Genomic DNA, 60,948 nt, shown 5'->3' on the forward strand with positions numbered 1-60,948 from the left:
TGCAGCATTTGGGGTTTCACAGCAAGTCATGCCCCACGAGGAGGAAATTCCCAACTTCTGGACCCCATCCCAGTTGACTATCATTTCTATTCCCACTTGCTTTTGTTGAGAACTGCTCCCCAGGAATGGGAGCGTGATGCCTTTTTGCAGCTCTTTCACCCTGAAGGCTGAGCCCTGCATTCAGAGTAACTCTGCTTGTTGGGTGGGGAGGAAAATACCCAAAATGGAGAAGGGCATTTGTCCCAGGCCCTGCCCCGCTGCAGCCCGAGGAATGTGTTTCATTGCAGTGTCCTGGGAGTGGGACCAAGGCGTGGGAGGGATGTGACTGAGCCGCCACATCCCAGAGGCTGGCTGGTGATGCGGGGTGGCTTACTGGTGAGCAGAGTCACTGGGAACTGAACCCAGCCCGAGGGTTTCCCTCTTCATGGGAAATCCTATCCCAGTGTATTCTGACGGCAGAGGGATGCAGTGGTGAATTTTGATGGGTTTTGCTGACCTGCTTCCTAGGAAGGACCTTTGATTCCCGCTTCCCTCCCTCCCATCGCCAGCTCCCCGGCAGCTCTGCAGCCTCCCAGTGCTGGGGCTGGCCGCACTGCTGCTCCCCCCTCATCTGTGGGGCAGAAACTCGAGGCCATGGCGCTGCCCCGCCAAGCCAAACCCCTCCCCAAGGCGGCCCCTTCCCGCCGCAGCCTCCTGCTCCCCAGACCCCCTTCCTCCCCGCTCCCATCTGCCTCTCACCTCACCTTCCTCCATCCCATCTGGCCGCCTCCTCACCGGCAGTTCCACATCCGGACGCGTGTTTGTGCCTCTCTGCTCCGGCCCATGAGCCCTTATGTTCGGAGGCTGGCTGCTTGCACTGCTTGCCGCTCCCCTCCACCCTTTAAAATCAAAACTGCTGTCCTGCACCCTGAAAGCCTCATGCCCATTAAATCTGCCCTGGGTGATTTAGCAAGGACCTGGGACCAGACTGACCTCCAGGAGCATGATACACAACTATTGCAGGCGTCTGGCAAGTGTTTAAGTCCCCAGGGTCCCTGTTTGCTCCTGGCCCTGTGTTTCCCTGAGCCCAAAAGAGGGGGTGTCCCTGCCTAGCCCAGCCTCAACCCGCTGCCATGCTGTGGGGTCTGGCCCCAGCCCAGGGAGAAGGGGGAGGTTTCCCTCTGGGAAACACCATGGTGGGAAAGGACCGGCCAAGAAGAGCCGCGGGCTCTGGCAGGGAGGGAGAGCTTGTGCGCACCAGCCTGGGAGGTGATGGCTTTGCTGATGGCTGAGATTATGCTTTTGCCTAAATAGCAACTGGAATACTAAGGTAATCAGTGGGAGTGTGGGCTGCAACCTCTGTCCCAAAGTGCAGCGGTGCTCACCAGCCACTACCGGCATGCGCTCCAGCGTTGTTGTACTGCCTTGCTCAGGTTGTTGGTCAGTGGGGTCTGTCCCAGAGGTGAGGGTCCGTGTTGGGGTGTAAAATTCAAATGTGGCTGTTTGACCCAACCAGCCATGGCAGAGCAGCAGGCAGTGCCATGTCTAGGGGATCGGACAGGGACTGCACCCAGCTCCAGGGCAGAGACAGTGCTGGCAGCTGGCTGCCTTTGTCCCTCCTGCTGGTGATTTCACACCCAAACCACCATTTTTCACTTCACCCTGGAGAACAGTGATTTTTTTTTTTTTTTTTTTTTCCCCATAGCAGTAACCTCATCCTCATCCCCAGCACAAATTAGATAATCACTTTGGGCAGGGCTCGTCCAGAGCCTCTCATCCCCTGCACAGTGATGGGTGGATGATGCCAAGTCCGCTGTGCAGAGCCACAATACACTGCTCTCAGAGCGCACTGGTCTGGTTTTGCAATACCTTAAGGCAGTTTCTTGCTCTGATGCAAGGCTCCCAACACAAGCCTCACCTCTTTTCTTCCTGCCTGGTGAGAAGTGACTTGCAGTGTTGTCGCTTGGTGGATTTAAGTGCATTTCAGTTTTTCCTCATAGCCCATGTGCTCCAGAGCAGCTAACCTAGGAGGTTTGATGCATCCTGCTCTGCCAAGGTCCCCACGGGCCACCAAGCTGCCCTGGGGCTGCTCTCCCCTTGCTGTGCACACATCGACGTGCCCTGACCCACTCTGCTGCACGATTCCTCCTCTCCTGGGCTGTCCTGAAGGCCTTGGCCAAAGTTTTCGAGTGGTACCGGTGACCATGGCACATCTACTGGGGGCTTGTGCGCCCGGAGGCACCGACCTGCTGTACACGGCGACTGCTGCGTGCGGAGCAGCAACGGCGGGGCCTGCGGGGACCCTGTCCCGACAGCACCATTTTGGCTCGGTGCAGGGAGCGGAGCTGCGGCTGTTGTTGCCTTACAGCCAGGCTGCGAAAAATCACAATGGCTGGAGCGCTGGGTATTGTTCTGCTCTATTTTTTTAGACCATTATTTCCATTTTGGCATGGCCCCATTTGCCTGCTCTCATGCTCCAGCATGCTGTAGCTTTAGGGCTCTTTTCATTAAAAACCAAAAAAATAATTACAAAGCAGACAGGGGGAATTTTTTTTTTTTCTTCTGATATGTTGAAATGAAATCAGACCTTTGGCTATGAAAGACCATTGGGGACGATCTCGGTCTGACGTTCACCAGGGCAGTGATCTCTGGACTATTCATTCTTACACAGGGTGTTGCTGAACTTACGGTAAAGTGTCTTCCATACAAAATGTGCGATGGACTTGAAACGTTATTTTTCTATATGTTACTTTAGAAAACAGTAAGACAGCATATTCAAAAATAAAAAGCTAGAGCATTTAGACAAAAATAGTGTAAGTTTTAAAAACTAAAACAATTCCACAATTCTTAGCTTTTATTTGTAAAATACTTAAGTTTTTGAAAAATGTCTAGATACACGAATATTCGTTCATAGCTTAATTAGTACTGGTTACATAGTGAACTTTGCCGGTTTGCATCCTACGTAGCTTTGCTTGAAATTACAAAGGGTAAGTACACTTCGTACACTGGGACAAAACTAAAAAATATCCCCTAAACATTTAAAACCAAATCGGAATATGGTTGTTCATTTTATTTCCCCAGTTTCAGTGGAGCTTGGTGCAAGTCTAAGTAACAGATTAGTTTACAACGTTTTAAAACATTCGTTAAAATATTTACTTAATGGTCTAAAACAAAGCCTTAGAAGCCTACAAACGTGTCAAGATCAGGGAAATACGCGGGGATAATTCAGCTGAACGATTTAGAAGCAGAGAATCACTTGCATTTAAAACCGTGCATATTTTCAATACCCCTTTAGTGCCTCTATTTTAGGCAGATGCTTAAGATTAAAGGGCCGCATGTCAGCCTGTATCTTACCCATGCTTCCTGTCATCGTTTCTTTGCAATTTAATTTTGTGTTTTCCTTTCAGCCTAGAAGTGTTTGGTACCAGTCTCTTGGCAAGCGATCCTGAGGAATGGAAGGATAAAGAAATATGACCCAGCTGCTATGCACAATGAGGTTTGTAAGTCCTTGTATGGTATAAATAAGCATATTACACAGTTATTAGAAAATTGGCACTGTCCCTGTTTAGAAGCTCGAGTCTGATGCTGTGTAATTCCTCCCGAGTACATGCATAATTCAGTATTAGCACTCCATTCTTCCAGCCTTATTACTGGCCAAATTCGGCAACTTTTTCTCAGTACTCATCCACTCAAACCCTCCTCGGCAGTGTAAACCGGTGAGTTTCCGCTCAGGCCAATAAATCTATGCCAACCCATGCGGCCGAGGCTCGGTCCAGACTTGACGGGAGCCGGGGCCGGACCCCGCGGGTTCCCCCGCCGCCTTGCGCGGCGACTCGGAGCCGCGGCCGCCGTCGGTACCGTCGGGTGCAGGCTCGGGGCTCGCTTCTCCCCTCGTCTCCGTCGTGGCTGGCAGGTTTTCTTTGGGGGAAGAGAAGCAGGTTTTCTTGGGGGGAAGAGGAGCGAGTGAAAGGGAGCAGCGCTGGCCACCGCGGCTGGAGAAGCGGTGGAGCATCCCCGCAGATCAGAGCCTGCTCGGTGTTTCCCGGCCCGCAGATTGAGTGTAATTATTGGAGAAAAGCGACTGTAAACTTTTATTAATCGCCGGTGTTTAGGGCCAAGGCATGAGCGAGCTCGGTGACAGTGATGAGTGGTTTGGAGCGCCGGTCCCTGAAAGCGGGGCTTATCCTCCCCCTGCCTGCTCTTTTGACTCGGCGATGATGAGCCGTGAATAGGAGCCACCCTGCCGTCGGGGATCCGGCCGTTTATCTGCCGGGTGATGACAGTCGGGCTAGTTTCGAGGCTCGCCGTGAATTGCCGGAGCCTTCGGGAAACGCACGGCGCTGCCGCAGCCCGTGGGCTCCGTCCGGCGGGGACGCTTCGCCCCTGGGCGCCGGCCCTGTCCCCCTGGTCCGGAGATAGTGAAACCGGCCTCAGCTTCCCCCGGCCCCAGCCGCCCCCACCGGCACCGACCCCGCCGTGGGCAGGTGCTGCCCGGTCTCACGGCTCGGGGGAGCCGAGCTCGGACACCCTCAGCCGCGGCCGAACGGAACGGGGCCGCCACCGCTGCTCCAGCATCCCCGTCCGCACAGACAGGGAGGCCCGGGGATTGGCGGGAGGAGGAGAAGGCTTCGGTTTTGTTTTAATTAAATTCTCCCCACCTGGGGATCGCCACCTCTACCTTTTATTTTATTCAGGTGTGTGTGGGGGGGAAGATGCATTTAACGTAGGGAAGTGCAGGCAGAGCCCGTGATTCCCGCTGTCCCAGTCCGAGGCTGCGGGAGATAGGAGTGGAGGGAGACTCACCCAAAGCTGGGAGAACGGCACCAACCGCAGAGTAAAAACAAAAATTCACCTTTCCGTGGAGCTCGGCCCTCGGCAGCCGCCTCGGTGTCCCGCAACCTGCGACGAGAGCCCGGCCCGCAGGTGGGAACCGGCGGCGGGATAGAGCGGTCCAAGCGGGGAGGGGGCTGCGGTGTCCGGCTGCGCAGATCCCCCGCGGCTCTGCGCGGGCTCTGCTCTCCCGCGGCGGTGGGGTTGGGTTACCGGGACAGTCTGTGTGTCAGAGGCAGCTACGACCCGCGGAAATCACCGCGGCCGCGCGGAGCGGCGCTCCGGGACCTACCGGCCGGGCCTCCCCGCTCCCACCGGGGCCCCACCGGGACGGCTCCTCACCCCCAGGCCGTTTCCAGGCCCTGCTCCGCCTGTGCGAGCTGGGACGGGTGCGGCTCTCTCCTCTCGGCCTCGCAGGCACACGTCGGAGCTGTCGCCGGCCTGGTCTCACCTGCCGCCGGTCCCGGCCCGCCGGCTCCTGCCAGAATTTCTCGCCGCTCCCTCGCTCGCATCCCCCGGCCCCCCCTTTTATTTTTTTTTTTTCTCGTAGGAGTAGGAAAAAAGTTCATTAAGAGGTTGACCCCAGTTTATTTTTTATTCTGCTCCTGTTCCCAATTTCGGCACCACGTGACGGTGGGAGTGAGTTTGGGTTTAAATTCACTTTCAAGAAAACCCCGATAAAAATCCTGTCCTGTGAAGCCCCGCCGGCTCATGGCGGTGTCCCTGTGAGCCCGGGGCTGCAGGAGGCGAGCGGCACCTCGGCGCCCGCCTGGGACCGGCCGGCTCGGGTAAGCGGCTCCTGCCCGCCGCCCTCCCGGTGGGCGCAGAGGGGGTGCGGAGGGTGCGATGCAGAGCAGAGCGAGGCCGGGCTGTCGTGATATGTGTGCAGCAGTGGGGCTGTCGCGATAGAGTAGCTAAAGGTGGTAGCGCGGGAGCTTTGGGCGTGTTTCGGCCGCGAGTGGATCCGAGGCGCCGCTACGGGCAGCCCCGACAGCGGCGCTGTGGAAGGGCGGTAGTGTGTGTGTTTTGGTAATCGCGACAGCAGAGCTGAAGCGGCCCGTTCAGTTGCGACGGCACTCGGGGATTATCCACCTGGTTTGGGTGTTTGGCTTGGCGCTGGGAGCCTCGAGCAGGCGGTGCCCGTGGCCGGAGAGTTCGGGGGCTCCTGACTGGGGATGTGCAGAGCCAGAGCAAGGCTTGGGGCTCTCTATCGCGACCAAGGGAGGATGGGGAGGCCTGTATTCCACTTCCCGGACTCTTGCGGAGACACACACCCGATGACGGGCCGCAAACTGGAGGGAGACAGGCAGCCGATGCAGCAAGGCCGGGAAGCTGCCGACCCTTCCCGAAGCGTGATCCCCACCCGGGGCTGGCTTTTCCCCATCGGCTCTCCCGGGCAGTCGCGGCTCCTGCCGCGGAGTCCGCAGTCCCGTACCCACCCGGCCCAGAGAGCCAAGCTCGCTTCCAGCGCGGCCTGTGCCCACCGCGGCCCTCCTGCCCTCGCTGCAGCCCCCGGCCTGACTCCCCGGCGGGCAGTGGGGAGCGCCGGGACCATCGGGGCTGGGAGGAGGCGGCGGGGCTGGGGGTGTCACCCCCCGCCGTGATCCCCCCCGAGCAGCGAGCGGCCCTGCATGCCACCAGGCCCGGCGCAGCGCCGAGGCAGGCCGGGCAGGCTGGGGAAGGCCGCACCGGGCCCTTTGTGCGGGGCTCGGGCGGCCGATGTCCCCGGCCGGTGTCCCCGATGCGGACCGTCGGGTGGGCGCGGGGCCGGGGCCAGGACGAGCGGGCCGGGCCGGGCGGAGCGGGCCAGAGCCGGTCTGTGGGGACGTGATTGACAGCGGCAACGTCAGCAACAGGAGGGGAAGGGAAAAGGGAGGGGGGAGACAAAGAGGGAGGGAGTCGAAAGGCCCCAAACTGCATCTTTATGGAACATTTTCCGTCAAGATCAAGGGAAAGTGAATCCGCGCAGCGGGGGATGCCCCGCACGCCGCTGCCGTCAGGGGCCGCGGAGCCTCGCCCGGCCTGAGTGCCCCGCGCAGCCGCCGCGCTGCCCCGCGGATGCGCTTCATGCCGCAGCCGCCCCCAGGCGAAGCCCGGAGCCCCTCGCTGCGCCTCCTGCCCCCCGGCCGGCCGTGTGAGTTCCTGGGGTGCGGAGGGAAGGGAGGGAGCGGCAGGTCTACGAGTATGGGGCTTCTTGCAGCCTGCCGAGCCCCCAGCTTTTGCCAGGGCAGCCGCAAGCAGCCTGCCCCGCTGCCGCCCTGGCCTACCACCCGGCTCTGTCCCCGGGAGCACCAAGGTCCCCGTCCGCGGGCAGTAGCCGGGCTTTTGGGGGGCCTCCGCTGCCGTCTCCCACCTGTGGTTCCCCGGGTCAGCAGGCCCCGCGGTGCGGCTTGGCTGCCGGGAACGTTCTCACCTCGCCTGTGCTCGGGCCGCCCTGTTCCGTTCCGCCGAGCTGGGCGGGGGGACCGGCGTTGCCCTCGGGGCACCGGGTGAGCCGCTGCGGCCGGGAGCTGCCGGGCGCTCCGTGCCCGGAGGCTGCGGCACTTACGGCGCCGCTGTGCGTGGGAGTGTGTGTGTGTGTGTGTGCGTGCCCACGCGCACGGAGCCGGGCCGGCTGTCCGTCTCCTTGGCTGGAGCTCTCCCTAAAGCTCTGCTGTGGCTGGAACCGGCTGTCTCAGGCCCGCTCTCTCCCTTGGCGGACCCGGGGAGAGGAGCGCTCCGTCGGGGGCCGCGGCTCCGGGTGCCGTCAGGCTTTCATCTTGGGGAGTGCCGGTTTCGGTCCCCGGGGCCAGGACTCCGCAGCCTCCTCTATCCGTCCGCCCGTCGAGCAAGGAGCGGGGCGGGCAGCGGCGTCCCTCTGCGCTGTAAAAGTCGGGGTTGATGCGCGGCAGCCCCGGCGGAGCTGTCAGGCCTTATCTTTATTGGCTTTTCCCAGTCTCCGTCCAAGTTTAAGAGGGGCCCTTTTATCTCGGAGCTCAGCACTCCGCCTGTTTATGCTGCCCGGCTCTGCCGCAGCCCCTGGAGTCCCCGCAGCTCCGACGGGACGGGGCAGAGCGACCGGCCGGGCCGTGCTGCCCTCCCCGACGGGTACCGGCCCCGCACGGTGGCAAAAAGCAGGGGGGGGAACGAGGAAGGGTCGGGGCTGCGGCCACATCTGAGATGAGCTACCCGGGCCTCAAGCGGCAGCTGAGCCACGCGTGGGCGGCTCCCCCGCGGGGACAGGCTGTCCCGGCCCGGCTTTCCCCCGGGGCTCAGGGGTGTCACGTCCCAGTCTCGCCTAGTGTTGCCGCCTGAGGAAGGATCGCGGGCCGGGCCGGCAGGGCCTGACCCCGCAGGTGGCTGTGCTGGGGGGCGGGCAGGGGCTGGACGTGCCCCCCGGTACTGCTAGCTAACGGTGCGACTCTCTCCTCTCCAAGGAAATGCTCCAGGAGAAAAGCCTGTCTGAAACCGAGGAAGGGTTTCCAACAGCCCCCGCGGCCGGCCATGCGGACTCCTCCGCCGGCTCCCCCGTCCTCGGTGTAGCCGGGGGGAGCAACACGCCGCTCAGCAGCCCGCAGCTCCCCGACCCCGAGCAGGTACGCACCGCCCGGCCCCGCGTCCTGCCCGACGGCTTAGCTCCTCGCTCTACCCGCGAGCCCGGCCTGGGGGGAATTGCGAGGAAATCACATTTTTCTTTAATTTTCTTTTAAAGTTTTTCTCCCGGGCAAAGCGGGCTGCCCTGCGCCCACCATCGGGTGCGGCAGGTCGGGAAGGGCGAGCCCGAGCGCCGCAGACCCGCGGTCATCGGGGCCCGTCGGATCGCGGAGCCGCGGCCGTTCCTCCCGAGCAGAATCCGGCGTGGCGGTGGATTTCGTTGGGTTTTTTCCGCGGTAATTAAAACGCCGGGTCCGACCGCGGCCTCTCGGCCCACGGTGGTTTCTGTGCCTTCGGCCTCCGTGCCCGCCCGGCGCCTCCGCGTTGCCCTCGGCATCCCGCGGAAAGGAACGGGTCCGCGCAGAAACCGCGGCCCTGGACGCGCACGTTGCTCAGTGAATCCGGGTGTCCCTGCGAATGCTCCTGGCCCCGGCTTTTGGGAGCCACAGGGCGACAGCAGGGTCTGTCCGCGCCATCGAGGCACGGAAACTCCTACGAAAAAGAAAAAAAAAAAAAAAAATCCATTTCGCCCAGTGTCCCGCCTGGATGTGCAAGTCTGCAATTAAAACCGGCCTCAGTTTGTTTCTCTTATTTTTGGCAAAGGGCAGTGGAATTTTTGGGACTCCATCCTCCTCCCGCACAGGCAGGACGGGCGCTGGGGTGGCTTTGTCCGGCGCCTCGGCTGCGGTGCTGGGCCTGGATGTGCAGCCATCCGGCCCCGCGGCCCTTCCCAGCCCCTCTACTAGTTTTTCTCAGTAATTTCTTGCTATTCTCATTATCTCTATTTTTTCCAGACAATAGAAAATATCAAAGTCTATCTCCATGAGAAGGAGCTATGGAAGAAATTTCATGAAGCTGGCACCGAAATGATAATAACCAAAGCAGGCAGGTTAGTGAAAATTCCCCACGAATATGTATTGCTTGTGATTCATATGAAATGTTCCATTTGCCAAGACTGGGTTTTGCGGGACTGCTACAGTCAGTGGCATTTAAAAAGATATTACTGTGGTTGCAATTTCAGTAAGATTATTTTTTTCGATGTAAACTGTGCATGTGTTTGAGTGTGGTGAGACTGTGGATGCAAGAAAGAGTTTTGGAGTCATGGAGTCATTTGCTATATTTAGTCCTAATTCTCTTTGGTAATTTTTTTTTTTTTAATGTTAGCCTGATTGTGGCTCTACTTTCCGTGCCCCCCCCCGCCCCCCCCAAGCAAACCGTAGTCCTCTTTGCTGTACAGTGCAGTAAGACTTGTGTTGGGACACTTTGGACCAAAGTTTCAGCAACATGAAGGCTTAGGCTATGCTTTGTATCTCAAAACTGAAAGAGAGACAGGTACCACTTTTTTTCCTGGTAGGTGTGGAAAAAAAATTCTGCCTTCTCTTGCAAACAACGATTTTTAGCAAATCTGAACCCCACGGTGTGCACACTCAGGTCTGGGCAGAGGGAGCCCAACGGCTCGCAGGAGCTTTACTTCCCCGGGGAACCTATCCCTGTGCCTGCTCAGGGCTCTGTTCCCACCCGGGCTGCTCAGGTGGGAGATGGCACAATTAATAGCAGAAAATTAACCATCAGAATTAAACCTCAGACCATCACCAGCTCGGGAGCCAGACGGTTCCCAACAGAACTAGCCAGCTCCTGCTGTGGGCACTGAAATATCTGCCCTTGGCTTCTGCGGCAGCGGGCTTGCATCGCTGCTGCTGGAGAAGAAAAATTGCCAGACTTGGGTATTAAAATCCATTTAGTTCTAACACAGCTGTGTAGTTCTGCCATGCCCTGCAATTGCTGATTTTTATTAATACATCCTCCTAAAGAGCCGTAGGGGGAGGACACTCAAATAATGGGGAGAAGGCAGAAAAAAACCCCAAATCCACAATCACTATGTCTGCAGTCCTTTTTCCCTGTGGCCCCTGATCATTCGTGCGGGGCAGCCTGGGGGGCTCGGGTGTGTGTTTGTGGATCTTTTCTCTACTCTTTGCTGCTCACACTGAGACCCAGACCACAACCCTCGGCTTTGGATTTGGGGACTGATGAGAGGTTTCCCTCTCCTTTCCCTGTCCCCAGCAGTGCTGCTTGTGCAGCAGCTGGCCAGTGTAGAAAAGCTTTACTCTAATAACTAAGATATTCCCATTAGTCCCCCTGGAGAGGGAGTGTATGTCTCAGGGATCTTCAATTTGTTTGCTATTTAGCCTATTTATGAAGTGATTGTGCAGGTAACTCTGTCCTTATCACACTACATTTTGGTGTATAAAATCTTAGGGCTCGTTCCGTAGCATCTATTGATGTGAAGAGCTGGATTCATTTTGATAGGTCTGCTACCTAAGTCAGCTAAGACTAGGGGATCAAGACCTCAAATATTTCACCCTTAATTTATAGTATCTGAGTGTGTCTGTGCGGGACGTGTAATATCTTTACCAAATTCTAGACCCTAAGCATCCCAAATGTGCATGTTATCTCTTTGTAAGTCTTAACGTGGATTGTTTAAACAAATCCATATGTATAGGGCTCAGTCCCACATTCTTTGTCCGGTGGAGCTGGCAGTGCACATGCAGTCACCTTTCAGGAGCATGTGGATGGGACTGAGGGGATGGGGGGGATTGACTCCAGGATGTACAAAACTTTGTTTTTTAAGTTATCGAGTTAAGTTCTCCATTTGTAAAAATGAACACAGCACCATCGAGCTAACAGCATTTTATTTATATATATGTATATATTTTTTTAATGTGAAATGCTGATGAAACAGAATAGTTACTTCGCTTGTTTTCTCCGTGTCCAGCTGCAAACGGTTTCAAGATAAAGTGCAGTATTTTTATCCGTGTTAGCACTGAGTCCAAAGACTCCCCAGCCCTGGAGCCCGTTCGGCGGGACCGCAGCCGGGGACCCGCTGTCCTGGGCCGGGCTCTCCAGCAGCACCGAAAGCAAAACCGCACTAAATTATTAGCGTGAGAACGGCAGAAAAATCGAACGATGTAAATCGTGTGATCGCTTAAGTCTCTTCGTTCACACCGAGTGCCAGGTTGAGCCACTCGCGTCCATGCTGAGACCAGGGCAGCCCAAAAGCGGGACTATGCCCTTCATTGTAATGCAAATGACGAAATTAATATTATTACTTCGTGCAGATTTTATTTTACCCAAGCTATTTAAATAAAGAGTAGCAATAATAAACCTCCTCTTCACCCAATTAAAAATTGATGGTTAATGGAGATCTGTATGCACTTGCATTCAGCATTGGGGGGGAAAGGGAAAACGGCTAATTGCGCGCACTAATTAGGACTCTAATCCCCCTCCCAGCAGGCACAGAGATGCCCCTGAATGCAGTTAGTTGAAATCACTTAAATGTCGGTCTGCCTGACCTCAAGGGGCATAAACGAAAAGAAATTGAAGCCTGATTTTTAAATTTCAAACAACAACAACAAGAAGTTACTTTAATGACAAGTTCACTCAATGGAGAGGAAATGTAAAGCTCAGCGGAAGCGTTAATTCCATGGCAATGGTGTAAAATAGCCTTTTTGTATAAACAAGGCAAATATTGATAACTTAATGGGGGGGAGAGGGGGAGTCATTTGTTTCATTCTTTGTAGAACTCCACAGAACGAGCCAACTATAAATTATCGAGAATTTAGGGCTGAGAATTACTTTGGGGGATTATTACTCCCTCTTAGGACTGATCTGTAGGAGACATTAGGAGAACATAGCAAACTCAGCATTGAAATAGAAATCGTGTTGTTGCCAAGAAAGCTTGATTTATAAAGTGGAAACATCTTTAAAATGCACTCGCTATCTTTTTAATGTTCGACTGTTTCGTTGTGGGAGGGAAAAAAAAAAGATATTATTTTATATTAAAAGGATCATCAAAAGATAAAAAGTTTATGTTAGTAAAGTTCCCTGAACTTTGCATAAAACCACTCGCCTTCTTCAGACATAAAATCCTGCCCATCGCAGCGCCCAGAGGGTGGGACGCTGGGCCCCATAAATCAGAACTTTTGCTTGTTTCTCCTATGTGAGGTTTGTTCTAATTACGAATTTCTACCTCAGAGGAGTTCTTGTTGCTGGGTTTTAAAGGCTGAGTTCTGCATAGTGTAAAATTTGCCCCGTCTTTGCGGGTACCCGAGGGTCGCCTAAACCGGACGGGGGGCGAGAAGAAAACCGGCCACGCGTGATTTCTGTGAGCGCTGAGCATCGCCAGGGGCATTTTGCAGAGCAGCTTTTTCGGAGGGCAGCGTTTGCAGATAAAACGCCGCTGTTCGGGAGGCTCTGGTCCGGATCGTTCCCCGGGCAGCCGCATCCCGCTGAACCCCGGCCGCTCCCGGTTGCCGCTCCCGGTTCCCGGTCCCAGCGCAGCCGGGTCGCCTTCCCAGGCAGGATGAATGAGCCCAGCGCACACACCGAGCCGTGCACGCCTGTGTTTATAAATAAGGCTATAATTATTCACAAATTCTCCCATTTATTTAAAGAAACACAAACAACAAAAGGCATTTTCCAGGCGGCGAGGTGCTACTGAATCAAATTAATAAAAGCAATTTAGATGGTAATAAAGGGGACAGGGTATATTGGAAATGCAGGTGTACGTCTGAATTCCTCCCGTGGCTCTGGATGTGCGGGTCGGGCTTTGCGCAGCCTGTCCTAGCAAGGCTCGCACCTTTCCCGCGGGGTTCAGGAGTTCCGTGCTCATGAAGTTGTGCGAGGGGTGGGTAAAGCAGAAAGCAAACGAGAGAATTCATTATAAATCTTGCTCCCCAACGTCATCTTTTTGCTCTTATGTGCTATTATTTAAGCAAACAATTGTGTGTATATAAACCATACTTTGTCTTTCATGATTCTTCATGAAATCTCATCTTCCAAACCTTATTTCTGCAGGAAGTTGATCTTTGTATACACAGTCTTCCTAGCTTAGGATTTCTTTCTGTTAGTTTTTAGTTAGCTCTAGCTGTTCCCTAGTTTTTCCAAGGTGCCAGTCTTCGCAGCATTGCAGTTTCTCTGCAGATAGTGCCAGAAACAAACCATTTGACACAGCTCATGGCTAATCAGTAAAAAATACCAGGTCACAGGATGTTTGGTCACATTTTCGTGATCAGTTATGGAAGAGAAAATACTATGTAATTTTTCTGTGGTAGAACAACCACCCCAGTGATGTGAACAGGAGGCTTGGGATACTGAAACTAAGTTTTGGCTGGAATGCAGGATGTGCGCAGGTACGAAGATAGCTTCAGTCTTTATGGTAGCAGATTTTAAGAAGTATATGTAGGAAAATACTGTGCAGAAAAAAACCCCACCATAAAGCAGCTTGCATGTGTGGAAAAGATGCAAACCTCCTTTAGATGTTCAAGTTTCATTTTAAAAGTGGCTTATTTCAGTTTAAAAAAATCTGTTCCTAATCAACTTTAGTAAACCAAAATAAAACTAGTTTTTAGGACATCAAGGTCTGAAGAAGTATAAATGCTTTGGCTAAGCTGCTGCAGCTTTCCTCTGTGAATAATCTTTTAAAAGTTAAATTTTCCATGGCTCTGCGGGGCATATGGATGCCCAGTTCTCATTACAATTAAAGGGAAATATTTGTCCAGAATCTTTTGAGGCAGTTACAAGAATCTCTGCTAAAGGGTTTTGATCCAAAAGCAGACCTTAATATCTGAGATCAGCGATGGAATGTGAGCCATCAGTTTAAAACTTGGAAAATAAAGTAGATATTTAAGGAATGTTTGATCTGCTTAGTCCTAAATTCTGGGTCCTGGAATTACCCTGTTGGGGCAAACTCCTACTTTGGGAGCGAGGAGCAGGAGCAGACTCCAATGGCTCTTGGCTGTGCTGCTAAGGATGTCGACAGCTTTGGCAAGGAAGGCAGAGCTTGTGCACGCCGAGTAGGGCAGGGATGGGATTTGAGTTTTTAATACGCTTCTCTCTTCAAACAGCAATCCTTGCTTTTGGTTTGTTAAAGACACGGGATGCTCACAGTTAAGGGTGTTACCAAACTTTGACTGCTCATCCTTAGGCTACAGCTGGCCAGGGTTGCAGGGAAGGGTTTGGTCAAGCCCAGACCAGCTGGGAAAGATCTCCCACCATCGCTCAGGCTCTAAGTTGAAGGCTCCCGGGCACAGGGGCTGTGGATCACCTCCTGCTCTGCACTGATGAGCCGGTGCATGACCTGGCACCAGGGGCAGTGCTGCTCATATCCCCAGAGGCTGATGGCACTCGCCTCTCCTGTCCTCCGGCTCGTTGGGACCTTTTCTGCTCAGCTTCACTGACGGCAAAACGAAAGCACCGGAGCAGCATGCCACGGCAAGAAGCCTGCCTGTGTTTCAAGTTACTGTGGGGCAAAGGGAGGAAATGTTTCTAGACCATGAAAGCAGCCATCCAGCTCAACAAGTTCTCAAGTATGTGAGAAACAATGTTTTATTTAAAAATGAGATGCGCTAGCCAGAAGAAAAAAAGACAACCTCACCATTCCAAAATATAAAAATCCCTTGACTGTCTGACCTTCTCATCGCTAGGTCATGGTCTTGCCACCAGATAAATCTCTCCTATCTGTCCATAGACTGAGAGTTCAATGTTGCTTGTGTTAGTGACAGTGAATTTGGGGCTGAAAAATGAACTACTGATGAGAACTCCTGTTGAACCTGTATTGTTTGTTATTCTGAGGCAAGGATCTGGCATGGGCTAATCCAGCACTTCAAAGTTAACTGCTCTTACTTTGTATACAGAGCGTCATAGTGGAGTGGCGTGGGTGATAAGAGAAATAAGGGACCGAGGGTTAGGATACACTGGGAAAATGGGACCCTGTTGAAAAACTCTTTGATCTCTTTAAAGTATTTTCTGAAAGCAAGAATCTATCAAAAAGGAAATGCCATTTAAAAGGCTAAAAGAAACAGCTGACATCTCCAAATTTGTTTTAATCTGCCCCAGATAATATTATTTTTAAAGATGCGTTAAGTCAGTGGAAGAAATACTTGTCAAAAGAAGGGAAATTAGAAAAAAGAACAAGGGTCATCGGAATGGAAACATGGTTCTTGAAGCCTCTGCACACCATTCCTTTCCCTCCTAACAATGGAGATGAGGCGAAGGATCCTTAAGCAGCCATGGCCAATTCTCAAGAAGAATTTGGGGCCACATTAGTCATTATCAGGGATGTAGGCATGTTGTCTGCCTCGGTGCTTTGAAACCATCGCTGGAGGCATCTCTGCATGCCCAACAGCTTCTGAGGAGGTGCTCTTTCAGCCATTATATGGCTTCTTAGCCAAGATGTTGATTGATTTCTTGGTTTTCTTCTGATCCATTCACAACCTGATATGCTCTAAACATCTCCTTTTCCGATAGCACCATAGAGGAGCTTCTGAAAATCCAGTTGTCTCTTGATTTGACCACCCCAAAATCAAGGATTGTAAAATCACTGTCTGTTGTTGGAAATCTTTCGTCTTGTCAAACTCCTTTTGAAATTAGGACTTCAGCTGCCGAGCTGCTGTAGGGCTGTGGGACATTTTGACCCCTTGAAAGGACAGAAGTGGTCAGTGGTATCTGAACACCTTCCACACCACAGGGACGTGCAGTGAGCACCAGTCTGCGCACTCCCATGGGTTCAGAGAGCACTGACGGCCTTTGATGAGGACATGGCTTGGGTTGCCCCAACGGGACTTGCGTGTCTTGCTTCCATGCAGTTTTCTCTGTGGAAATACCAGGTGAGTTCCCTGTGACTTCCCTGTGTGCCGCATGCCGGTCAGAGAAACCCCTTCGCAGCTAACGCATCAGGAGGAACATGAGTAAGGAACTGTGCATCTGAGCAAGGAAGGTCAGATCAAATCCTTGTGATCAGGAGGGTGTTGAGGACTGCAGAGTTTGCAGAAGCCACCTCATCACCCAGCGGTACCACGGCATGAGCCAGCATCCCCAGGACACGCAGGTCCCGCCTGCAGGGTGACATGGGGCGTTGGTGCTCAGATGAGTGCTTTGATCAGCTCTGATGCTCTTGGCTTTTCTGGCTGCACTGGATTGCTGTCCTCTGGCCAAAAAAATAACACTATTGGCTCTGGGAGCCTTGCAGTCGCCTGTCTCTCCCGGACCAACCAGGGCTGCTCACATAGGGATAAAAACACAAGTAAGATGCCCATGAAGTGGCCAAGCCTGGAGAGCCCGAAAGGCTGGGAACTGCTGCCCCAAATGAAAGCAGAACTTTCCTCTTATCACTCACTTTCAAATCCAACCAACCAATTACACATTAATTAAACTTTGTTTGAACATAATAGAAGCTTTGGCTCCATGTCAGTAACTGCTCCATGGTTAAGGGGATTGGATGGTAATAGAATAAATAAATAAACAAGAGATGCTTATTCTAACAGTTCATTTTAAAACAATTTGTGAATATCATGTAGAGATAAAATGTGCCTAGCATAAACTTAGCTAAGCAATGACTGCTTCATTATCAGAACAAATAATTCACTCGCACATCATCTTTGAAGCTTGGGAGGGCTACAGGATTGTGCTGCTTGTTTATTTTCCTGACTTTTACTGGTTTTGCTACATTTCATCTGCACAGCGCTGTGGGGGAGGGTTTAGCCGGGGCTGTGGCGGTGCTGCGCCCCGTCCTGGTGACGCCAGCCCTGCTCCTGCCACCCTGGTCCCCAGCGCCGGGCTCAGCCCCTCTGCCCTCCCCAGGGATCACCCTGCGCTTCAGCCCCTGGGGGCCAGACCGTGCTATTTTAATGCTGGATCAGATGTCTCGCTTTGCACAGGAGTGAGGCACAAGGTTCTTTCTCCTGCGATCGCTTTTTTTTGAGGGCAGCTTTCTCAGGTGCATGTGAAACCTTGTAGAAATTTTCCCTTCTGAAGGGCAGTGGGAGCTGCTGCCGTTCCACAGCAGCATCGTGGCTGTGCCGTGCAGGGGGGGAGCTGGAAACGTGCATGCCAGAGCCACTAAGCCCAGCTTTGAGGAGCATAGGAGACCAGCAGGATGGTGCTGAGGAGTCTGGATGGTCCCTTGGTCACTGGCTTGAGCTGGAGGGAGCAGTGGGGTTTGAACGTGGCCAAAATTGGCGTCTCCTGACTTGCTGGTTTGCAGAATGGGCTGTCGGGGCTGATGCTTGGCTGCTTGTGCTGTGTCCCCTGCGCATCAGAGGGGAGATGTGGGGCTGCCCCATGTCAGCTGGGAGCAGCCATTGCACCCAGCGTGGCTTGAAAAAAATGAGCCTCAAGGGGAAGAAATTGGTCTGGTCCTGGACTCCCCCACCCTGGCATGTCTGTGGCTTTCGCGTGTTCAGGGTGTTTGCTGCAGCCCCAGGACACTGTGTCTGACGGAGCTTTGGGTCCGAACAAAAGATGATGAGGCTGGGAATTGCTGCTTTTAATCTCCTGATTACTGGTGGCTTAAACTTCACCTAATAGTTGGTTTATCCTGTGCTGCGCAGGGACCCAGTGCTTAACGTGGCTGAGCTTCCCCGGTTGCGCAGCCACAGCAGCTGTCCTGGGCACAGGAGGTGTCGCTGAGAATCCAACGCTCCCTGCTCGGATGTGCTCTTTGGGAAGGCCCAAATTCCCGATTTTTTTAACCAGTTTCCCGCAGCAAAGCTCTCACTTGGTTTGGAGCTGTGCGCGGTGGCGGGAAGGAGGGTGGGTGAAACGCGGGTCTGCCCGGATCTTGCTTCAGACCTCCCACCAGAGCCAGGCTGAGCTTTCCCAGAGCTTGACAAGACGTTGGCAAGTTTTTAATTGCAGCGCTGGGTTATTTTTTTGCCGTTGCTGGTCCCCGAGCAATAGATGATGAAGCAAACTATTGTCAGGGAAAGCTGGCCGAAGCGAAGCATCCTCTGCGGAGACGCCCATCCGCCCGAGCGCTCCCGCTTGCAGAGATTTGGCAGAGTTATGCAAAGCTACTACTGAGCGGAGGGCCCGTGGCTGTGAGGAGGTTCATTGACCTGTAGTAAATTTGGGGAAGCAGGCAGGTTTTTGGCCCCTTCCCAGGGCTGCCGGGGAGCTGTATAGACCCACTGTAGGCACAGCCCCGCGCCTCCACCCTGGTTTGCTGCTCCCCTCTTTCAAATGGGACATTTAATAAGGGCCAGGACATGATATTAGGTGCTTTCTTTTGCCTTTTTTTTTTTTTCGTTTTAATTGAAAGTCTATGACTGCATTTTCTTGGACCTGGCTTTTCCATTTGTCATGCCTTCCCACCAGAAACGCGCAACCCGTGTTTGTATCATATTGCAAAGAGATATTTACTAAATGAGCATCTGCCAAGGGCTTGGGAAATATGTTTTCATTAAGAAAATTAAACTGACAAGTCCCTGGACAGCACATTAGTCGCATATTCCTTTTTTTTTTTTTTAAGGCCAAAATGTGGCAGCTAATAATAATGATGAAATGTCTATGCACAGCCAAATTACTAAAATCTACCCCATGTTTTTCTGGAAAAGAATGTGGAGAGTTGGCAAACTTGGTTGTAGCTGGGTCTGCCGACTGCGGAGCACAAATGCTACCACTGCAAGATACCGAGCGGTTTGCAAGTTAAGCAACACCTTCAATCAGATGCGAGTCCCCATTTGTTATCCTTAAAGAATTTCAACTGTATATGTTATGGTAGTACTTTGGCTCTTTGTATTTAGTTTAGAGGGCTATACTAAAGAACATTATAAACTCAGGCATGTCCATGCTATATGAACTCCATATGCTGAAGCTTAATTTTAAACGCCATTAAAAAAGCACTTAACATTTACAATATATCAGTCGGGCTACTTTAGCAGCTTGGATGTGCTACAGTAAATGAAATGATTGAGGAAAAAAAGAAATTCAGAAGCTAGATGTTATAAAAATCCCTGATGCAGAACGTTTGCCTGGTACGGCACAGTAACTGTCAAATAGTATCCATCTCATTTCTGGTTTTTAATCAATTCCTCCTCTTTTTTTGTTTCATTTTTGAATGTAACTTTAAGGCCTAATTTAAAAAAAAAAAAAGTCTTGGCGTTCAGATTGGATTCCTTATGCAGTTTTTTTCAATGTGTGAATTGGGCTGTGTATTCGCAAATTGAAATGTCCTACTGTATTTATCCAGGTGCTTACCTGTAGGAGGACAAGGTTAAGAGGAGTGCAGAGTTTATGAATGAAAATCAAATACGGACATTGGTAAACCACCCCTTTTTAGTCCCGGCTAATTACATGGTAAACATCTGGAATTTATGCAGGGCGGTTAAAAGAGTCAATTGAAATGATTTCGAACAGGGCCCATTTTGTTGCCTTCTCCCCACGCAGCGACAAAATGGTGCTGCAGATCTGGGCTAACGCAGCCGGACACGGCGGCAACGCGTGGGGAGACGAGGGATACAGTGCGGGAGCAAGGTGGCCTCGATGTCTGATAGAGAAACGACAGCAGAATTTGGGCCCTTACTAATGAGCGTAATTAGGATGACTCCAGGATGTAGCAATTCTCATCCTCTGTCTCCTTACGCTGGTGGAAAGGAGAATTTTCTGCTCTGGCTGGTTGCTTGAAGGCCGTGGTGAGCTGGTTTGCTCAACTGACTTATTATTTTTACTGGATGAGGAGGAGGTTGGGAATATGGAGCCAAGAAAATAGTCGCTCAGAGGATGTGAAGTGCCTGATCCTGCAATCCTGGCGCCAGGGCTCGGGGAGCCCATGGCAGGGCCGTACGCACCAGGGCCGCCTCCTTTGGATTGTGAGACCAGACAGTGATGGTATATACTAGTTTCATGACCACAGCTTTACTAAAAATATTCTTTGATATTTCGAAGATTCTTTAGTTATGTAGAGACATAGAAATATTCTTTCCTGATAAATCGGTTTATGTGACATTCCCTGTTTGGTGTTGGGTGCTAAAGTCGATGGTGAATCAGTGGGATGGGCGTATTTTCAGTGCAGAGCTCTGCGGTGCTCCTGGCTCAAACAAGGTTTAACTTCAAGGGCGTGCTGTGAATTTGGGAAGTTTGGGAAGACCAGAGGAGCAGTGGCCGTCCACACCACGGCAGGATTTAACTCTTAGTCTGCCCTGCAGGCTTCACCAACCCTCAGTTTTCAGCCTGTTGAAGGGAATGCAGGCTGATGACACGGTGGGACGTGGTGTTGTGGACATTGGGAACGTGTGAAAGGGGGAGCTGCATGTACTTAGTTTCTTCTGGAGTGTAGTGAGATCTCATGGCTTTTCATGCACACTCATGGCAACAAGAAATCTGCGTTTTTGAGGCTGCCATAAGCCTCCTGGAGTAGTGAGGGCTCCCTGTCCGAGCCGCCCATAAGGAGGGATGTGTTGACCTCCCAATATCTCTCTCTACACCCAGCTTTTCCTGGCACTGGCCCATAACACCCACTCTATATACCCTTGCCCATATTTGTGCTCCATTTTTGCACTAGTCTTGTGCAGCCCATGCTCTGGAAAGGGTGCATTTAATTCAGGTGACGTATATATTTGTCCTAGCGTGAATTCAGCACATGGTGGATCTGCCTTTTGGGGCACTGCTCCAAGTTTCCATCAGTTCCAGCACTTCTCCAGGTCTCTCACTAACATGTTAACCCTTTGCTTTTCCTAAGGAGGATGTTTCCTAGTTACAAGGTTAAAGTGACCGGAATGAACCCCAAGACCAAGTACATCTTGTTGATTGATATCGTCCCGGCTGACGATCACCGGTATAAATTCTGTGACAATAAATGGTAAGAGAACATTTCTGTTTGCCTTTTTTTTTTTTTCTTCCATAAGAGAATTGCAGTTGGATCAACAGTTTGCTGTGCAAACTCAGAAACCAACATACATATCTTCCCATGAAAGGGATGCCAACCTCCCGGAGCTCTCTTTCATGGAGCAGAGATAGGTACAAGAGCCAATGGCTGGAAGTTAAAACCAGACAAATAGAAAATAAAATATTCTTAACAGGCTGGGTGATTAGCAGCTGGATCAAACTGCTAATGGAGGTGGCAGACTGTTCATTTCCAAAGCACACAAGACTGGATGTCTTCTCAGAGGAGATGCATAGGTTGTCTGGCCATGTGCGGATGTAAGAGGGTAAAGCCACAGTCTGTGTTATACTAGAGGCTGGACCAGATGATCTAATCATCCATTTTGGCTGTAAAAATTAGGTATCTATGTGAGTCAAGAAAAGCTTAAAATTCTTTTCTTCTATAGTAATATTTTGCTTTTAGGAGATGAGCTCTAAAGCAAAACATGGGATGGTTTACTCAAAGCCCTGGTTCTGCCACGCTGATCCTGCAGACGAAGGGAGCAGTGATGCCCCTATCACAGCCCAGTGCCAGATCCAGCTCAGAGGTTTTTCTTCTTTTATTCTTCCTCCAGAGTTCTCTTCTGTTATTCCTCCCTGTGCCTTTGATAGTAAAGTTAGTTACCCGAGACGCAGCTATGATTTTTGCTTTCTGACATAGGAAGCATCTTGTTTTCTCTTCTGATTTTTACCCCAAATATGCCCAGCAGCCTCTCTCACCAGAACCATTCCCTGTGCTTTTCCCAAACCCTTCCACCCATTGCTGCCTGGTGAAAAGACGAGCAATGGAAAACTTCACAGTCATCTTAATGGGAACGAGCTTGGTGACATCCTATAAAACTGTAATAATTTACTTGCACATTAGGGCTGCTCTAGTTTTAAAAAATCCCTTTTCTACTCGCTTTTGTCCTGGGGTGCCGCTGGGTAAGAGGCGGACTGAGGGCTCCACAGCACGGCGGCCACTTTGTGTTTTAACCATTAAGCCTGAGATGATGAATAGTTGTTAAGTCTCTTTAATTTAGCTTTTGCCAGCCCTAGAGCTGTTTCCTCTTTTCATTTTATTGCTGCTGGAAAGTCTCTGTTGTTTTTGATAATATTGCTTTTATTTATTTTTTTTTTTTTTTTTCTAAGAGGAGAACAATGCTCAGTAATGGGGGAGTTGCAATTAAGCGGGTCCGTGCGGGCTGGTGTTGGAGGGGCAGCACCGTGTGCCGGCACACAGCTCCGGAGGGGGCAGCAGCCCCTTCCCCCCGAGCTGCTGCTGGCCGGGGGCTGCCGGAGCCCCGCACGGCTGCGGAGGGGACACCCACACCTCTGTGCGCTCCCGCGCCAGGCGCCTTCTCCTGGGGAGCAGTGCGAGACCGTCTCCCCTTGCAGAATGGCTTTTGAAGGCTTCATGCAAAAACCCGGAGGAGATTTCCACCTTGATCGATGCCAACACAACTGCTGTGTAGGGTTCTCCAAGGAACGGCAGGAGCAGAGCTGGGGTCACTCTGCCGGCCTGCGGTGCTGAAACCGGGAGCCCCAAAACCTCATGAGCCTCTCTAGACCTGGCGGGAGGTTGTTGGGTTGAGTTCATGGACAAAACCCTGTCCTGTGTCCGGGCTGGTGACGGCTGCCGAGGTGACACGGTCTGTAACCGCTGTGTTTGCAGGATGGTGGCTGGGAAGGCAGAGCCGGCCATGCCGGGGCGGCTGTACGTGCACCCCGACTCGCCGGCCACCGGAGCGCACTGGATGCGGCAGCTGGTGTCCTTTCAGAAGCTGAAGCTCACCAACAACCACCTGGATCCCTTTGGACACGTAAGAGAGATGTTCTGCAAGGAGTTTGGTCAGAGGTGGGCCCGCGATGCCAAATTCGTGTCTGGAGCGGGATGCTGTTTGGGATGCTGCAGTTAATTTAATGACGAGGAGCAACATTTATTTTGTGTGGCCGTTGCAACCGGGTGGGCAGTGTTGGATGCTGAGGGAGGGGGGGCTGCCGCTGCTGCCTGTGTGCTTCCCTGCTCTTGGAAACGCAGCCTCCGACTTGCTCAGTCATTGCTTGTTGGATGCCACCAACCTTTTATTTTCTGCCCTGGAACTTTCCAGGTAGCGCTGTGGGATTTTCAGCCCGGCTGTTGCTGTGCACAGTACATACAGCTCGCAGAAACAGGTTGCATAAACTCGCTATTTTCCAGGCTGGCTTTGGCAGCCCTGTAAAAGATGAAGTATTTTATTTGGAAAATCTTAATTTATGTGTATTGCAAGCGCAGAAGTGGGCAGTACACTGTTATCTACCATCGTGTGTTTAATAACTCAGGACAAGGGCCCTCCCAGCCTGCCAGGCAAATGAGTGCTTAGATAATGGATATAAAAATACTGTCCAAGCTGAAAGTCACGTTCAAATAAACAAACCTCGCTGGCTGGAGGAAGGGAAGATAGAGGTTAAAATCCTTTAAGGTTTAGTGCCATCAGCTCCTCCTAGAACCACAGGTAAGAGAATCTACTTTGTATGTCAAACGTGGTTTTTAACCTGCCTGTCTTTTAAGCAGCAGCAGTTTGGGGGGTGAGAGAAGCTGTGAAAAGGTCGTGAAGAAGGGTGTAGTGTGAGAGAGGGCGTATCTGTCTTGCTCAAAATGATCATGCATCAAACCTCCAAAGCGCAGGTTTTCCCTTGGAATCGATGGTCCTGATGCCACCTAAAGCCGTACAGAGTGTGCGATTCTGACACAGCCAAATCAGGTGGAGCTTCATGGGGTTGACTCTAGAGGCAGCTTAAAACATGGCTAAAAATCCAATATTTTTGCTGCTTTCAGAATTTTCTGCAAATTTCAGACTTTAAAAAGCAAGCGCGCGGTGCGGTGGCAGAGCTGGGCTCTGGCAACGTGACACGGTGATAACCCAGCTCTGCGCAAAGCCCTCGGCAGAACTGACCCTCGTCCCCAACCTACTGACCCCAGAGAAACACGTGTGAACTTCAAAGGCTAATCAGGACCGTTTAGTGCTGACGTTATTAATCACAGGCGATCTTGCCCCTTCACTCTGCTTTAAGGGGGAAAACACCACGGAAATGAAAGCAAAACAACTGCGTTAAGGGCTGCACAGTAAAAAATACATAAAGCCCACAAATGCCAATGTTTTGGTGTCAGCAGCTGGACAGACCTGCTTGCTTTTTTTTACTCCTGTGTTTTTCTCTTGGTTAACTGTGTAGCTTAATATATGACTGTTTATGTTGTAAAATGTAAACCGTAAAACATACAGGATGTTCGATGTGGCTGTAAAACAAACAGGATGTGCAGTGTTGGTTTTGCAACTTTAAATGTTTGCTTTTCCTGACGTTGTCGTTTTTTAACTGCAATTTTAACACTGCATTTTAATGGGGAAGATCTTTTTTTCCTCCCTCCTTTTAATAAACAGCCTGTTTGTCCTCCCACAAAGCTTCCTTAGTGACACAGAGGGGACTCTGGTTTGTGTTTTGGGGCGATACCTGCAGCGCGATGCTCCAGATGAGCCCTGCTAAGCCTCCTGTGCCACGTGAGCTGTCCTGGCTCGTGCACAGCCCAGCACATTCTATCCCACACCGCTGGGAAAAAATGCCTGAAACGACCTGTTTTAAGCACCCAGGTCGCTGCGCGGTTCAGACACTGACGACCTGGCTAAATGGGATTCCTCAGACAGTTCCTCATTAGGCTTCTAAATTAATCACCTGCTTTAGAGAAGCGGTGCTCCACTTTTTGTTGTGCACACGGAGGAGAGTTGGTCTCTGCTCCAGGTGAGCGTGGATTTTCCTGTCGGCCCCTGCTCAGAACTGCTGTGCTGTTGCAGCGGTGGCCGGTGCCGCTGGCACAGGCAGCGCCTGCGCGGTGGCTGCCGGCACAGCGCAGCTCTCCAGCGGAGGCAGCACATTGTGAATAATAGCAGCTTCTCATTTCTAGGAATTCGTTCCCAGCAACTGCAAATGCTCTCCTAAGGCTCCCTAAGAAAAACAAGTTGGAAAACCCACAGGGTTTGTTTGCTTTCTCGTGCTCCAGCGAAGCCTGCCTGCCGTTTCCTTTTGTCTTTGATTTTCTCCAAACCTCAAAACCACGCGCAGTGGTGATTTCTGCAGGCTGCCGCTGGTCCTTTTTTTGGCGCATGGGCAGCTGCCCAGGCAGACCCGCACCGGCTCGCCCTCCCTGGCACCCTCAGCAGCACCCAAGGGTGTCATGGTGCTGGGCTCCCTACCTGGGTCCCACTGTCGCGGGCTCCGTCTCCTGCTGATATCCCCAAACCCCACAGCGCCCGGCTGTGCCCGCATCCCTTTGCTGCGTGTGAGCGATCCCCTCCAGCCCCTGCCGTGCTCTGGTGCCGACAGAAATCACTTGCTGCTCAGGGGCAGGAGGGGCGAGGAGGCGGCGAAGAGGCACATGGCAAAATATCTTTGCGCTAAATGTTCCTTTTCTGGATTAACCGTTTTTTGGTAGACGCTTATTTGGAGGAAAAAATGAAAGGGGCTCTTCCAGCTCCCCTGCCTATTCATCTACTTGTAAACGTTGGACGTGCGTGGTGTTGTGGGGGTGTCGCAAGAAGGATTTTAGTAATAGTGGTGGATTTTATGGGCTCGTAGTTGCAGACGCAGCTGGATCACGACAGGCTGCTGGGGTCCGTCCCCGTGCGCAGCCACTGTGCGTGGCGTGGGGGGGATGCAGGTCTGAAGGGCAAAGACATCACGGTGTGGGGCACAGCTCCTCTGAGCCTGGCTCCTGGGCACATGGGTTCTCACCTGAAAAACAGGCAGAAATTTTGCATTCGTTGATAAATGAATCTGTGCCCTGACTTCGTGCACTGTAGTAGCTGCTTAACGTCAGCAGCCCCACAGAGTTCATAAAGAGAAGTGTAGGTACATTTGAGGCTTAAAATAAGTAAGTTAAACAGCTTAATTAATAAGCCGTGGAGCTGAAGCCCTTGCTGCAATCCGCAGAATTAGATGGAAGATTATTTACTGTGCTGGCGGGAGGGGATGCCTCGCAGGCGGCGCTGGAAAGCCTCGCGTTCTCACACCCAGCCCAGAAACCTCGTCAGCCTCCAAAACCTCACTCCTACTTCTTCCACTGGCCAGTTATCCATTGTGGTAAATTATTAGTTACAGTCGGAGGCGTGGGAGGCATTTTTCAACGCAGACACATGCAGATTTTAAATAAGAAGAAGTGAAGTTCAGAGCTCTGTAATCTGCCCGCAAACCCCTCTGGTTGAGCAGGTTTTGTGGCAGGTAAGCCTGTGCCCAGCTCACGCACCATGGTTTGAAAATGTGGGCTGTATATTTTCCTCTTGGGGGATTTTTTTTACCATGAAAGGCTTCTTTCACCCCAGGCTTAACAACTGAGAAATGCTCATGTTGAGAATGGATTAAGAAATCAGCAGCCGCTGTAATGTTTAGCTGCAGTGAGGTCTGTCTGATCCTAAAGAAAGCATTGTAAGCCACCTATGCTTAGAGTAAAATCTTAATTTATGTATTTCCAAATCTTTACATGCAGAGATAATCAGCCCGATAGAGCCTCTGATTTATGTGGGACTGGTGAGTGACAGAGTTAGCGATTCTGGCAGCGCTGATGCTTTATTCTTTAATGCCACGTGAATGAGAGGCAGTTGCATATGTTCTGTCTTTGGAGACAAAGATACTCTCTCACGTGCCAGCAAGCTGCGCAAGGTTGGCACATTCCTTGCCCATTCCCAGTGCATTCTGCCTGGGTAGCACCCAGCTGTGTTTTCCAGGAGAAAAATGGGAATGTCTCCCTCGTCGTGAACCAGGTTATGTCATTGCAACTGCTAACAGATCGGGTAGCTAATACCAGCCATAGATGATGCACAAAAATAACCTCTGTGTTGGAAAGGGTAACATAATACCCAGATATCTTTCAGAAAGTTAGCTCAGGGCACATGGGGAAATATTGAGCGAGTCCTGACAAGTATCTCTGTAGTGATAAATGCTCACGGATGGAATTCCACTTTCTTCAGAGGTTTAAGGTATGTAAACAGCAGGGTGGAGGGCGCTCGTGAGATGGTCCTTATGGCCAGGAGCTGCGGGTGACAGGTGACGGATGCTCCGGGCGGGTGTGCAGGGGCACGGGGGGTTTGCTGAGGGGCTTTGCCTTGGACCCGCAGTGAGGTGGTCCTCCTGTGCAACTCATTTCAGTTCTTCAGGCTTTTTTGTTATTTTGCTGTTTGGACTTTCCTTCATCTCCTGGCTCAAGGTGTTTAAGCTGCTGAGACTGGCAGATCTTTGAAGCAAAAATCATCTCTCTTGTTTCCCGCTTGCAGCACTGGGCGTGGGGTTTTCGGTATCTAGAGGAGTTAACGATGAGCTGGATGGCAGCTCCAAGGGACGCCCCTCTCACCAGGTGCAATATATCTAGAAGAAACCCATAATTTACTCTCTCAGGCCTTCTCTTCCCCTGATTTTAGGCAGGCTGTGAACACACAGAGCCAGGTAAGGCTGGTGTTTGTGTGGAGTAACACCAGGGAACAGCAGAGGGGCCGGCACATCGCATCAGGGGTTTCTGCTTTTGTTGTTGTTGCTGTTGTTAAATGTCTCAACTGAAATTAAGCCTCTGCCAGAGGAATCAGCTTTTCTCATGGGCTTCTGCAGCCAGGCCAGCTTGGAAAGGGCGAGAGCATCACATCGGTATTTCTGGCAGGCTTCAGCTGGGACCGGATCAATTGGAAATTGTTTTCTTTTCTACAGAATACAGAAAGATATTCCGGGGGGTGGGGGGGGGCGGGGAGACAAGTGATAAATTAGGATTAGAAGTGGAGGTTGTGACAAATAACAGTACAGATTTAGATTAATTCCCCCCAACACAATATTGCTGAGCTTGGTTATGTTACACACCCTGTGTCTACCTCACTCCTTGGCTGCTGATGGTGCCTTTTAATTGCCAGAATTGACTTTATCTGCTTTTAAAGTGTGATGTTATTTTAGTTTCTGAGATGTAACGTACTGAGATTTAAACCTACAGGATATTATAGATGGTCTGTCACTTGTGATGACATTTGGAGTGATATTCCTGGTTTTCTTCACCCAAACCTGTGATTTGCTGGTTTTACTCTTTTATGCTGATGAGTTTGTTATTTCTCTCCAGATTTATTATTTGCACACTTGGTTTTATTTGATTATCACTGAAAGACCCCTAGTCTTGGTGTTTCCCTCTCATTTTGCTATTAATTCGACTTTAGCATTTTTCTGTCTTTGCTCGTCAGGAGCACTCAGGCACTCTAATTAGGTTAACGTCCTGGTGATCTCATGAAACCCTAAATTTTATTTAGGTTTTTATTTTTTTATTTGTTTGCTTTACGACTTGCGGCCAAGCCGTTTCCTCGCCGGGCGCTGGTTTGAGGTTTATGTGCCGCCTGCGGCTGAAGGGACGGGGCTGCAGCAGCTCCCGGGCAAAGCCGTGGCCGGGGGGCCGAGACGCGGTTGTACCACACGCGTCCCCATTAGAGCAGCGCTGCAATGGCTCTGGGGCGAGAGAGCAGGTTCACATCCTTATTCTCAGCTATCGATTTCTTATACGTATATATAATAAGATTTCTTTATATAGAGAGATATATAGTCTCTTTTATATATATAGAAAAGAAATACACAAGAACTTCATATATATATATATATATATATATATATATATATATATACACATGTCTCCCATTACTAAACTCTCTTTTTTCTCAGTCCATTTAAAACCCTTTGTCCAGTCCTAAATTTGAAGGCAATATTTTGGGGGGCATCACTAAGTCTTCTGATGAAAGAATATCCACGAAAAAGTTATTTTCTTTCTTCTTTTTTTTTTTTTTTTTTTTTTTTTAACCATCCATTTTAGGAAATGTCTTACAGCTGAACTGCAAAATAGTGGTGCCCCAAAAAAATCATAAAGCCGTATGCGAAGTTTTACATTGTCTGCTTTGTTCCTATGACAGAAAAAGGAGTGGGGCTTGTGCCACTGGGGACGGCATGTGTTTCGCAGGGACGGATAGATCTGCATGTGCAATTTAAATAGTTGGGTAAGGAGCGACCAGTGGAGCTCTTGGTTGAAAAGAAGGTTTCCTTCTCTTGCGTTAAACCTTTTTGTTGTTACATTACTGGTTTATGTGAGTCAAATGCGGTGGCTTTTGGTAACGTTCAACTAGAATCAGATCCTGAAGTCGTCTTCCAGTCTTGGCGGGGCAGCTGGCGTGGGGAAGGGCGGGTGAGGGGGTCACAGCTTGCCAAGGGCTGCGGCAGCCCGGGCGGCGCGAGGCCGGGCAGCAGCGCGGCGGGGCAGGGGACACGCGTGGGTGTCCTGGGGCCGCAGCCCCGGCTCCGCGCGGCCCTGGCCAGTCACAAACAAACGCTCGTCGGCTGTGGTGCCGACTTCTCCTCCACACCAGGGCTGTAGCGGGAGGCCGGGGAACACTGCCGTGAATTTCAGCTGACATTAGATAAAAAAGGCCTGAGGGGGAAAAAAAAAAAAAAAAAATTTAAAAAAGCCCAGCTTTGGCCTTCTCGTAAGGAACAATTCGTCTGAGCTCATGTTGAATCTTTTCCCAGGATTTTCCGTCCTTTTGGTTTTTCTTTCCCCATTGTGCAGGTTGCCAGGACAAACGTGTGGGTTTGGGAGGCTCCTCGGGTGGGATCGGCCCCAGGGGGACCAGGCGTCCCCTCCGGGGGTCGGGTGCTGCCTGGGGCTCCGCGAGCCTTTGGGCAGAGCCAGGCCAGTAGCTCCCTGGAGGTGACTGAAAATAACTTGGATGAGGTTTAGGTAATTTCAGAGCTAGCTTTTTAGCTGCTGTAGAGGTTGCCTGAATACAGTGTTTTATTTGGTTGAACTTGAGGATCCTGAAGGTGTTTTTCCAACCTCTAAATGGGTTCTAGGATTTGAACCGCTTGCTGTGGGGTGATGCAGCTCTGCAGGCTCCCGTCATGGGTCCCCAGCACTGTCCCGTTCATCCCGGGCAACCCGGCTGGGATGATTCCTCTACTGATGCTCTGTGGCATCTCTGAAACATTTACACATAAAGAAAAGTTAGGCTTGGGATGGCCTATACCATCACATGCTCTAAATATTAATCGAGATGAACTGCAGCAGTGGTTGCAATTCTGGAAGAGCCTCGGTGATTAACATGTTCTTTTATCTGCACGGAGACAGAATTGGGGTTTTTGTTTGGTCCTTTGTGCCCCAGCTCAGTGCCCTGGTGTGGGACAAGGGCCAGACTCAGCTTAAAGGCTTTTTCACTTCAGAAAGAATAGAAGGAAGGAAGAAAGAGGCAGAAAATATATTAAAATGAGAGATTTTATATTAGTTATGCGATCCCCTGGGAGCAACCATAAAATTATGTGGCTTTTTCGTAGCCATTTACTATTCAATATAAAAAAGCTAGTTGCCATAACAACCACTGCATCATATGACATTTGATACCTTGGAGAAACAGGGAGCGCTCTTAAATCAACTCCCCAAATTTCATATGAAAGTAAATACATTTTACTGGTGATTTCAAGGCAAGTTTGCTTTGCGACGAGCAACATGGTGCCATTACCCTTCTAAGCTTCTGGCCTCTGGGCCTGATCCTGCGAACTGGCAAACGCCTTCAAGGCCTGAAGCCGACGTTACTCAGCAGTGTGCGAGATTAGATGCCGAAGGCGTATGTTTTCCTAAGTAAAATTAAATGGAAGGAGCAAATGACACCATTTTTCTTTTGACATTTGTTGCTGACTGGGGAATGCCAAAAAAATAAAGACATTGAACTATATAAGGGTTTAAGTTCCAGCTGCCAACTATGTGATCAGCACAAAGTGGGGAGATGAGGGGGTGGGTAAAAAAAAGAAAAGTGTTTTCGTTAGCTCATGTTTGACTTCGGAGCTCGTCTCTCTCGCAGTCTGGTCCGCACATGCGATGTGGAGAAGCGACATCACCCCGGAGATCCGCTCCAGCTCCTCTCTGGCCAGCGATGAGGGGGTGACGCGGGCGGGGGGTCACCCCGCCTGCTGCCCGGTGACGATGGCATCGGGACGCCAGAGCTGTGACAAGTGTCCCAAGTGCTCCAGGAGCTGCTTGGGTCCCCGCAGCCGCACGGGTGGTTTGTTGCAGTGTTCTGGTGCCATGCGCGCCGATGCCCTTGGCAAAGGTTGCCGTTACCCAAATGGGTATTTTTTTTTAGCAGCCATTTTGTTTCTTGAAAACGTGTATTTTCCAGAAAGAGAGAGTGGCGGTGGTGGGAGATGGCATCCCCGTGGGGGCCTGTGTTGGGATGCTGAACCAATATCCGCTTCCTAAATTTGGGGTTGTCCATCTCATTTGAGGATTCTGGTAGTGGTTTGGTTTTGGTGTTGGTTTTGGTTTTCTTTGGTTGGTTGGGTTTTTTTGTTTGTTTGGGTTTTTTTAATACAGGAAAAAAAAAAGTATATTTACTAAGCACCTAAATATGCCCCTTTCTCGTGTAAGTTGAGCTGTTTCTTTCATAGACAGAGACTCGATCCTGAGACGCAGAGAGGCTTTCAGTCACCAAACCAGGGTCTTCCAGTGCTGCTTAAGAAACTCTCTTTTCCAGTTTCCCTCACTAATGTTGTATCCTTGTCCTTTATCACCTTAAAATTTCCCTCTATCCAATACATCTGTAACTATTTTCAGCAGCGAAACAAGGCAAACACTGTTTCTTTTTTAGTAGCTAGCCTATTTCAAACTACCTACATTTTGTACTGGAAACAATTTAAAACTCTTTGTGACAGTGTCTGACTCTGACTTAACCTCCTTGTGCCCATGCAATGAAAAACACAAGTGCAGGTAAACATGAAATTATTGTTTTAGCATCATCTTTGAGGCTGAGAGCCCCTACATCACCTCCTGCCCAGCACCGACCAGCAGCAGCCGTGCTCTGCCCCATCAGTTAAAATACTTCTCATTTTTGACACAATTCTTTAAGTTGATCTTTCCGCTGATGTTCGTCATCAGGGTGGAATTTACATTTGTTTTGTGTATTTTTAGCCAGTGACCAATTTTCCACAGCAGCCTTGAAAACTATTTAGCCTGAATTGCTGGCATTTCACTGGGCACAGGCAAACTGGTTTGCAGGTGAGAGCTGGGAGGCTTTTTTGAATGATTTGCAGAATTTTTGAATGCACAAGGCTTACGGCAAGCACGAGTAAGAAGGATGCGTGTGCATGGCATGAGAACGGTGTATTTTGATGGGGCTTTGCTTTGGTGGAAACTCTTCCCCATCCACATCCGTGGATGCTGACTCGGTGACGTTAACCTGAGCGCTCTGTGGTTCTCATATCTATTAATCAATCTATTAATCATGTTTTATGCTCAGTGGTGGCTGTTTGGCTTTGATCTGGCACATCTCAGGGGGGTCTCCTTTCCTCGTCCCCGCTCTCGAAGAAATTTAGCACTTTCCAACAGGGACAAATAGTCACTTTGGTGCAAGGGACAGAAATGCTCAACCTTGTAAATGCACTGGGCTAAATTAAGCCGTTTAGAGTTCCCTCCCCAAATGTCCTGCAAATACGGAGCAGTTCACGATGAACTCCAGGCAGGTTTGCAGCCACAACTGTAACCTTGAGCATCTGTCAAAAATCCTTTAATGAATACTTCTATCAGGCTGCAAAAAGTAATGTCTTGTCCATTTTGGAAATTGTTTGGACTCCTGGGCTATAAAGAAGTTTAAAAAAAAAAAAAAAAAAAGAAGAAAAATAGAAAAATATTTTTAAAGGGGTCATTATAGTCCAGTGGATACTACTTTGGAGGTAGAATGCTGACTACTCATCCAGAGTGTATCCAAACTTGGGATGCTGATTTTCCCCTTGGAAATCTCAGTTTAAGATTGTTTTCTTTGTCCTGCTGTTGACTTGCTCAGACTTTGGGGACAAGTCACCCCCCTTTGCTAGACCTGGGTAGTTTGGGACAGGCAGTGAGGAAAGCTCAGCACTCTCCAGCTTCTGCTCCAGACAGTCGTTATTTATCAGCTTGGCTCAACTCTTAATTATTGAAAATTAAAATGCCCCTTCTTATGAAAGTGTCAGCCTTCTGGTGTTACTCATCTTGGCTTTGTTTTACGAGTGGCTGATACATGAAAGCAGAGAAAAAGCTCCAAACCCAAACCTGAGCTGACCCTCTCAGATCTACACCCTGCACATCAACAGCCACAAAGTGGTTAAGAGACTTGATGCAAAGCTGATAAAATGCCAAAAATTCCTCGTTCTCTCTCTTGGGGAGCAGGGAGGGTTGTCTGGAAAATGTCAACAATAAAAATTGCATTTAAGTGGTATATAACGCAGCCAGCTACTGTGGGCAGAGTTACGTGCAGCCAGACGAAGGGCTTTAAAGAGCACAAGCTCCTCGGCTGCCTCCCGTCCCAGCTGGAGCACAGAGCACGAAATAGAAAGGGTTCCTGAGCACAAAAGCCGATCACGGAGCGAACGCCTTCCGTTTCTTAGTAATTCTCATTTAAAATTGGCTAGCTCCACAATTGGTGTAAACCGATGCTGCTCTGCTGCCTTGTGTCCATCCGTCTGTCCGTCCACCCATTCGTTTATCTCCCACCCGTTGAAGACGCCACCCGTCGCAGTCCTCCCCGCTTGTCCCTGTCAGGGACGGCCGTGTCCTTGCCACTGCTTTGGGGACCAGGGGACAGGGAGGGGTGTCAGCTTGGCTGCAGAGCGAAGCAGAGATTGTAAAGGGCCATGCCAAGAAAACCAGAAGAAAGCAGTATTTCTTCTTTGCCCAGTAAAAGGAATAATGGCTCTTCTTAAAAACCATTCAATTTCTTAAACCAGATCCCATTTCTTGAAACCATTTTCTTCTGTAGCATCTGGGCACGTCCCTTCTTTGTGGCAGAACAATGGTGGGGGCCGGGCGGCACGGCCGGGGCTGGGGCAGCCCCGCTCGCCCCGATGCCCCATCAGATGCTCCCTGCGCTGGGCTCAGCTTTATTTATTTCCCACCCCGGCCCTGTGATTTCTCTGATTTTTTTTTTTTTTTTCCCCCCCACTCTGCTAAACTGTGTATTTTTCAGCTCAGTAAAGTATTTATTAGAAATCTTTATGGACCAGTCTACTGGTGAATTATAGATATTGTACAGCTTCAGCGTGAGCTGGGAAAAAAATTTACGACTCTTTTTTCCACTCAGACTTACTCTGTCCAATAGCAGTAAGAAAATGAGGATTTACTAGGAAAGCTTTAAGTTCAGTTCTGCTTACCAGAACAGCAGATACTGTTTTTGTCTTGGTTCACATGCATTTATACAATGTAATTTTGCCCTCTAATTTGAAAGCAAAGCTAAAGCTGAGCAGTAGTGGGCTTTTGTGTCCTGCTAGTAAAGTCTGGCCAATAGCTATGGCTTGTCTTTTTTTTTTTTTTTTTTTAATTGGATTTCTCAGTTTAGCACCAATTGTTTTTCAGATCATTCTTAATTCAATGCATAAATACCAACCACGGCTGCATATCGTGAAGGCGGATGAGAACAACGCTTTCGGGTCGAAGAACACAGCCTTCTGCACCCACGTTTTCCCAGAGACGTCCTTTATATCAGTGACCTCCTACCAGAATCACAAGGTAGGCTGCTTTTCTGCCTAAAGGTGCTTTATTTCTGTTTGCAGACTTTTGCAGCTCGCAGCCCTCTGCTACCGACAGCTGCAAAATGATCTTCCAGATGGCAGCGGCACGGTGATTCCTCTGCTGTGCTGTGTCTGAAGAGCAGGATCTGTTTGCTCGAAGGGAGGGGGAAAGCCTGTTATGCTGCTATTGTGCAGCAGAAAAATTCTGCTTTAAAAGAGCAGTTTCCATCCCAGCCCTGCAAACATTAAGCAAGAGTGAGGATCCAGAGGATGCAGCTGAGGAGCAGCAGAAACATGGTTGGGCAACAATATCTTGGCAAACCCTGTGAGCCCGGACACCGATGACTCGGCGTGCTCGTAAGCGCTAAGATGTCATTCAAAACAGCAAGCAGATCTAATAATGACTGGTAAAGCTTGCTCATAAATCTACAGTGAAAAGTAATTATAGTATGTGTACTTAGTGAGACAGAGGAGGAATGTAACCGTAAAACCCCAGCTAAGCACAGCTCCGTGGTCAGCACATGGAGGGAGGAGGGAGTTTGGGGTTGTTTTGGGGGGATATAAGGGACGAAAGGCTTGGGTCTGCACTTGGGATGTAAATTGCAGGGTTTTGGCTTCTCTGGTTCTTTTGTGGTAGTGGCGGCAGTGGGTAGTGATCCCATCTGAGGGTTTTCCCAACCCAGGTTACCAGCAGGACGGATGACACAGTGACAGTCAATCGTCACCTCCCTGTGACAGCGGGTGCAGAGTCCCCAGGGCAGGGAGAGGAGAGGACACTGGGCAGGGGCTGACAAAGCTCTGTTTCCAATCCTGCTGCTGATTTACCTGCCTTTGCACAAGCTCCTTCTCCCCTGCAGATTAACTAACGGTGAACTTCGACTGCAGGGTTTTATGAGGATTAATCGGAGTTTTTAAAGTACTTTGGGATTCATAAATAAAGGTGCAGAGTGAAGTAGCACCTGAATGTGACATCTGCCAGGTGTTACTGTATCAGGTCCTTTTCTACATGTTCATAGGAAAATTACTACAAAAACAGGAACGTGTGTGAAATTCTTCCTCCCCAATAATCTGACCAGACCTTTTCCTCCCAAGCAGGCTGCCCTTTGATGCTTGAAGCATAGAGTCCTTGCAAGATTTTGCAATTAGTGAGCCAGTTAAAAGGCTCAGAACAGAAACATGGATGTGTGTGTTATGGTAAGACAGGGGAGGAAAAAAAAAAGTCCCTATTTGGACACTGAAGTGAATCCTGTTTGAAAAGTTGTAGCTGTTGGTGTAAAATGACCAGTTGTCCAAACATGGTTAACCAAAAAGGCTCAAAAGAGCTTATTTAATACCTACTTAAAATGTCTCCCACGTCAATAGTGCCTTTCATCCCTAAGGTTCCTAAAGTGCTTCATAAACTTAATACTTTCACTGTCATTGCTGTACAAGCACTGCTGGGGGAGGCTGGTAGCTGGGTGGCAGCACGGAGCGGACCTGTCGGATTTAGGGAAAATGCCCCAGATGAGCCCGAATTTCACTGCAAAGATCCTGTGAGGAGCTGCCCCGGTGCTGCCCAGCTCTCGCTCTGAATGCAGAATGTAAGGATTTATGAAATTGTTATGGAAGCAAGGGAGAGCCACACCGTAAGGAACAAGGGTCTCTAACATAGGAACTCTCTTAAATCAGACAAATACATTCTCGCTAACAAGAGCCCAGAATAAGAACACAGGACCTAAACTTAAGAAAATTCATGTTCCCGTCCTCATTCGTAATGAGCGATTTTGTGAGCTTTAAAAGCTGCTTCTGCAAGAACTGTCACCAAACTTCAGAGCTCAGTTTCTCCCAGTGCTGACGCCGTCTCTGCCACCATGCCTTGAGATGCTGAAGCTCCCACGGACTGCGCGTTTCAGGGGCATCACGTAGGACACGGCCCCCGGAGACCTGCAGCCTCAGACCCGCTGAGGCACGTCCAGCGCTGAGCCCTTTTCAAACGCTTTACGCTTGCTTTCGTTCTTTTAAAGATAACCCAGCTGAAAATCGAAAACAACCCCTTCGCAAAGGGATTCAGGGGCAGCGACGACAGCGACCTGCGCGTGGCGCGGCTGCAAAGGTACGGCCGGGCGGCAGCCAGGGGGCCGGGGAGCTGCACACGTGTGTTCACGCGTGTGTTTGCACGTGCACTGAACCCAGGGAGCGTGTACGGGCCGGCAGTGTCCGACACGGCGCCAGCCAGCGCATCCTTCAGACCTTGTGCCCGAACACAGCCCTACCGCTGGGTTTATCCCCCGTTCTGCTCCTGCTGCGCTGCACCTCTTTGGGGAAGTTGTTAAAAGGTGTCTGTGCCATGGGGACATCCCATTTGCTTGTGCTTGAGGGCATTAGGGCTTTTAATGCCATTTATACCCCTGAAAAGCTCTTCCTGTAATTCAGTGACGCGCTGTGTCATAACTAATATATCTTAACACCTGCCCATACCCAGCAGAGTGTGAACTCTGAGTTCATTGTATTTGGCAAGGGGTGTTGTAGTCACTGGATGGAGATGCTCCAGGGAAGCCAAACTAATATTTCATCTTTTTGTTAATACTCATTGCTAACTGGTAATAATTTTTCTCGCTTCTTTTAGCAAAGAATATCCAGTGATTTCCAAAAGCATCATGAGGCAGAGGTTGGTGTCCGGTCACGGCCAGCTTTCAACAAAGCCAGATGTTAACCCACTTCATGGGAATCACCAGACCCTTCAACATTATCAGTATGAGAACGGTGCTCACATGCAATTTGCAGCTTCGGATGCTCAAGATCTGCCACTCAACACCTTCACAGCACAGAGGGATTCAGGGCTCTTCTATCATTGCCTAAAAAGAAGAGGTAACTCGTGTATACAGCCAGAAAGATATCACAGCCTGAGCAAACTTACCGCTAATTCCATTTCATTTCGGATCAGCCTCTTAGGCCTCGATCTTCAAAAACACTGGTGTGATTAAAGTGTTTTGGGGGGTCAGGGCCCAAGAGCTGGATTTTGGGGCAGTTATTAGTGGTTTTGTCACACATAAGGCATATTTAGACCCTGACTCAAAGCTGAAAAAAAAAAACCCAGAATGCATACTTAAATGGCACGAGGATACATTGGAAAATTATCCATTGTTAGAATTTGCTGAATTAATAGTTGTTTTGAGGAGGCCTCATCTGTCCTGAGATGTTCGGACAGTGTCATTAACATCAATGAAATTATACACATTGAGTACTTTCCCAGGACGAAGCCTTGAGCGATTCTCTTGGTGTCTGCAGGTTAGTGGGACTGTGGTTGCTGGGTGTAAGCATCCCTTGCGTCCCGTCCACTCGTTCTCAAGTTTAAATGAACTGTAACTACTTTCTCTTCCTTTTAATCCATCATCAGATGAGATCATGGCACGTTTTAAGTTAAATGGAAAAATTTTGCACAGAAAAAAAGCCTTGTATTTGTATCTCATTGGCCGCTAATTCATTTAAGCTGTGAGGATCCTCTGATCATGGGCAAATGAGGAACCTAACAGCACCAGTAATGAGGACTGCAAGACAAATATGTAACTTCAGCAGATGTTTCATCTGCAGATGAATTCGCTGATTCACCCAGAGAATATTCCTGACGACTAACAGCGTGCTGCTGGCAAACATGGCCACGGTCACTGTGATTTGTAGGAGAGGGGCTCCAGCTTCTCAGCGTAAGGCCGAGGGGAGGGCTGATGACTGGGAAGGGGCTCCTTTAGCTGGAAATATTTCTGCAGCTTTTGACACGAATATCTGGGAAATGTATAGTCATTTTTTGTAACGACAGGAAGGCAGGCTGCGATAAGACCCTTTCAGAGACTTCTTGAAATTGTCAGGAGTAACACTGCAAGAGTGTCGGGGACCTCTGTTATCTGGATGGATGCGAAGTAATCTCTGATGTGAGAGCAGTAGCCCAAGTCACTCACTTAACCTGACAAATGTCACCAGAATGCTTTGAGGCCGAGGGGATTAGCCTGACATTTGCAACACAATGTCTTTTTGATGTTGTACATTGTCTTTCCAAACTGAAATGGTTTAACTGGATTAATCTGAAAAAGAACGCTGGTTGTTTAGTGAAATAATCACAGATGGCATGCTCGGCTTCTAAGGGGACTCCACAAAATCACCACAGGCTCTTAGCAGGTCGCTGATAAATGCAGTCGCTCTGGGAGCTGCTCTAAACCACGCTTCGTGCTTTTGTTTGCAGAAAGCGCTCGGCACCTGGACCTGCCCTGCAAACGCTCCTACCTGGAAGCCTCCTCTTCTGTAGGAGACGATCACTATTTCCGTTCCCCGCCGCCGTACGACCAGCAGATGCTGAGCCCTTCGTACTGCAGCGAGGTGGCCCCGCGGGAAGCCTGCATGTACTCTGGTTCTGGGCCCGACATCGCCGGCGTCTCGGCGGTCGACGACTTGCCGCCTCCGCCTCCCGCCTTGAGCTGCAATATGTGGACTTCCGTCGCACCTTACACCAGCTACAGCGTTCAGACAATGGAAACTGTCCCTTACCAGCCTTTCCCTGCTCATTTTACCGCCACCACCATGATGCCGCGGCTCCCGTCCATCGCGGGCCAGGGCTCGCAGCCGCCAGGTAACAGCCACTTCAGCGTCTACAACCAGCTGTCCCAGTCTCAGGTCCGGGAGCGCGTTCCTCCTTCGTCGTTCCCGAGGGAAAGGGTGCACCCGTCGGTGTGCGAGAGAAAACCCCCCTCTCCGCACCTAAACGCGGCCAACGAATTCCTGTACTCGCAAAGCTTCTCCTTGGCGAGGGAGTCGTCGCTGCCGTATCATTCAGGGATGGGGACTGTGGAGAACTGGACTGACGGGTGACGCTGACGGCCGAGCGATGCCGCAGCCAATGATACTGCTCCCGGACAGTGTTCGATCGGTGTTGATACCTGTGGGTAACTTGCACTTCGGTGAGACAAATGTGCATTTCCAGAGGGGTCTGTGTGGGTGAAGAGCTTGTATCTTCAGACACACAGAGAATTACATCTCCTGTCTTGGTGGGCTCGATTCATCAGCCTCTTGTTGACTCCCGAATAAATTAATTCTCACGTCTTCATTACTGATCCAGTAGGAACCACCTTCATGACTAACAAGTGAAGTAGCTAGGCATTTTCTTTTGCTTGTAATACTAAACATCCATGAGCAAATTTTAGCTATTTGGGAAAAAATTATGGTACTTGGTGAAGTCACAGCATCCCAAAACTCAAGCTGTTGGGTTGCGTAGCTCAAGGACTGCTGTAGCAGCACTTCTTTAGCTCTTTTTGTCTGTAGAAATTCCTTCTTCCTCTGGAAGTGATGGAGCTGTAGGAGCGCGGGGGCCGGCGGGGACGCTTGGCGGGGTCAGGGAGCTGCGGTGCCGCTCCGGTACCGCTCCGGTACCGTGCGGCGCGGGGTTCGTGCCGTGGTGCCGAGAGGAGAAGGCACCGATGCACAATGTCTCTTCTTCCCCCCACACCACCATCATTCGTGGCTGTGGGAACCGAAGAAGTGAAGCGTTACGCCCGAGGCCAAACAGCAAATTAATTGCAGCGTTAGGAACAGACCCAGTGTCTTCAGATTCTCATCTGTTGATTGAATCCCACTAGCTTATTGCAATATTTGTTTAAGTTTAAGCTTCAAAGTTGCTAATACTTTCCAGAAATGATTGCTATACTTGCTGGTCCTTGATTTCTTTCATATTCAGCTGAAACGCGCCTTTTGTGCTATATTTTTTTTCTTTTGCAGCTAATGCGGAAAGAATTGTTTTCAGCATAAAGGAGGCATAGAGAAAGATTTTCTGAATTGGGGGGTGGGAAGAATTCCCATTACCTGTCAGGCTTTACAGTGTACAAATGTTTGTAGAACAGGTAAAAATCTGTAGCCAGTGTATACATTGCTACCGTTGTTTACTGTGGAGGTACCTTGAACTGACTCCTTCAGCGCTGGCTTTGCCATCCAGAGGGCAGGAGGGATCACTCAGCGACAGCCGCAGCACGAAACGGCCTCGTGTGGGAGAGCAAGCGGCGCTCTTTCTGGAACCAAATTCCCCTGACCTTCACCCAAAAGTGTCCCGAGCAGGGCTGTGTCCTCCTCCAGTCTGCGGCGTGTCCATCCCGGCGATGCTGACCCGAGGGATGGCCACGCAGAGGTGACGCTGGGACTTTGGTTCCACTAAAAAGCGCGATATTTCAGCTTCAGTCGCACACAGCAGGGTGGGTTTTTTTCCCCCCCCGCTTGCTTCCCAAACTGGCAGAGGTAAAAAGCTGAAGTACAAATCTGGAAGTCGGGAGGTGCTTCTGCGTTTTGGTGAATCCCTTCCAAGGAAGAGAGGCTGATGGAGGAGGGCGTGGAGGTCGCGTTTCAACCAGGACGGTCTCGTACACCCACTCAGCAGACGATGTGTGTGACCAGTGTGGATTTTGTAATCAGATTTTTGGAAATCACTACAGTTTTTGCATGCCGAATAGCTATTTATATACATATATATTTTATATATATATATAAAAATATATATATATCACAAATGCAGGCCACGTGTCCAATTCAGCTTTGCTTTTTACGAATGAAATACTTAATAAAAATGAATGTTGCAAGGTTTTTTTGGAAAGACATCTATTTAAGATTTTTTTTTTTTTTTATTACACACCTTTGATGTAAAAACTAAGAACTGGTTAGATAAAAAAACATATATACTACAGATAAATCTTTATTAGAAACCACATTAGCTACAGGTGGTATGGAATTTTAAAATGTTTGTTACATAGCATGGACATTTTATTTTACATATCAGAACATAAAGTCATTTTACTACTATAAGCTGTCTCTGGGTGCATTTCAATAATTAGTATAAAAGTGTTCCGTGGTGAAGTACTGGTTGCCTCGTCTCTCGTGTCTCCTACTGTCCGATTATACCAATATCTCACATTTCCCAAGACACACACTTGACTCCTCCTTTTTTTTCCCACCATCTCATAGCTACACTGTCAAATTTACCTGCCCACAGACCAAGGGGTTTTGGTTTATTTGTTTGTGATATCTCATTTTTCCTTTTTTTTTTTTCTGAAGAACACATGAGTTGATCTGAACACACCGAGTACTACCAGGCTAAGCTAAAAGCAGTCACTGGCGTGATTGCAAAATCAACACAATGATGGTTCTGTACTTGTGTGAAGATCCGTTACAAGGACGATAGTGAAGAATTGAGGGGCTGAGGTGGGGAAGGGGTCTGAGGGTGTCACCCGCCGTCGTTTGAGATGCTCGGTTCATTTCTCATAGTGACACTGAATCAACACTGAACAAGACAAACGCTGCCACTGTAACCTACCAAATAACGGGGTCAGCAGCCCAGGGTCCAAATCGCAAGCTGGGCTGGATCTTTGACCTGTTTTACAAATACGATGGACAGAAAAAGAACGTCATTTTTAATGACTACTCATTGCTTCTATTTTTAACTATTTTTCATATACCTTCTGCTCATCAATGCAATATTTATTGATGTAAGGCAGTTTAATAAAAGTACCTCCTATAAGAATTGTTCGAGCAGCTTTCAGTTAATGCGGGGGATGCAGAGGAGGCTCGAACACGTAACTAATCCGCGTTCGAACCTGCGGGCGCTGCCTTTGTCCGGGGCACAGCTGAGGCTCCGGCTCAAACCAGCCACTGGAGCTGAGCAAGTGCCCTGGGAATCCTGTGGCAAATCAAAAGCTTTTAGCTATAAAAATAGCACATGATATTTGCGAGTACAGGGCCCGATAGTAAAAAGGCTGAGTTGGCACATAAAAGTGCAAAATTTATGCTAATCTGGTCATCTGGGCTCCTTTTATAGGCAATGGAGAGAGATCAGACATTCAGATTAAAAGGGGATGAATCATTCTCTAGTGATCATCTTTTTCCACTCAGAGGAATCGAGCGCAGGCACTTACACGAGATTTCCCGTTCCTAAATGGCTGAAGTTCAGTTGGTGGGATCCCTCTTCGATGTGACCTTGAGAAAAGCGTTTAGATGGCATTGAATAGAAGCGTGTTTACAAATCACGTTCGACCTGAACACGGACCCACAGCGAGCATATCTATTTTATTTTATTTTTTTTTTTTTTTTAAATGGAATGGAAAAATGCCGTTCTTCTGTTGTTGTTGTTGGTTTGGTTTTGTTGTATTTTTTTGGTGAGTGGTTTCTTTTGTGTGTTTTTGTTTAGTGTTTTTGTGTGTGTGTTTGTGCGCGTGTTGTGCGTGTTTTTTGTTTTGTTTTTTTTTTTTAATGGGTTCTCTTTTGCTTGGTTGGGGTTTTTGCTTGTTTGTTTTTTTCTTTGTTTTTGTTTGGGTTTTTTTGTGGTTGGTTTGTTTGTTTGTTTTAAAAAAATATTATTTTTTTATTTTAAACTTTTTTTCTGTGAGCCTGCCCAGCTCTGGCCATTTAGAACCACCCTCAACACATCCTTGAGGCTCTGGTACTCGCCCATTTTGCGGGCAGGACGTTAATGGTCTCTTTGTTTTTCAAATCAGAAACACGAAACTGCGGACATCATTTAAAAAAAAAAAAAAAAAAAAAAATCCCAACAACCTGCACAGCACTAAAACAGATCAAGTACGCTCACTGCGTCAGGGCTTGATTTATGACAGTTTAAACGGATTTTTATTTCTCAAGAATGTGGAGAACTTCATGTGTGTGGAGGGTTTTTCAGCTCCAGCTCTGGTTAGACGGCTCGTTGCATCAGAACAGAGACCGGCAATCCAAGTGCAGAAAAACGAGGTCCTTTTCAAATCAGATTAAGGCAAAAATTAGCAAGCGAGGAAAAACCTGGATGCACACACGGTCTGTTTTCCATTGGCGTTTTCTAATTTGTACCTAAAACGCTAGAGGATATTTTTTGAAAGTCCTGTTTTTCTTTAAGGTAGATGTCCAAATTTAATACTGGCACAAGCAAGCTCAGTCCCACAGAGTCCAAGAGCACTTATGGCAGTGCTGAGTTTGGACTTCATGCTAAATAGAACAAATATTTGTATCAGTTTGCTGAGTATGTGAGTAATAGGAATATTTGCCAAAATTTAAACAAGCTAAATTTCAACCATGCCAAAAGCCCCACCATTCAATTTGGCATCATTGGCAGCTCACAAGCTCAAAGAGGTCTAAGTCTGGAAGAGCCAGGGTGTTTTTGGCAAACACTGACCTTTTTTTAATTTTTTTTTTTTTTTTCTCCCCACATTTTGGAAAATTTTTGCCTCTCTGTATTAATTTATGATGTCATTAAATAATTCTTTTTGCAGCTCGAATAGAAAGAATGTTTCTTTTGAAGATGAGAACTCCCCTGAGCATGGTTATAGTGGAAAATTCCAGCAGGAGAAAATAATAAAAAACCAAAACCACAACAACTCCTCTCGCCTTGGCCACTCATATTTCTGCAGTTGTGTTTGAACAGCAAAAAAATTTACAGTATTTTAATTTAAGGATCTGCTCCAAGGAGGTGCCATGGCCTTGACAAGAAGCTGCTTAAATTCTATGTGATTTGAGGGTTTTATTGCTGTGATAGTTGGCTGGAACAGAAATCACGCGTCTGTGACTTGCTGATGGAGAGAATAGGGGTTTGAACTAATTTCCTTTCCACAAAATGTAGGATCAGTATTAAAAATGAAAGAGAAGAAAATATTGGGAATGGTACAACACAAGCAAAAAACTTTGTCCAACACGAACTGTATTTTAATGTGAAAAGTGTCACGAGAGAAACTGCCTCTTGGGCTCTGCCTATAAACCAGTCACTGTGGGCATTGGCCCACATATATATATATATGTGTGTGTATATATATATGTACACACACTCCAATTGTGCAAAGTGCTGAGAACGCTAGTTCAATTAAAATCAAGGTTATTTTGTTTTATCTTAATTATAAACCTGTTTAAAAAAGAGAAAACCAAAATCCACTAGAATGGAAACAGGAGGAATAGCTACAACAGGTCAAAAGGCTCTTGTTCCTCAGAAAAATATTGATGGGTAAGAGCTTTGAATGAGTATTCTGCAAACGATAACATTTTTTATTTTATTTAATTTTATTTATTTTTTTATTTTATTTTTAAATTTTATTTTATTTATATTTTATTTTATATTTCATTTTATTTTATTTCATTTCATTTTATTTTACTTTATTTGATTTTATTTTATTCCATTTTGCTTAGTTTTCAGCAAATACTAATTTCTTTTCTTTCGGCCATACACTGTTACAATTTTGATGAATATTTTCACGGGGGTTGTATTTACAAACTGGAGGAAGCTTTTTTTTTTAAAAAAAAAGAGGGAATCATGCAGAATGTTGGCACTGTCTACTTGGACACCCACGATTTCCACAATTCTGAAAGACAAGATTTGACAGATGTAGCTCTAGTTGGGAGGTTTACACTTACAGCAGGAAACTGGGCCAAATTTGCGTGCGAAGCCTCAGGTGCCGCTAGCAGGAGCGGCCGCATCCTTCCACAATATTTACTAGAGAACATTATGTGCAAAACTACTATTTCTCCTTAACAGCCTCTATCTTACGTAAAGGCGCAAAACAATGTGTGCTGGAGCTCAGCATTCAGCAGAGATGAAAAATAATATTTTCGTATTTTCATGCCAAAATCATAAGGCTCGGTCCTCTTTCTGTTGAAGTCAGTAGGAAAAGTTTTATAGGCTCCAGCTGAGCAAGAGCAGCCCTCTGACCTTTCCAGCGAGCCCAGCGCGCGGCCTCAGCTGCGCAGTGCGCCCTTAGGGAGGAGCCACGACGTCTTGTCGATGGCTGACACAGCCACATGCCGCAAGCCACCGTTTGCTCGTGCCCTGTGCATCTCAGCAGCTGAGAGAAGACCAAAATGTTGAAGTTAATACATTGTATCGTATTTAATATCAGTTGTGGATTTAATATGCGTATGAATAGCTCAAAACATCAGAAGAATAAGACTCAAACCATTGACTATCCTCACTAAATCCAAGCACTCATTTCAGCTTGAAAGTTTTGAGCGGATTGCCCTGGCCATGAGGAATCAATCACGAGGGATCCTGGAAAGGTGATGAACTCGCTCCGTCCATCAGAAGTAATGGGAAACAGCGTGCTGTGGACCCCTAGACTGAAAGTCAAGGTGGCAGCTACTGAGCAACTACATACAGGACAAAAGTGGAAGTAGGAATAGGTAATCAATTCAATTTAAAGTAAAAAATAAAAGTACCCACAATGTTTCACCCGATTAGACATTTTTAGGTCTAAGGGTTTGGTCTAAGCCTCACTTATGAGAACACCAAGGGTGACCAAGAAGAGAAACACACCGAAGATTTTAGCCACGTAAAAATCCTGTTTTAAATGAATCGGCATTCTTCCTCCCCATTCTTCTGGAGACACGACCAGTTCAAAGCTCAGCTGGTTTTCCCACCTCGCTCCCACCATTTATCATCATGAAGGCAAGCAGACAGGTTAGAAGCAGGAAAAGCTTCCACTGGGATTTCTGCCCAATATCACGGAGAAGGACCCGATTTACACTCGGAGTTAGAACCGAGCACATGCCTGTTACAGAAATGTTTATACGTATATCCTGAGATAGCACTTAGTGTGGAGTCAACAACTCTGGTGTTGCGGAGAGACGTTTGGGTTGTTTTCCAAGTTTACTTGTTTTAACCAATTCTGTCCCCATAATATGTAAAGAACTATATGCATAACACAGCTCTGCTTTTCACGGATCGAAAATAGGTATCTGAAAATGTGCAAAAAAGGAGAAAAGTAACTTTTATCCTATTTAAGACAGACTAAACATCCCCTTCCTCTGGGGATCTCTTATTACTCCTTTGGTTAAGTTTCAATTTTACAGGTATATATGCCAGTCCCGATCAGTGCATTGTTGCTAATAAAAAAATTACTCTTGATTTCAAGATGACAGGGTATTCTCCTACCACATATAGCCTTTCCTGACAGGCTAACATAGTAATAAGTCCTTACTTGGCTCCAACACTCTGCTCAGATGTTTCCTTGGAAATATTTAGCTCCTTTCTGTTGTTTCTTACTGCAGATCGAGATCCTTCGTGTGGCAATGCTTCCGTGAATTGGTTTTCCACAGCCCAGCTGCTTTCGTGTCCTTCCCAGCTTTCCTTTCCATAGATACTGCTGTGTACCATTTCAATGAATCATGCTTTCTTCTAATAAAATATTATCTGAGTTCAATGCCAAAGGCCAGATTTCTATAAAAGAGATTCAGAATGAGTGATAAGTAGGGCAAAAATGATTTTTTCTCTTGTTCTGTGATTTTTGCCCCCCCTCATTTTTGGGGGGTCAGAGACTCCTTAGACCACCAGTAGCACTACAGGAACCGAGAAACTCATTGCATCTGTAATATTTTACGTCTTCGGTCTCATTTAAAGGCTGCCTTTTCTGCTGGAGTCCATTAGCAAAGGTATTGCTGGGCAGGGCCATCAAGAGCTAGTTCAGTTCTTGGGTCAACAAAATATCTGTCCTCTTACTACTCTGACCTTTCCCACCCCGGTCCCTAAAGCAAACTGACAGGGAGCACGGCGGCGGCTGCCAAGGGTCAGCGCCGAGGGGAAGGAGCAGGAGGCCCCTGGGCACAAAAATCCTTTTCCTGAGCCTTCCAGGCCTGAGGGAAATGGGTCTCGTCATGCTTCCCGCCTCCCGTCTTGGCAAGAAGGTGACCCAGCATCCAGCAAAATGTTCGACCGAACCCTTGGGACAATGACGATGCAGAACAAAGCTGAGCTGGGTGTCTCAGCAGCACCCACAGAGAGCTCGGAATTGGGGACGTCGTCACCGGTTGTGAGCAGCCGCCACCCGAGTCCCTGCAGCAGGAGGAGGACAGTCAGTAACCAGCAGAGGCTTTAGAATCATAGAATCGTTTTGGTTGGAAGAGACCCTTAAGATCCATAGACCAACCATAACCTAAATCTAGCACTAAACCACGTCCCTAAGAGTCTCATCTATACGTCTCTTAAACACCTCCAGGGATGGCGACTTTGGTGACTTTGGCTTATAAAAGTCATTTTAACTTATCAACAGCGACACAAGGCATGGCCAACCACGCCGGCAAGGCAAACAAAATTCCTGTGCTGCTCAGCTGATTTGGCTGGCTTTGGCTAAACTGCCCCAAAAGGTGAGGTCTTCAGACCTTCAGGGGATCAACGATGTCCTTCATGTGTTGGTACAGCACCTCACACAGAGGAACAAGAGGGAATTGCCAGTATAAAGTGATAATAATGGCTGTCCACACATCTCATTTAATAGGGTACATTCTTTTTCTGTAATATTACAGAAAATCATTAAAATATAAATGAAATAAAACCTGTTCTTTTACTAATAACAGCCAGTCATACTGTCCTTCATAGTCACATATAAAAACATTCAATAAATATTTTAAAATGTCTTGCTCTATGGGAAAATACTACACTATAAATGAGACTTCTGAAGATGTTGCCTAAATTAGACTCGTTCCAATGCCTTTGTGATATTTAATCGTAATAATAAAAGCTAGAGTGCTTTTGCCTTTCCATCAGAAACTGGTCTTAGATGTTTTGCTAGCCCCACTCTGTACTGGCAGCACGGTGTCGTGGTGTATAATTTCATAGACACAAAGACACTTCACTACCATAGCTCTCATTATTAAACAATATATTTTAATTGTCACCACCTTTTCATATAGACACAGGCCAAATCTATCCTTATTGGCTTCAACTGAGCTACACAAGGGATGAATTTGGCTCAATATATATAAAAATAAAGCAAGTCAAGTAATAAAAAGAAATGTTTGGGTTTCTTTTTTTATAGCAGTCAATGCTTTTTGCCATAAGAACACACATGCCTGGCCAGTAAATCCCATGATAAAGGACTAAAGTGTTTAAGACTTCATATGCAGAATAGCTCATGGTGTTTAATTGCAATAGCGAAAGATGGCATGTTATAAAAGCATTTCTTACCTGGAGAAGGGATCCGTGCTCTCCAATGAAGCTTAATTACCCAAGACATGCTGAGTTTTTCCCTCCTGGCAATAACCTCTAACACCAATAACTCTGCTATTTCTTTTGACATCTGAATAGCTGAATATTGTTAATTTTTGTTCCAATTTCCTTATTTGGATTATAGCCTTCCAGTGCTTTACTTCCGATGAAAGTTTTGAACATTATAAGAGCTTCATTCCTGAGACATTCCTCTTTCTTTCTTCACTTTTCCCCTCGGAATTTTGCACTCCCGCTCCCCCAGCTCTTTACGCCTTCCCAGCGTACTCGGCTCCAGATGGAGATTTATGCATTTCCCCCCTTGTGATTCTTTCCTGCGCCACTCGAAAGGTTTCAGCTTCGTCTCAGGCCCAGAAGATCCACATTTGTGCAGCACGAATTTACTTAAGACATTAAAGAAAAGGCCTGGTCTAAGTCTCAAGCCCTCCCGAGCCATCGGGTTTTCCAGCTCTCACGCACACGAACACGCAGATCCCCGCGCAGGGCACGGAGCAGCAGCTCTGAAACGAGCGGCGGAGCTTATAGCAAGTCCTTCTTTTACCTGTGCAAAAAAAATTCCAACTGATATTATTTTGGGGAAACGGAGACTTCATTATTTATTGTTAAATTAGATTTATAGCTCAGATTTGTGCTGAGCTTTTATTAATTCATAAGGAGAAGATTCGATTTTTATGTAGAAAAATGCAGGGGTTTTTTTTGAGGTGGGGAGGAAACTTCTCCCTTGGAAAATGATGGGATACTGAGCCATGGTTTAGAATCATCACCTGCGTTATCCTCCTCATCCTCACGCCTGCATCCTCGGCTTTTGATGAAGCCAATTTCCTGAGTGCATGTGAGAGCCTGTGGCTGCAGCCTGAACAATCCTGCCTCAGTGCCTCCCTTGTGTTGTTGATCCTTTAATTTCCTCCAGCCGACTCCTGCAGGGGACTAGTTCGAAGTTTTATGCTACTCTTTTGGACTAATCATTTACAACTGACTTTAGGGGAAAAAAAAAAAAAAAAAAAAAAAAAAAAGTGCTACTCTGAGATAGAAGGGTTACTAATTGGGATGTACTTGTAGCCAAACGGCAACAAAGGTTTAACGGCAATTCATAGGAACCTAAAAACTCCGCCCAGAGCTTTATAACCAGACCGGTTATTCAGAACCTTATTCTGCAATTATGGTTGCAATCCATAAAAATACGTCTGCAGCCCAAATTTTCACACCTCGAAAAACCAGGCTAGCAGAAAGTCATGTAAAGCTGATTAACAGACGGGATCACAATATCAGGACAAAGATCTCCTATTCTGATGGTTATGAAAGTTGCACTCAGGACTCTTACCACGGGACCAGTTCTAGGTGTTAAAAAGGCAAAATTGAAGAGTATCTGAAAGAAAGACACACGCTGGATTAGAAATTAAAGTCTGGGCCTTAGGGGCTGTTGGCTAATGACAAAACAGGAAACAAGACGAAATACGGAAGGACACACATTAATTTCTCCAGGATTTTTGATGTTAATACTCAATAAAATGGAGATCAAAAGATTAATTTTGTTATATAAGAAAAACGATCTTCATTTAACACTGCTTTGTAATAAAATCTACTAAATTCCAACTTAAAGTTGAGAGTCTGATGTTCATCTCCAAGACAACAACCCCATTATTTTCTTTTATCATGTTAATTATGTTATCATAGATGTCTATTTTCTAAAGACATTCTTTCTAAATAGTGAAGCTTTTTTGAGCTGTGCTAATGAAGAATATGACGACAGCAGCGACCCAGGCTTAAATACACAGGCACAAACGGTCAATTATAATAATCATTTTTGCATTTTTATACATTACGGGTGATAAAATAATTACTGAAGAATTTTTATTACATGGAAGGATAAATTTATGCAAGTTTGACACATTTTTACACACCAGCGACCACTACAAACTATTGCTAAATCTTAAAATCATTGCAAGTATATTAGTTCAAGTGAAGGAAAAGTCACCCTACATTTTCAACAACAACAACAACGGGCTCTGCTGCTGTTCTTGGCTGCATCTGCTAGTCTGGCTCAGACTCACGCCGTGTGGGTAAACGCTGGTAATTCAACCTTTTCACATGCTCACGATAAAAAAATCTGAGCTTCAATTAACAATTATCCTGGCACACTAAACCACATGTATTCCCAAAACCTTTAGAAAGCAGAAAGGAGGAGATAGAAAGCCTGAAGTGATCATTTCGATGAATGGTCGTGTATGGCAGAAACAGAAAAATCTCAAGCAGCAGCCGATTTATACGCTGCTAATTCCTTCCTTAGACGATCAGACTTAGACTGGTCTGATTTCAGCAGGAAAATCTCTGCATAGAGATCAACACTGGTCTCAAGCATAAGATCCTAATTATTTGAAAGGCATTTGTTTTCATAGCTTTTTTTTTATGTGTCCAAGTCGATGGCATTTTAATGCCTTATTAAATGGTTGTTTTACAGCAGCCCGTCTGTTCAGTCTCTGTGCCCATGTCTGTACTTTGTGCTGCAGGATTTTACCTTTCATGCTAGCCAAAAAATATTTTCCGAATTCCCTATAAAAATTTTCGATATTTCCTAAGACAAATAGAGTATTTTTTTTTCACATACTCTAAAATGACATTGATACGGTAGATACAACATGTATGCCTCGCCATTTATGGTGTGCTTGCAAAAAAGGTGAAGGTTTGTGTTCATTAAAGGGATACGCTTGCTAGCTTGGGCCCAGCTCTATATGATTTTTTAAAATTACATAAACAAATGCAAATGTTTTCATTTCCGTTTTTCTTTAATTCAGTTTAAATCCCGGCAATACAAAATATGCAAACACTCCCCTGCCGTGTTTTTAGCCCAGACATTGCCATGTGGGGTCTTTAAATGCACAAGAAATAAAAAATGAACCAATTCAAAAGCAACTCGAAATAAAATTAAATCGATGAGAAGGTTTTATATCGAATTACTTAGAAGTACATGTAAGGTAAACAAACATTCTAATACGAAAAGGTAGCTCTAAAAATGATACGTTTGCCAGCATTCTGACACCAGTCCCAGTGAAATGTCACTTTTAAACATATGGTGAAACTCTTGCTTTGTGAAGTCGAATGGCAGAACACCCACTGACTTCAGTGGGGCCAGAATTTGTGCCCAGGGAGCTTTTTCCCATCACTCACACACAGCCACTTGCACTGAAGAACAGCTTTATCAGCGTTGGCATTAAATAATAAAGTCCTTTCCTTATCTATCTTATCATTCCTGATGAATACATCGTATGGATCAGCAAAAATCTTTTAAGATAAATTGCCCTTTTTCAGTTCTTGAGGGTTGTGTAGCAGTAAGCAGTAATGAACAGATGATGGAAGCAGCCAGACCTACAAAAGAAATAGTATTTTAAAAGTACTGTACTTCGGGGAAAAAAGGTTTGCCTTTGTACATAAAGAGCTCTATTCATTAAAAGAAGTTTTTACAAATGTGGTTATTTCGAATAGTCAAAAAGTGTGAAATACACTTAAAATGAGTAAAATTTGTGGGTTTTCCTCTGGGTTAAATACATGCCATACTAATAAAGCTCTCCTCACACCTCTTCCTAACTCAGAGTCCTTGGCCTCATTCTGCAAGATGGTTTGAATTGAGGGAGCTCAGCACTTTGCTGGAATGGACCATTAGCCGTTAAAGTCCCAGCTCTGCGAAGATTAATGGACTTTAAAGGGATCCAGAAGAAATCACCTAAATCCGACGTTCTGCACAGCACAGCCCAGTGTCCTGCACCCAGCCCAGGCAGCACAGATGTGACTGCGCTCCGTGTCCCAACGATTCTGCCCCGAGCATCCCACTGGAGGACAGGGCACTCTAAGGAGTAGCTGCTACACCGAGCAACTGCTACACTGAGCAGCTGAGCAGGCACAGTAAAGGTGAAATAAGGATGGAAACCAAGTCTACACAAATCAGAATCGCACAGAATCGCAGAATGTCAGGGGTTGGAAGGGACCTCGAAAGCTCGTCCAGTGCAATCCCCCCGCCGCAGCAGGAACACCCAGGTGAGGTTACACAGAAGGTGTCCAGGCGGGTTGGAACGTCTGCAGAGAAGGAGACTCCACAGCCCCCCTGGGCAGCCTGGGCCAGTGCTCCATCACCCTCACCGTGAAACATCAAGAAACCTCAGATCTTCCCGACAGCCCCCACTAGGTCATGTTTTAAAGCACGAGCTACTCTGAATTCTGTCTAAATGCTCAGGAGATCTGGAGTTGCTCCAGAACCCAAGCGCTTCCCAAGCACAGGTGTGTCTGGGCTCACCGATCCAGAGGCCCCAGTATCAGGCACGAAGAACAAGTAACCGAATCTCCTGTTCAACAGTAACGTGCTTGTTGCTGCGGGAGGGTTCCCACATTCAGAACCAGCTTTCTGATGCTCTCCTTACCTGTCTTTAGGATGCTCCTGGCACCTACACTGCATACAAAACGTATTGACAGCTTACGCCTGAAAACCCCAGCCCTGCTTCATGTTCCATGTAATGAACCCCTGCTGAAGAGGGTCAGTGTTACTGGAGAACCCCCGGTCACCTCGCAGTACCGCTGATTTAGGTGGGAGTTCATTCGACAGAGGTATCACAAAGTGATGAAAATCTTTACACAACCGATTTTCCAGTGGTCGAGCCCTCCTACTGCTTGAAGAAAGCTTCAAATAGCTTTAAAATGAAATAAATGTGTTACAATCAGATTATTCATAAGCAGCCACTTCCCCAGCTTTTGGCATTCCAGTTTTCAGCTGCCTGTGGTGTCCAGAAGCTGAGATATCTGTGTTTAACGTAAATGTGTTTAAACCCATGCGCTTATTTGCCTTTGCTTCTGTAACTCCGGTACCACGGTCCGCTGCTGCACACGCCAATGACACTAGAAATGTAACACGATGGCTCCAGGATGGGTCACGTACAGAAAAACTAGACATTGAGGGAAGCATGGCTTTCGATACAAAAACTCTAGAGCTGAATCCCTGTTTGCTATAGCAAAAAAACCCCCCAAAATCTCATTGCACTTGGTTTAAAGTAGCAGGAAAATTATTGGTCTATTACTTAGTTCACCTGCATAGACCCAAAAAATCATAAAGATGTTTTCTAGATAGACAGGTATAAAATCACATATGTTTCAGCCACGTGGTATTGTATGTGTCTTTCAGTAAGGTACAGATTTTCTTTGCTTCGTCTAACATCAGAGATGGAGAATTTAGCAGCAGCATACCTCCTTGAACACTAACAAATTAATAAAATTCAGTATATTGCAGCATACTTATTTCAGGAGAAAATAATGAATGATAGAGCCACGTGTGTCTTCAAAACTATTACGCTTGTTCACAAAAAGTGAACAGTGTATAATTCTGCCCACAGCAGGAATCCCATAACAGGAGCTGATGGCTTTGCCCACCGCTGTCTCGAGGGAACTCGGACTTTCAGAAGAGCCATTTTGCCCCCAGGGCTTTGGGCTCGTCCCAGGGTTTCCCCAGGAGCCCACCGAGGGTTTGGCCAAACCACAGATCCTTTTCCAAAGAAACAGCCGTGAAAATGTTCTACAGATTTAACCACTGTCAGATGTTCTTTGAGCAGAATATGAATTTCTCTCCCGAGAACATAAACTTTTTGTTGTAATAAGCCACCATCTTCCCAAGTGCTTTGATTTCCTCGGTCAAGGCTGCCCCCAGACCGCGAGCCCCACCTGTGTCCAGCCTGGAAGGTGTTCGAAACATGGGGAGGCTAAAACACGAGCAGTTACAAGAGCGTTTTTCAAAAACTGAAAATGTTACATCACGCCACGCTAGCCACCGAAACGGGTCTCACCATTCTCACCAAACTCATGCAGCGGTTTTACAATATTAACAAAGCCACAAATAAACTGCCTGAAATAGCAGGAGCAACGATCCCCAAAACAACCCAAGCCCTTGCTGCCGTTGTCTGGAGAGCTGCTCAGGACTGTCCTGCCTCCATTTGCTTCGTGTCTGTGAAAACCATTCCCTGGCTGGTCCTGCACTCATAATTAATTACTTCTGCTTGCGATGATTCACTTGTCTGTGGATTTGATTTCAGGCTGATGACTTTCAGGGTATTACAGACCATTTGTAAATACGTCAGTTCCTGTTCAAATGTTTTACTTCATACCAAGATATCATCTAGAGATAATCCGAAACAGGCATGCTGTACCATACCTTCTCCCCATCCCCTAAAACGCAGCAGGTGCTGAGCCAAAAGACATCTTTTTAAATTGCAGTAGGTCTCGTCCTGCTCTGAAAGCTGCTCCCTCCCCCCTTTCCTGTTACTTGGCTCCGCAGAATCTGCTTGGGCCACCATTTGACTTTAATCAGAACTGCAAGTGAGGTCCAAAACCTGTTGAAAGCTCACTTATCCCATCCCAGCTCATTTCCTTGATGCCCAGTAGCACTTCTTCCTGCTTTGCTTTCGCAAAACAGCGAGGTGCGGTGTCACGGGTTGCTTTCCCTCAGAATCAATCTGCGGTAGACCACAGTGTGCAGGCTGTATATTTATTGGATCCAGAGAACTGATTTTCTAACTGGAAAAAAGCTTTCAGGGAACCTAAACAGTACTCTGATATTGTGATTGTGGCGTAGCCGTGGTGTCTTTATCCCTGCTGACACAAGTCCCAACAGCAGCGGTGACTCTCAGTTCCGCAGCGGCTCGAAAACTCAGGGTAGCCTGGAAGTACTTAGTGGACCTTTATGGTTTGTACTGATCTCTGAGCTGTTGGATTTTCAAAGTTAATGTTACCTGTGCTAGAGCGAGTATACTTACCTACAGCATCATATGCTGCGAGGAAGTCACTTGAGAACATTCTGGAGCTCTGCATTTAAAATTAATTTAGAATTTAAATTTCTTAGTGCAAGAGAAAACTAACCTGAGCAGCTAAGGTTTCTGCAATGTCTTGGCCCTTCAAATGTGATTATTGTCACTCTACCTTTACTTGGCTAAAAAGAGATTGCAACAAGTAGCAGCCGTACCAGTTCAGTGCTGTACCAGGAAAATCTGCTCACTGCAGATCAGTTATCTACAAATACTATGCTTCACCTGGGCCACAACATTAAAATTTCCGGAGATTTAATTTGTAAGACAATACTTCCAGCATGCATTACTCTATTACTAGCCATGATGAAATCCAAATCCTTCCACAGCTTATCCATCATTTTAGTTATAGTTCTTGCTCAAAAGAGGATGAATTTTCAAATTCAATTTCCCCACCTTTTGGATGTGTCATGTTTGCCAGCAGTCACTCTCTCTACTTGAGAGCAATTCATTCATTTTCAGTCCACCTAGTCCAATAACTTCAGTTTGAGAAAGGATACTTTATTCCATTCATTTTACAGATCCTAATATACATTCAAAAAGCAAACCAACCAAACCTAGAGAAAAGCTATAACTTTATCCTCATTCCTCTGGAGCTCAGCACTTTCAACTTCATGTCTTCACATTTTCGGAACTGATTGAAGAACTTTCCCCAGACATTTCTGAGGCTCTGTCTTGGCCAGTCTCAGAACAGTTTTTATGGCCAATTTTTTCATAAGTCTAATATTTAACTGTACTACTTCCTTTAATTTTTCCACAGCTGCCAACTTTCCTTGTTTTACAAACCAAGATTATCACTTTTCCTAATTGTATGGTAAGGCCAGGGATCGGATTAGGATTGCTCCTTTTCATCATTCATTTTATAAACAGTACTTGAGTTTCAGGTTTGGCTGCTGGGAGCCCCAGTTTCTGTCCATCCTTCCAGTCATTCAGCAGGGCTGTGATCTGAACAGACCAGATGTGCTCCCTCCTGAAACCCAAGGCTCAGAAGAAGAGGGTTTGATTTTTTTTGAGCCAATCTGAATTATCCCATCTGAGTATCTGTAGATTTCAAATTACAAGTTGTTTGTTTTTTTTTTTTTTTCTCGTTTCCCATTTATCAGAGATGACTGACTGAATCATTTTGTTATACTACGGACTTCAGATATGACCTAAGATTCTTTGATTTCATTTGTAAATCGATATTTTTGTTTATCTCTTCGCCTGTGCTGGGAAGGTCCAGGCTGGCCAAAACTCTCCTACTTTCTTCTTGGAAGATTTCTGGGTGATGGCAGTTGGATTGCTGGACAAGACAGTGATCTTGCCAGTTCAGTCCTGGAGGTTTGTATCCAGCCTCCCCATCTGCCAGGGAATTTTGTAGATGTCTCCAGATATTTCTTATCGCAGGTCTCAGTCTTTCCAAAAAGGGCTTCCAGACATTGCAGATTCTTGTCGAAATTGCATCTGGCCATCTTTGCTTTCTGTAATTCCTGCAGAAAACAAGGTACTTAAGAAAAAAAAGAAGCAACTTTTCAGATACTGGTGCTTAAAAACATTGTCTGGATGTTCTGAATTAATATTGTGTTAGAAGAAGTCAGATGGCTGTATGCCAAGACTCAACTCAAGGTGTATTTTTATGGCAAAGCTATAAACCCACAAAATAAGTGGTTTATAATGGAAAGTCTGACACACTTTTAATATTAAGAGCAGAAATATACTGGTTGTGGTAAGTAAGTATTTGACAGCTGCGTTACTCACCTGTCAGCTGTTCTGCCTGTCCGTTTGGATGGCAGGATTCCTCCTTTATCTTATCCTCTTTCAGTCACACGGCTTCGGGGCAGATGGGCCAGGCCATATTCTGCAGTTCATTCCAGAGCCTTTCAAAACCCTTTTCCTGGCTGATTATGGGGAAAAGCGACAACTAGGATTCCCTGCAGTCTTCTGGAGCTTGTTGCAGCGACCTGGCTCCAGGAAGAAAGCAGCTTTCATCAGCCAAAAAATGAGAGTTTTCCATGGACGCTCATCCCTTCGAGTGGCACTTCTCACAGGTGACAAGGTGGTGTGGTCAGGAAGAACCGTGGGACTGCGGATGTGAGCCTTGCTTTCTATTTGAAAATCAAAACCCACCCTTGGAATCTCTGGTGATACCAGAGCTATGGATCAGCCCATGCATGACTGGAGAAAGGAGCAACCTTGAGCAATATTCAGAATACTCTATCGGCTTGCATAGGCATAACGATTATTGACATGCTGTGAATGTGATCATAATAAGAAAACATTGGCAATAATGATAACGGACCAAAAAGAATTTCATAAGGCTGCAATGTCACACAAATAAATACTATACCTAACTCAATATGTTATAACAGTAATTTGAAAAACGACAAGGGACGGTTTTATTCACACATGAATGCTCTAACTGGTCACCTGCATTAGTCAACATCTCATTTACAACATATATATGTCTATGTCAAGGGAAAGTAGGAGGGAGAACTGTGAAAGGGCAGAGCCCTTTTTCATTAGAAATATTCAAGATGACAAAGTTCAAAACAGTGGTGTGCATTGGCTCTATCTGATCTGTCTGTGTGGATGTATTAAACCTGAGATTCCCAAATAGAGTTACGGATCTATTTTCCATCCCAAGCATCTCGATTTGCAGTCACGTTCTTCAGGAAAACCAGGAAAGAAAGGAGTCAATCTCTGGTTGTCAGAATAGAAGCTGAGACATGCACACACGTACTTACATACACATCTTGAACTTATTTCATACTTCACACACAAGTTGGAGAGAAAAGATTGCGACTCGAAGTGAATGAAATCTAAACAGCTGACAAATAAACACAGGATGATGGATTAACGTTTCTAAGTAGCACGCAGGCCTTCTATACGATAAGATTAAGGTTTTTTACTCTTAATGCACAGATGAACTGCAACAGCAAATAACAATGCAGAAAGCTTTTTCTGTTAAATAAAATGGAGAGGAAATTAAAACCAAATTACACTTTACTTAAAAATAATCTGTCTGGAGATGAAATAAAACATTTGTGATTATGAACCAGGATTCATACCTTTCCTTCCAACATCTTCCATTAACACCCCCAGGAAATTTAACACAATTAAATTAATGTTCTAAAGGGCAAGCTGGATCGAGGGAAGTAGAGCCTGGGGCATACTAACTGGCTGCGGTCTTTAAGAGAGTCTAACAGCTTAAAGACATAAGCAGATTTTACTTGCATCTTGAGGATATTATTCATAAATTTACATTAGCTTAGCCTGGTAGATTCTGAGGGCATTTGTAGAATGCCTAGAAATTAAATCAAAGCTAAAAAAAGGCATTGCTTTGTTTCAAATCACAAGCAGGCTGCTTGTCTCAGGTTTGAAAACCTCTGTGGTTCTCCACAGAACTTCCTCTAAAAACAAAATGCTGCCACAACCATTGAAGATGGGACTGAAACACTGTTGACCAAAACAAAAACTTGAATACAAGGCAAGAATCAGATGGAAGCTGACAGAAGACAGTGTATGAATGCATCTTAGCAAGGATACCTCTGGATACATCAACAGTTACGCAATTAGAAGTTGTCGAAGGGTTGCGAATTCAGGAGAAAGTCAATGCTTATACAAGCTTGTGCTTTCCATGCTGGATAAATTAATAGAGGTAGTGAAACTGTCTACGGTTTACCTGACAGACAAGAAACATCTTGGTGGTTACATGCTCTAGAGTTTTACTTTGGAAATACAGCTGATATGTGAGACTTCAAAGTGCTGGCTTCACCTAGAAGGAGGAGAGTGTTGTAAAGTAATACACACACCCGGGATGATGTGGTGCAAAGCGTGTTGCCGCTCTACTTAGTCTTTAAAGTCTGCATATCTTCATATCTAGTCTGCATACCTTTCAAATTAATTATTTTAGTGGCTCTTCTCATATTTGTGTTTTGATACAAGACAGATGAGGGTATTTTTAATATTCCGGTAATGGAGGCCATGTTCAGGTGAACTTCAGAAACACAGGATCCCGCCTCCTGCCTTCATTCCACTTCTTTTCTGGACAAGTGGTACCTATTATACTTTGTGCTGTTTACTTCAGTAAGATTTTTGGGTGTTCCAAGCATATACACACATAGAAAGTTAAAAATTAACATTAATTTTTAAAATATCAAATCAGTTCTGATGCAAACTGATGAGCTGAAGGAAGGTATCAATGCGTCTGGGGAAAGAGTCTTTGGCACGCGAGTTTATTTTTCTTTTTGCGGAGATCAGGCTTTTCTTCATGATTACTCTCATATGTTTCTTGTTGGCTACTTCGGTTAATTTTTTAATAGAAATTCATGTCTATGTTAGTTTAATCTCTCTGTTTGGATGCTATGGGAATGAAGCCCCAGCACGGGTACGTGCCCAGCTCTCCAGCTGGGCCTTGCAAATGGGGAAAAGGCAGGAGAGCGACTGCAGCTCTTGTTGCTCCCCAGACCAGCTCTGCAAACCCACAACAGCCACGGTGCTTTCTTTTGGAGCGGTTTTCCTACTTTTATTAGCTCCCAGCTGCTTTTCTGCGTAAGAAAATCAATGGAAAACAGATCTTTAAAAATATTTGTTTTGGTGTAAAGCAAAGATAGCCCAAGAAAAGTACTTCAGGCAGAAATCTCATGAAAAATTAGAGTGGTAAAATTTTAAAAGCAAGTGAAGAATTAAGGGTTTACTTGGTTTTACTTTCTTTGGAAGAAATAGCAACTCGGCGGCCCTTTTTTGGTGCAATGAAGCTCAGGATCCTCGAGGGTCTAAGTATCTCCTTCTGACATGATTTAAGCCAAGAGATTTTTCTTAAACAGTATTAACTGTTAGAATATTAGATTTAAAGAAAGATTTATACAACTTTCGCCATTGAGATGTAAAAGGTTTAACAACTCGGACCCCTACAGTCCAAGCAGCAGAAGAGCTGGAATATCTCCGCTATGGCATGGAAGCAGGATACAGAAAGTTGGAAGGTCGTTGGAAAAAATATGTGCCCCAGGAACTCCATTGTGTTCCATTTTGAATCACATCAGGGAAAAATGGAGGGATCCAAGACCTGGGTATGAATGCAATCCAAGCAGGGGGAGCACAGCTCTTGACAGAGCTGCAGTGGGAATTTTGGAGACCTGTCTTGTCGGTGTTCCCCAAAATGATCACCCTACACGACCGTGCAAAGCTGGTTCACCTGGGCACTGCACAGCGGCAGAGAATTGATCCAGTGTCTGCAAATGCGTCTGGATGGAGCAGAAGAAATCCTAAAATCACTCAAAGATAAATCTGTTTCTTGGGCCCTGTCTAGACTATGGAAAGGCAAGTTCTGGCCCTCACGGCCAGGGGTGGAGAGGATGTGGGTACATTTGATCATGTACGTGGTTGGACTGCGCAAAACTGAAATTGCTTTGCAGAACCAGTGTTCGCTAAAATATTACGCTACCCTTAGCAGTAGCCTTGCTGGGCAGACAATGTCGACCTGCCCAATAT

The 60,948-nt window shown here is 47.3% G+C and overlaps 1 protein-coding gene across 1 annotated transcript; it reads left to right on the forward strand.

Moving 5' to 3' along the window:
• Positions 1 to 6,839: 6,839 nt before the first annotated feature.
• Positions 6,840 to 41,228, forward strand: TBX4 (T-box transcription factor 4). The gene is made up of 9 exons (XM_065647091.1): positions 6,840 to 6,943; positions 8,226 to 8,384; positions 9,237 to 9,331; positions 20,957 to 21,076; positions 22,793 to 22,940; positions 34,526 to 34,678; positions 36,684 to 36,772; positions 37,286 to 37,527; positions 38,894 to 41,228. Exons 2-9 carry the CDS (start codon positions 8,229 to 8,231, stop codon positions 39,514 to 39,516), a joined length of 1,626 nt encoding a protein of 541 aa, XP_065503163.1. The 5' UTR covers positions 6,840 to 6,943; positions 8,226 to 8,228; the 3' UTR covers positions 39,517 to 41,228.
• The last annotated feature ends 19,720 nt before the right edge of the window (positions 41,229 to 60,948 follow it).

Source organism: Caloenas nicobarica, chromosome 17 (genome assembly GCF_036013445.1).
Source record: "Caloenas nicobarica isolate bCalNic1 chromosome 17, bCalNic1.hap1, whole genome shotgun sequence".
Taxonomy (NCBI): Eukaryota; Metazoa; Chordata; class Aves; order Columbiformes; family Columbidae; genus Caloenas; species Caloenas nicobarica.

Bases quoted from the DNA above. Each gene is read 5' to 3' on its own strand.
- TBX4 (XM_065647091.1), top strand. From the start codon at position 8,229: ATGCTCCAGGAGAAAAGCCTGTCTGAAACCGAGGAAGGGTTTCCAACA. The intron at 9,332-20,956 runs GTTAGTGAAAAT...GCTTTTCCTAAG, and splicing joins ATAATAACCAAAGCAGGCAG to GAGGATGTTTCCTAGTTACA. The intron at 22,941-34,525 runs GTAAGAGAGATG...ATTGTTTTTCAG, and splicing joins ACCTGGATCCCTTTGGACAC to ATCATTCTTAATTCAATGCA.